At 39.6% G+C, this 50,837-nt stretch overlaps 3 protein-coding genes across 6 annotated transcripts; all 3 read left to right on the forward strand.

Annotated features, from left to right (window-relative positions):
• The first annotated feature begins 6,454 nt into the window (after nt 1-6,454).
• On the forward strand, nt 6,455-8,728 carry LOC146569953 (troponin I, slow skeletal muscle-like). The gene is made up of 5 exons (XM_085282645.1): nt 6,455-6,587; nt 6,694-6,825; nt 7,403-7,492; nt 7,635-7,808; nt 8,073-8,728. The coding sequence occupies exons 2-5, from the start codon at nt 6,715-6,717 to the stop codon at nt 8,157-8,159; spliced, it is 462 nt and encodes a 153-aa protein (XP_085138771.1). The 5' UTR covers nt 6,455-6,587; nt 6,694-6,714; the 3' UTR covers nt 8,160-8,728.
• Nucleotides 8,729-12,779: 4,051 nt separating this feature from the next.
• bpgm (2,3-bisphosphoglycerate mutase) lies at nt 12,780-16,943 on the forward strand. Its single transcript, XM_085282651.1, has 3 exons — nt 12,780-12,936; nt 13,412-14,034; nt 15,221-16,943. The coding sequence occupies exons 2-3, from the start codon at nt 13,434-13,436 to the stop codon at nt 15,394-15,396; spliced, it is 777 nt and encodes a 258-aa protein (XP_085138777.1). The 5' UTR covers nt 12,780-12,936; nt 13,412-13,433; the 3' UTR covers nt 15,397-16,943.
• Nucleotides 16,944-17,711: 768 nt separating this feature from the next.
• On the forward strand, nt 17,712-49,923 carry cald1b (caldesmon 1b). Of its 4 annotated transcripts, none has more exons than XM_085282653.1 (17): nt 17,712-17,781; nt 28,734-28,837; nt 31,798-31,923; nt 32,454-32,784; nt 32,907-32,948; nt 33,037-33,822; nt 34,165-34,200; nt 34,289-34,356; nt 34,491-34,737; nt 34,868-34,993; nt 35,963-36,006; nt 36,105-36,183; nt 37,560-37,691; nt 37,765-37,932; nt 39,529-39,600; nt 41,081-41,112; nt 48,008-49,923. In XM_085282653.1, exons 2-16 carry the CDS (start codon nt 28,764-28,766, stop codon nt 41,108-41,110), a joined length of 2,361 nt encoding a protein of 786 aa, XP_085138779.1. In that variant the 5' UTR covers nt 17,712-17,781; nt 28,734-28,763; the 3' UTR covers nt 41,111-41,112; nt 48,008-49,923. The 4 variants fall into 4 exon arrangements, with proteins under 4 accessions (XP_085138779.1, XP_085138780.1, XP_085138778.1 ...); XM_085282654.1 differs by lacking the exon at nt 17,712-17,781 and adding an exon at nt 28,231-28,512 and having other exon boundaries at nt 48,011-49,923; XM_085282652.1 differs by lacking the exon at nt 17,712-17,781 and adding an exon at nt 28,232-28,512.
• Nucleotides 49,924-50,837: the final 914 nt, after the last annotated feature.

A 50,837-nucleotide genomic window follows, 5' to 3' on the forward strand; every position in this document is an offset into this window, starting at 1 on the left:
AGAGAATTTACTATATTTGCATCCGTCCCAGCATCACATTTGTAAATATTGTTTACAATATTTAAACATAATAACATAATATATGTGTATAGTATCCTGTAATGTGAGAAAAGTCATGTTGCGTGTAAGAATCATATATAAGAATTATATTTAATATTTTAAATAAGAAATGCATCACTCTTGATGCATTTTCCCCCCATTCAGATTATATTGTGTTAGCAGGGGGAAAGTGATCAACTGAAGAGGAGAGAGAAGCTGCTCTGACAGAGTTCCTCCTCCAAATCCGTCTGGTAAAACTCTGTTGAACTGCAGAGCTCCTTCAGTGACAGACTGCTGCATCCTAGATGCATGAAGGAGCGTTTCCACAGGTCCTTCCTCCCTGAGCTGTCAGACTACAATCAAAACTGCTCCCAACAAACATAGATGTTTACATCAGCGCTGTAACAACTTCTGCTGTTATAACTTGCACATTACTTTTCTCAGTTTACATATACACTAACTTATTGGAAGTTACATGCCTACTTTTTAATGCACAGGTACAATACACAATCTGTACTTTTCTGATTATTCTAAATATTGTTAACTGTTACGCCCCACTTAAAAACGAAGTGCTGACTGGGGTGAGGGGTAACACAAAGTGAAAGAGAAAACATGAACTACTGGAGAATAGATGTCATTGAACTTGATTTATTGCCCAAAACTACTACAGTAAAAATAAACACAGGGAAGCTCTTTTCTTCAGGGTCTCCAAGGCCAAAACAACAAACAAAACCCCCCTTTTAGCTAAAAATCAAACCAAGGGCCCGTTCTTCGTACGTCGCTTACTACATCCAAGATCAAATGACACATCCAAGACCAAATCATCGCGCTAACCGTGAGCTCGCTATTCCGGTTCTCCGAACACACCTGCTGTTGACGATTAGTACAGCTGGATGAAGTAATGTGAGATCACTGGGTGTCGTAAAAGGGGCTACGCATCGATAGTAGAAACATTGATCGGCAACCCTCTGATTGGTCGGCGAAAATGTCGAAGGAGCGCGCTCGGTATTTTTCGGCAGCAGAGCAAGAACTCTTGAGTGAGGGATTTCAGGAGTTTCAGAGTTTAATTAAAACGCAAGGGAACACTGCAAAGGCTGCAAAAGCAAGGAGAGAGGGCTGGCAGAAAGTTGCTGACAAATTAAACTCGTAAGTAATTTAATAATAACAATAATAATGGAGTGGATTTATATAGCGCTTTTCAAGGCACCCAAAGCGCATGACAATGCCACTATTCAGTCACTCTCACATTCACACACTGGTGGAGGCAGCTACGGTTGTAGCCACAGCTGCCCTGGGGCAGACTGACAGAAGCGAGGCTGCCATATCGCACCATCGGCCCCTCTGGCCAACACCAGTAGGCGGTAGGGTAGATTTATCATATCACACCATATTATCCAATATTATATTACATTATATTATATTATAATATGTTATATTATATCCCCTTTCACATTAGAGCCACAACAGGACCCACTAGAACATGGGAACAAGTAAAAGTGAAATATGAGAATATGCTACAGAATGGTAATATTTATCACTTATATTGCTTTTCGTCTCTTGGAAAGAGACCCTGGAATAATCTGTTTGTTTGTTCATAACAGCAACCAAGAAAAGGGCAGAGCAAAAAAAGACAGGTGGTGGTCCTGCACCCCCTCGTCAACAAGTTGGTTAAGTAAATAATATCCTCACGGGAAAATCGATATCTCTCAATTAGCACACTGTCGCGTTGAGCTAAAGGATCCTGTCTGTCCGGGCTTTGGAGCGTGATGTCACGGGGGTGGGCGTGGAAAGGATTTTGGCCCGATCCGCCATTTTGGGGGTCTAAGTAAGGAGCGAAAGCATAGCCATGGTTCGTACTTGCTCGCGTAAACGGACAGGACATGGCTGCGACAGGCTTCCCAAATCCACCTTCGCTTTTATAGCCGTGGTCTCTCATCTTGATTACACGAAGTAATTTACAGTTACTACTCTGAAATATGACTTACATCTGTAATAATCACATACATGTAATAGAATGTTAATAGTACATTTCCCTTTTTTAGGAAATGACCTGTATGTATCTGTGTGAAATCAATAAAAGGATCAAGTGCTGCATTATCTTTGGTTACATTGATGTTATTTATTTATGGTGAAACAGTGGTGGAATATCGCTGTTGCTTTCTTATAAATGAAGCGGACATACCTGCGTGGCCGCGATCTAATCCTGTTTACATAAAGTGAACCTGCTCCCGAGCAGGTTTACGCTTACGGCTCTGTTGCTATGACAGCAAGTCCCGGATGAACTTCGGGGAACCGAACGATCCAAGATCACGCGAAATCGTCAACAATCAAATCCAGCTAACGTACTTAGCGAGGTACGAAGAACGGGCCCCAAGTACTCTCTAACCAAAACAAAATACAATGGCTGAGCTCCCTGTCTAACCAAAAACAGGAGAAAACAGTTGAAACAAAAATGGCAATAAGGGCACACCTTTGCGTACAATAAAAGAAAGAAAACCAAAGTTTCACAGAGTTTAAGTTCTCACTCACACACACACACACACACACACACACACACACACACACACACACACACACACACACACACACACACACACACACACACAAAGGCCCGCTGCCCAAAACACTATAGCTCACAGCTCTGGCAAAAATGGGGGAAGTGGCAGGGGTGTGGCAGTTTAGGATGGCAGACTATATGCCGTGGCTGACGAGCTGGAACACACCTCAGCTGTGGCTCATGAGGCAGACCTGCAACACAAGAAAAGGAGAAAAAAAACTTCTACAGAGGGAGAGCCACTAGAGGTCAGCGACCGTAACATTAACTATTTAAACATCTTTCAGTATCCTGCTCTGTTTGCACACTACAACCTGGGTTTTCCACTTATCTGTACTCTAATTTGTATAACTGTACAGTACTCTGCTTTGGTAACTATTGTCCAAGATGTAAAATATGTAAAAATTGTGTTTCTGTTCTGTGTCCTGTTCTGTTTGTATATGTGCTTTTTTGCTGCTAATACAACCAAATTTCCCCTTGTGGGACAATTAAAGAATTATTCTATTCTATTTATATAGTCCATAGGTAAATAAATAAAAAAAAAATTTAAATGTCAAAAAGGAGAATAGACAGAAAAGGGTTTTTCGAAATGTTTTAAAGGTTACTGTAAAATTACTCTGTTATGAAGGCAAAATTAATAAATGCTACCTCCAAGTGGCAGCACGGCTCTAACAACTTAACCACATATAATAGAAGCATAAAGCCCCTTTTTGAAAACTTGGTCCTGACTTCATAGGTTCCAGTATGACTTAATATACAGCAATATTCCCTATATTCACCTTCCTTGAATTCTGGTTTAAGTCTTCATTGTGGTCTTATTCCCGAGGGAAATAAAAGCAGCCAAAAATAGTGCTTTGAAAGAGGTGAGACTGAAACAAAATTGTAATACTGCAGGTTTACAGCCTGCAGTTAAACAATATGAAACAACAGATTCTGTGAAATTGGTATTAGCTAATGATTCAGAAAATTCTGCAAATGTATAATCCTGAGCAAATGCTTTCATGTGTGACATAAAATATCTTTGCCGTTCCAACTATTCTCTCCCAGACTTTGGAATAGCACCGTACAGTGTCTCTATTTATTTTGGCCTCTGTACTTTTAAAAATTGTGGTGTGCAAGATCAACAGAAAGCTGGGAGCTAATTGGAAACAATTTGGCTGTGAGATTGTGGCCTTTATCTCAGTAACCCATGGGAATTTTAAATGTGACTCAAAGGTTGCATTATTCAGCTGGTTTAAATCAAGACAAAACACATCTGTAAATTATGGACATCTTATTAGTTTGGAGCCAAACAGCTATTATTCTGATATAATGACACTCAAAATAACAGACATTGTAGACTCTAAATTATAGTTGGAACAATAATAAATTGGTTACATGTCAAAAATGGGGTGTTGGTCAATCGTGAGGTTGAATGCCAGTAAAAGAGATATTATTTCCTAACCACAAATTAATCTGTTAAAGTAACAATTAAAATAATTTTTGCTGGATGTTTTTTTTATGTATGTATTTATTAAAGTGTGTGCGTGTGTGTGTGTGTGTGTTATTATTTTAGAAAATATGGAAGCAAACATGTGGTCGAACATGAATGTAAGAAAATGGATGGATTTTTTTACACTATTTGTTATCTGTATATTATCTTGTTTTGTGAACTGCAAGAAAGACAAAGACTTAAAACCAAGTGACTCCTGGAATAACAACACTTGCTGACTTTTTAAACTTAGTTAAAGCTTTTCTTCAGTTAGAAAAGCGATCAGCTACATCATTATTAACACCTTACTAGTATTGTGTTGCTCTGACCTATCAGGGCATGGACACACAACAACACCACTAGACTATCCTGTGATGTCTGGAACCAGAGCACTTGCAGTGGTTCCTTTGGATCCTGTGGGTTGGCTTGAGTTTTGCTGGGGCCACCGATGATGAAGTGTGCTCTGGCAGATCTTGTAGATATTCATTTGGTTTGGGATCTGAAGAATGTGGAGGCCAGACTCAGAGCCTGGGGTTCTTGGTGTTTCTACTGCTATTTTTGCCATGCATTGGGATGCATTGCCCTGCTGTAGAAGAATGCTGCCCCATATTAAGTTGATAGTAGAGGTCATGGTAACAATCACACGAAAGCCAAAAGTTCATCCAAAGTTCACTTCTCACAGGTTTTGATGTTCAGACTGTTGTTTTAAGGCAGTAGTTTATTGTAACATAATGCTCATTCGAATATGCTTAAATCATATTGTTTTTCTATTGACCGCTGTGTATTAGTGATGCATGCGACTGTTTGCAGCAGTTCTTCTCTGCAGCCTTGTGATGGCAGCATAATTCTTTGAAATCTACACAATGCCCTGAGCTTCATAATAGAGTGCAGATTGTGGAGAAATGCTGCTTGTCCCTGATAAACTACCACCTGCTAGTGAGTTAGCTGTTACCATGAGAGACCATGTTATTTCTTAGATGATCGAAATGCATTGGTTATTAGAGACATCTTAAAACAAATGCAAAAGTATCCCCTCTTTGTTTGTTAATGTTTTTGCTGGGGGTGTAAAGTTATATGTCTTTGGTTTATTGGCTCCAATACCAGATAGAAATTCTGGCATTCTTGTTTTAAACTGTTTACCTAAATGTCCACTTTGGATTGGAAATGGGATCAACTGTAACTAAACACATATAACAGTGGACTAAAGCTCCTTCAAACTTCACTCCCCTCCTTAGCATGTAGCCACTAAGGAAATCACAGACGGACAATCCCTGCAAGAACTTTCACACCTCTTACATATGTTATATGAGAGACGCAGTGCAAGAATGGTGTGGACTGAGGATCTATTTTAGTGAGCCACTCACATGAGCACTGGAATCTATATATCTACCCTCTTTCTTTCCTTCTAGTCTCAGAAAAAGACGCCTGTGAGTGTTTGTCACCTGCTGTAGAAGGTAAGGATTTTATTTTGAAATACAGGAGAATCAAGGGATAAGGAAATAAAAAACATGTGTTGCAATATATTCAAACTGTTCTTGCCATTCTGAATTTATCAGTATTTTTAAAAATGGATATAATAATTTTTACTCTAAAACAGTATTTACGTTATGATATTATGTTGTCATTTACTAAGACCAGGTTTCATATTTTTTATTAAAACGACAAATATACTTGTGAGTCAAAGAGGGGACTGTTTTTTTTTCTAAATCTAAGATCTGTGGCTTCTCACAGATGTCCGAGTTGAAGTTATGACTAACACACAACAGTGTCCATTTGATTTATGTGTTTTACTTTTACAAATCTTCTCCTCTTTAGTCTTTGTGTATGTTTCCTTTTTTCAGAAATAACCTGCCAGGTTATTGTAACCTTTTTTGGATTTGTTTGAGTGAGGATTTTTTTAAGTCACACGTTTGACCTTTTGACAATGTCATACACTGTTTATGTCGCCTTCTATGTATACCCAACCCACAGTAGCTACAACAGTCAATGGGCTGAAATGTGAAAAGTATCCTTCTGGAAAAAAAAATACAGATGTTGTTCTAACTTTGTTTTTCTTATATTTGCAGATTAAACGAGGGGGAACACAAGACTGCAACCATGTCTGAAGCGTACGTATAACCTTTAAGTTTCAATACACGTTAGCATTTGCTATGTGAGATTCTAATCTAACCAAAGCATCTCCTCTCCACCTATTTGCATCCTTGCTCCAAACTTTACAGGCCTTCGGTGAGTTGATTTCAGTTGTCAGTAATGTTAGTTGTCAATGAGATGGCTTAATCGATTGGATTAAAACTAGGCAACACACCAGCTATGCCTTCAGCACTTTAACCCTGTCTTGAATGCTGACATTAATGAGTGAATTCTCTAATCTAAATATTAAAAAATAATGAAAATAAGTGCAAAACTGAGCATTTGACAACAATTCATTCAATACATTCAAGGCCAAATGAATAAAATGAACATTGTCTTCTTTTCCAGAAACCAAAGCCAAAAATCTCTGCATCTCGCAGGCTGTTCTTGAAGGTATCTTTTGTCTAATTGTGTATTAATCTTAGGAATTCATATTCTTGAAGCACTGTAAACCATATACTGTGTGTTTGACTGAGGTGTCATCCTGTATGTGCACCAGACAAAACTGCTAAAGAAGGCCATGACTATGCTGGAGAACGAAAAACAATTCAAAAAAGATGAACGAGAGAGGATCCTTGCTGAGAGAGTGCCAGACCTCCAAATATCCGGTCTGTCTTTGGAGGAACTACAGGTACATGTGTCAAATAGCAGGAACTTTTTTTGGATTGTGGCATAACAAAAATTGACATAAAATCAGGAAACTATAAAAACTCTGGTCATTTTTTCCCACCTACTTTGGGTAATATCTGGCCACAAGGAATTACTGATAATTTATTTTCTAAGGTCTTGTGATATCTATAACCAAGAATTTTGCTGGCACACAAATTCAGTTACTGTGTTTATAATTTAGTTTGTGGTACTGAGGGCATTGGAAAATGACATTTTAAAACCTCAACAGCAATTCAAGCAATGCCTCGCTTTAGCAGAAGAATCCACAGACCTCAATGTCAACAGTTTACCATTATGACCATTAGAAAGTATTCCCAGTGAAAACTACTCACACAGACTGTTTATATCAATCTGTGGATCAAACAAACTTATATAGATGAATTTATTTTGTATTTTATCACCAAGGCATTGCACATATATATGTTCCAGTGTCTCTTTGTATCGTTTCTTGTCAGTTTTTCCCATTAAATTATTAAAACCAATTAGATAAAAACTTGTTTTCACATCAGGTCTAATACACTTAAATCTTCTATTCACAGAATTTTTGCAAGCAGCTACATCAGAAGATTGACGTGGTTGATGAGGAGCGCTATGATATTGCTCTTAAGGTGACAAAAAATGACAAGGAGGTAAGTATTATTTGCAAATAACCAACCAAGTATTTTAAGTACAATCTTATAGGATGCATACGGACAATAAAAAGTTCAATAAATTAATCCTGAGGATGGGTTTTTTTGTTTGTTTTTAAAAAAAATCTGTGTTGGAAAAAAGATACAGGATCTGTCTCAAAAGATCTTTGACTTGAAAGGCAAGATGAAGAGACCCAATCTGAGGAGGGTGAGGGTGTCTGCTGATGCAATGCTGGGAGCTCTGCTGGGCTCCAAGGTCAAAGAGTCTGTGGACTTCAAGGCCAACCTCAAGACTGTGAAGAAAGAGGAGGAGAAGGTAAGTGGAGCAATATATATGTTAATTCACACTATTTTTTAAGAGTCCCGAATGTAAACAACAATGTAAATACACTATTAAAGTATGCCCATATTCTGCCTTTGAAACTAGTGCATGTGACGTGCTACAAAGTTCAACAGTGTGCTAGGCACTAAGATTTAGTGCAATGAAAATAAAGACATACCTGCAGTGTTTGCTATTAAAAAGCATGTATCCCCACCTCAGTATGAATTTAACTGCACTAACTGTACTATCACCCTGCAGAAAGAGGAAGTGACTGACTGGCGTAAGAACGTGGATGCCATGTCTGGTATGGAGGGCAGAAAGAAGCTGTTCAATGCTGGACAATAGATTTAAAATGAATATCTGGGTTAAGATGTCTGTTAAGAAACAGGTGGATGCAACAACTGCATTAACTTTATAATGATTATAATTCTGACACAGCTCATGTTGTGAATATACAGACAGTAGTGAGGCATCAGTAGTGTCTTTAGGACAATTGTCTCTTAATATATATTTTTCCCATAATGAAAAAATGTGTATTAAACATATTAGAGCACTACATTGCTTTTTTAGTTTTTTAGCCTATATCTGAATTAATATTGATTGCCTGTGTCACTTCAATAATATCGCCCTGCTTTTTGACTTTGTTTATTTATTTAAAAAATCGCCCATATTTACAGAAAACCAGATGAGCATATGACAAGAAATCTTTCATGTGTCCTGCTTATGTTCTGCCCATGTTGTCTGAAAAAGCTTGTGCTCTTTTGCTATACTGAACTGATTAAGACCGTGAATGCACATTCCAGGGGCAGCTAATGCTGGAGTCAACTGTTCATGAAGTCCTTGTATGAATGTGGTATTAATTAAACTAATGAGCAAAGCATTGTCATAATCAATCAAATAATAAAATCTCTTTAACATTAAGCAGAAATCATTGTTCTCCTTTCAGTACTGTTTAAGAATGAATCACGCTTATAGTCTGTGTGTTTATCAACATAAACTTCAGAATAGTGAATTGATATGTTAGACATTTGCTTTATCCAGAATTTATTGTAGTGTTAAAAAGACGTCACATGCAACTCATAATTTTTAACAAGGTTTTCTGGAAATTGTATTAGCCTAATGGTTCTCAAACTCTAAGGCTCCTCTCCGAGTTCATGCGTCACACCCAACAATTTGCATCAGTCATTAACAATAGAAAAGAACCCAAGGTCAGCATGATCGCATCCAAACTTCATCAAATGCTTATTTTTTCTTTAAAAATACATTTAAAAATACATTTTTATTCATATGCATGCAACACAGAGCACCTGTATAAAAAAGCCCAAAGCCGACTGTACTTCCTCAGGAGGCTGAGGTCTTTTAACATCTGCAGGAAGCTCCTGAGGATGTTTTACCAGTCGGTGGTTGCTGGAGTACTTTTCTATGCTGTGGTGTGCTGGGGGAGCAGCACAGCAAAGAAGGACTCATCCAGGCTGGAGAAACTGATCAGGAGGGCTAGCTCTGTGGTCGGCATGAAGCTGGACACTCTGGTGACAGTGGCAGAGAAAAGGACATTATAGAAACTGATGGACATTATGGACAATGCCAGACATCCTCTGCACACGGCCATAAACAATCAGAAGAGTCTGTTCAGTGACAGGTTGCTTCTCCCAAAGACAAGAACTAACAGACTTAAAAACTCCTTTGTCCCACACGCCATCAGACTGTTTAACTCCTCCCTGGAGGGGAGAGGAAACAGGAGGACAAAGGAGGGGGGAACAACTAAGCTGTAGTGCCTCTTCACCTCACTGTACAATACCTTGTGCAATACTTTTTGTAAATAGTCAACAGTGCAATAGACTCAATACTTGAAATGTGCAATTCACTTGTATTTTTATTTTTATTTTTATTCCTATTTATTCTATTTATCCCCTTCGTATATTTTATTTATATTGTCTCTGTATTTATATATATATGTGTGTGTGTGTGTGTGTGTGTGTATATATATATATATATATATATATAATATTCTGTAACTCTGTAACTTCTGTCGGTGCTGTGCTTTTTTGGAAATCGAATTTCCCAGAGGAACCCACCCGAGGGATTAATAAAGTTCTATCTAATCTTATCTAATCTAATATGCAATGATGTGCAAAAATCTTTTCCTCTAATTTCTTTAAATAGTCATTGGTAACACTTATTCCACTTGTAGGACATTCAAAGCTCTTCTTTGGATGTTGGCTGACTTTTGATCTGTTCTCTGTCAATGTTGATCCTATGCTGCTTCAATAATGTTGAGCCTGTTCTCAATGAGATGCTTTCTAGGTGACATTTATGGCAGTTCAAAATCTGCATTTCTTATTCCTTCAATGTTGAGAAGATCCCCAACACCACTGGCTGAAATGCAGCTAGAAAAAATGACAGAGTCCACCGTACGGGTGGCTGTAGGCACTCACTGTTGTACTTTGCTCCTGACTTCCTCTGTACAGATGGATGTCTCAGGTCCTGTGCCAGGCCAACTAAAGAAATTGGAACAAATTCTATGTTTTTCCATCAGACTTGGAAGTAATAGAGTGCATAAAGATCCATCACAGGACAGAATGACTACAGACCTGTCGCCTTGACGTCTTTGGTCATGAAATCCTTCGAACGACTGGTGTTAGCCCATCTGAAGGACATTACAGGCCACCAGCTGGACCCCATCTGAAGGACATTACAGGCCACCAGCTGGACCCTCTGCAGTTTGCAGAGGGTCCAGGTCGGTGGATGATGCAGTAAACATGGGGCTGCATTACATCCTGCAACACCTCGACCTGGGAACTTATGCCAGGGTCCTGTTTGTGGACTTTAGTTCAGCTTTTGCCTGAACATCTCTCCTCCAAACTCCCTGTGAATGTGTGTGTGAATGGGTGGATGACTGGATATGTAAAGCGCTTTGGGGTCCTTAGGGACTAGTAAAAGCGCTATATAAATACAGGCCATTTACATTTATTTATTCTCAGTATTGGTGCCCCTCAAGGATGTGTCCTCTCACCACTACTGTTCTCCCTCTACACTAATGACTGCACCTCCAAGAAGCTGCTGATCCAGTTCTACACTGCGGTCATTGTCACATTGCTCCCACTGAAACTGCACCTTATGCACATTCTGTAGTATTCATTCCACTTCATTTCTGTATTCTATGTATATAAGTTTAGATTGGTTATTTAAAGCTGGTTTACACAGCTTTGTGTATGTATGTGTATGCATGTGTAATGTGTGTGTGTGTGTTTGTGTGTGTGTGTTGTGTGTGTTTATGTGTGCGTGTGATTTACATTGCTGTGCTTGAGAGCCTCCATCTGTGTCTGCACATATACTTGGCCAATAAACACGATTCTGATTCTGATTTAAAGTTGATTCCGTGCTAAGTTGAATGAATTCAACTTAGCAAAGTTGTGTTGTACCCTCTGCTCAGACTCAGTCAAATGCAGCAAAAAAAAAAAAAAACTCATCACAGTGGAAATGGAAAATTACCAAAGCATACTGCAAAAGCAACTGTTTCCTGTTGCAAAGAAACTCGATTGTTTCAACTGCCATTGAAGCAAATGAATTGAAGGAAATGCAGCATACGGTGATGTCAATGGCTTCTAGACTTTAGGCAGTCAATGACTGCAAACAGTTTTAATCTGAATGTTAAAAACAGCCCTTGTATTTAAAATTTTGTTAGCCAGTCAAAATTAGTTAAAGTTTTGTTAAAACCATTTATCAATCAAAGTGAAAAGTCTGCACATTAATCACAACTTTACTGTTTAAATTAGAATCCACTGTGGTGGTGTACAGAGGATGCCACATTATAATTTATGTCACCTTTCTCTTTGTTTGAACTTCAGCAGGTCATCTTTACCATGTCTGCATACTCATACATACATACTACATACTGAGTTGCTGCCATCTGATGTGTTTATTAAATATTTGCATTCAAAAGCAGTCAAACATTTACATCTAATGACGTGGACAGAGAGTGTTAAAGGGCCTATACAAATGTTGATAAGCATTTTGCTTATCAACAACAGGAAACAGATCAGGGACATTAATTGTTTGGTCCCAAAAAGCTAAGTCATTACATTTTGGAACACGAGTTGAGATATGGCTAATAATTTTTGGTCAAATTAACCATTATCAGACACTGTTTCAGGAGTCAAATTAATACCCATGAATCAAATCCACTGAACGACTACCCTGAGGTACCCCTGAGCAAGATACCGTCCCTACACACTGCTCCCCGGGCGCCCAAAGGCTGCCGACTGCTTCACAGAGTGAATGGGTTAAATGCAGACAGGGATTTCCCCATGAGGATTAATAAAGTATATGTTATTATTATTATTGACAATGAGAAAAAGGCACCAAAAAGAAGCAAAATGACAGGAAAAGTAACAAAAACTATGTGAAGAAACAACACTGAAACACACAATTATGACAAAAAGACTAAAATGCAAAAATCAAAACAAAAAAACATCTAGCATACAGAGATGTCAGATAATGGAAAACACCTATATGATGTATAGGTGAATGCACAAAATAAATACAAATTTCAACTTCCTCATTGTAGGTGTGTCTGCCCTGTAGGATGAGCAGGGAGGGCTTTTATCCATCTGTACCCAGTGCCTGTATTTTTCATAATCTGTCCCTGGCTGCAACCTGCAGAGGACAACTTACACTTCTTAGCAAAATCCAGACTGAACCATAACAGCTTCCCAGTAGGCTAGCTTACTTTATTTAATAGAGCTTGAAGAACCGGATAGACCAAAGAACAATGTCGTTGCTCTTGAGTAATTTTAAATTTGGTCTGTTTTTTCACACGGTAATCGAAACACGTCTACGGTTGTGACACAGGCAACGCCTTCTCCCAGCTTCTCTATCCACAGTGAACGAGTCTGACGCTTGCAGCTGCTCCTTATAAACATAACGCTTGCAGCTGCTCCTTATATAAACATAACGTTTAGCAGTAGTACCGCCTGTGTGTGATATTCGACGTTCCTATTGGACGGCTGGACTGTCAATCGACAACGTCCAGGGGACGCTACCGTGCTTAGCCTGTGGTGTACTGCTGTCAACATTAACGGGTGTACCAGCTACATTTAGCCGGATATAATATTCTAACGTGGTAAGACGACGTTTTTTACAATGTTCCCATCAGTTTGGGATGAGAAACCTCAAAGTTTACAGTTCTGTTTTTAAATATATTAATCCTCTCTTTATGTCGGTTTAAGCGGCCATAACAGGCAGGGTTAGGGCTCTTTTAGGTATCGTCGCCCATCCTTTGAGGTTAGCTTTAAAGCTTTACAGCAACATGACAAAAAAGTGCTTATATGCTGGCTAGCTATCGTTAATTGTTGTTTTATCTTCAGCAAATAAAGAGTAAGGGTTAATGAGTGCATCTGCTGTAGCTAACTCTCAGCCGGCTAAAAACAACCTGTGACCTTTTGCTGGCTCTCTCTAAAAGAGGTCCCTGCTCCACAAACGTGTGATTCATTAGGATGTGCATCTCAAGCTGGACACAGATCCTTTTTGCATCTGTGTCAAATCTTTACTTTGCTCTCTACATTGCCTCTTTGTTAATTTCTGTTGAATTTGTGCAGGTGCCTGCAGCAAACTCTCCGGATGTCCAAGTACAAACTGTTTCTGCTGAGACATGGAGAAGGGGCCTGGAATAAAGAGAACCGATTCTGCAGCTGGGTGGACCAGAAGCTGAGTGAGAATGGGGTGAAGGAGGCCCAGGACTGTGGAAGGCTCTTGAAGGAGCAGGGATACAAGTTTGACATCGTGTTCACGTCCATACTTAGCCGCTCGATCCAGACAGCATGGCTGGTGATTGAGGCTATGGGTCAGGAATGGGTCCCTGTTGTCAAGTCCTGGAGGCTTAACGAACGACACTACGGCTCTCTGATTGGACTCAACCGGGCAGAAATGGCTCAGCAACATGGAGAGGAAAAAGTGAAGCTGTGGAGAAGGAGCTATGACATCACTCCACCCCCGATTGATGAATCCCACCCTTACTTCCATGAAATCTACAATGACCGTAGATACACCACATGTGATGTCTCGAAGGAGAAGCTTCCCCGAGCTGAGAGCCTGAAGGAGGTGTTGGACAGGCTGCTGCCATACTGGGACAGCACTGTGGTGCCAGTGATAAGGAAGGGCAAGACTGCCCTCATTTCTGCTCATGGAAACAGCTGCAGGGCCCTGCTGAAACACCTGGAAGGTATGCTACCATAACCTGCCATAAACAATGCTCGCTGAGACTTTGTCTCTGTAGGGTGAATGCATTCCTGCAATACTGTAGTTGAAATCAGCAGCTGCCTCTGAACTCTACAGTCTTCTGCTTCTGGTCATCAGAGTCAATGAATTGGAAAGGACCTATTTCACTTCCAGAATTGGAAAGTGGTCGACCTCTTGTCGAAAGGCCACTGAGTTTGTGTTACATTTGCAGTGACTATGACCTTTTATCAACCTGCTTGTACTGCCCGCTCTGTAACTTGACACATATTGGGTGTTACCGTACCTGTAGATAATTACAGGAAGCAGAGGATACATGCAGGCTGGAGCAGACTAACATTACAGCTTTGCTGAATATGATCTCATTCTCTAGCAGTGATTCAAACTAAAAGACTGCAAACTGTAATTGGTCATGGTTGTGAATTAGGGCTGTGCGATATGACCAAAATCTCATATCCCGATATAAGAATTCTATCGTCCGATAACGATATAAATCACAAAAATGTAACATTTTCTGTAAATTCTGTGAATCTCGGGCAGCTCGTCTTGCGGGAAGTGTTTCCAGCTGCGCGTCATGTAGCTGGTGTTGAGTGTTTTAACCTATGCATGAAACTATACATTTTTAGACATAAGTTGTAACGGCCGCCGTTTTCTTTGTGAGTATTTATTACACGGCGTGCTGCAGGGGAAAGCTTGTTCTAACGTTTGAGTCTAAGGTTTATTTTTTAGCACCTGGCGGCTCTTTTTTACTTCTCATCCGTAAATAATCTGCTCTTTCACGTGATTCAGTTTATTTTGAAAAGTCTCAACAGGATCTTGAGCTTTATTGTGAAAGGTTTATGTGGAACATAAACAAGCGGACACGCTATGGTGTTACCGTCGTTGTTGCTAACCACAACGCATAAAACAGGCGCTTGCCCGTCAGTAGTGTGGTTATATAAAATATAAGAGTAAGAGAGAACTTCAAGAAATTAATATAACCACTACAGTGACCATCAAAACGATGAAAAAATATTACCGTAAACAGTTTATTTTGCAACACCACGAAACAAACGATAGCGTAAAATGAAACGATAGACGTTTTTATATCGTCATCCGATATATATCGTTATATCGAACAGCCCTATTGTGAATGGCTTGTATTGGATGAATATTACTCCTCCTTTCTCCAGGTATATCAGATGAGGACATTGCCAGCGTGACTTTACCTACAGGGATACCTGTGCTGCTCGAGCTGGATGAAAACCTCAAGCCGGTGAAACCTCGACAACTGCTGGGAGACCAGGAAAAGATTCAGGCAGCCATTAAAAAGGTGGAAGACCAGGGAAAAGCCAAAACAACAACTTGAACGCATTGCAATAGTTGTAAGACGTAATATAGTTTCATTCTTGCTGCCTCTGAGCACTTTTTTTTTTATTAGCTATGGCAAACTCAACAAACTTGAATAACTCCTTATTTAATAACAGACAACTGCAACAACAGATTGTCATTCTACTGGGACACGGAGAAGTTCAGAGATATGTGTGTGTGTGTGTGTAAATGTTTTAATGTTGTGCTAAATGTTTTTGTGTAAGCACTGAGAAGACATTTGGTCTGTAGCTTGAATGCCACTGTGAATGCCAGCTGGGTAACACTTAAGGGTTTTATTTATGTATTTATTTAGTTATTAGGTTTCTTGCACTGTAACTCTACTTTACAGATTCATAGCAATGCACTGATGTGGCAAAATATTAAAATGCAAAATATATTTCGTCTCTTAAAGGTGTTTTTGTGTGACAGGGTTTCTAACCTGTGCCTTCAGTTTTTATTCGGCACCTGAAACATGTCTTTTATTGAAAGTGGACCTGTTATGCTTTTCCTTATTTACCTTCAGGTGTGCGCTGTTACATTGATGGATGGAAAAAGCTCAGGCTTCACTTGTTTGAAATCAGTTAAACACTTGGTTTCAAACATTTTTTTTTCCTCTGGCCTCTCTGTGATGTCATTGAGAAGGGATATTCTTTATACAGCCATCTCAGGCGGACGGCTCTAGCGCTGACTACTTGGTTTAAAGGGAGAAACACTAAAACGTCTTGTTTCATACAGTGGATGAACTGAGGTGTGGCACAAAGGCCAGCTGTGAGATAAACTGGGATTATTTTGAACTGTGAATCATGCAAAGCTACTCGTGTAGAGTCCAAAAATATGAATATGGAGCTGGAAATCAGCAGAACAGGTTCTCTTTAAGAATAAAAGCACTCCATTAAGAAATCTTACCTCAGAAAAATTACAAACCAGCCCATTCATTCCAAGAATTGGGTAATAAAGCCACTCAAATGCTGTGAAATGCTGAAATTGAATGTGGATAAGTTACTGATACCTTTTAATGGCCTACTCAATGCAGCAGAATCTGCTTTAAACAGTACATCAACTCTGACACATAACAGATTGAGTTCAAAACACTTACACTCATGGATATATTGGTATGACAACTAGCTATTTTTATTTCTTAATTACAGTCCTACATGGGCCATTTGATGTTATGTAATGAGAGAAGATGTCACTGTTTGCATATTGTCTTACAGCAGAACTATTTTACCGTTATATGTGGCTCACACTGCTTTAATGTTTTTAATATGTTGTAAAGTGTGTCTTGTGTGTAATTGTTGTCTCTTTTTTTTGTTCTCAGTTTCTTGCGTTTCGCTGCCACTGTAAGGCGTAACCGGTTTGTTAGGTCAACAGGCAAAATGGATACATTTTTAACATTTCTAGGTACTAAAGGGTAGAAACACTGATATATTTATATTTCCTGTAAGCTAGCTTAATGACCTCCCTGCTGTTCTCACCTTGCCATTTGAGAGTTGAATAAAAACTCTCAAGATGAATAAAATGGAATTCTAACTTTCCAAAAACAAACTTATTTCTGTGTTATGTTTCATTTTCAGCTTTGTTTTTATCTGATTGCTCTTTATTATTGAAGAGAAGGGTGTTCCAGATGTTGCCCTGATATACAGTCAACTATAAATTATGTGATGGAGCAACTGAACCAAATCGGGAAAATAAACAATAATGCTTGTTTTGGAAGTGCAGACATCCTCGCAATTTGGATTCCGGTCGCCTCGAGCCCGCTGGAATCAATAAACGACTGAGTCTGTTTGGCTACCGCACATGGACTCAGAAGAGTGGTTCTTCATTTCTCAACCCTTTCTGTAATTTGGCCAAACCACTGAGGCTGAGACCGGGAGAAACCCTCTAATTGGATGGAAATGCTCCTAAATGAAATGATCAATGTGATTGTTTTTATTCCAACTTATGTGGCAGGAGCAATACATGTATTTAACTGATATGCTAATGTATGGACCACCGTGTTTATATCTATCCTTTAACAATCAGACAGGCTCATTAAGTACATCTGTCATTTAACCCAATACATCTAGAAGCCAAATACTGCACTTCAGTCAGAAAGCTTTTTACACACAATAATGCAGCACTGCTAAACTGCATAGAAAAGAAAGCGCAAGTTAGAAAATTGAATCTATGTTTAATATTTTTAACCTTTATCAACCAGAGGAATCAGTTGCACTGCAATTTAAAGACATCCCTAAAGTTAACCTGTGTGCATACTCATGTCAACCCTGTGAAACTCAGTGAGTTTGCAGCTTGAGCAGGCGGAGCTGCACATTGCATGCTCTGCTTATAAACCCCTGGTCGCTCTGTGCCTGCTGATTTCCAGCCGCTTTGGTCTGCAGGCCTGGTAAGTTTAATCATAATGTGTGATGTCGCTTCACAAGGTCATTAGGGCAGGCATATAGGGATGTTGTGTTTTGTATTTAGACTGACTTGTGTGGAAAAAACTGTATAATCAGAGTGAAGTACATATTTACAGCTGCTAATGACTGTTGAATTTGCAGTGGTTTCATGTATCATTTGATGTGAGGAAAAAAGACGGGCTGGTTCAGATTTTGAAACACCCCAAAGAAGACTCTTGAAAAGATTTTTTAGGTTATATTTTATATGGATGCCTCACTTTTGTACTTCTTCTGTAGTACTAATTATTACATCTGAGCATGCCATCCTCATTCTAGATTGCTTGAAAAGAGATGAAACTGAAGAAATAGAACATAAATATAAGTGCACGACATTCATTGTTAAAGAAACTAAATGTTTAGATCTCTATGGGAGACTTTCCACACAGAGATATTAGGAGAACTTAATTGTATTCCCTCAATACAAGTTTTTAACATCCTCAAGCAGAGACAAGAGTGGGAAAGAGGTATCATGAAAACTGAAGTTGATGTGAAATATCTTTTTACACTGTGTTTATATTTTTATCTTTAATACTAGAAAGGAAATTTCATTGTTATAAATAAAATTGATTCTACTGGATCCAAGCTGCATAGAAAAAGAACTCTAACAAGGAGGGACAGAAACAAAACAAGTCTCACAATCCCTTTTCATGAAGTAATTGTGAGCTTAATCATGTACAATTTGCTGGCGGGGACTTCTGCAAATAAGTGGTTTCAGCTGCCCATATTCTTGTTTTTCCTCCCTCCTTTCATGAAGCTTAGATACGTGCATCTTTCTGTGCAACAGAACGACAGAAGTCGAAGCCATAATTCAGTTTTAGTTTTCTGTTGCTCATATATTAAGCGGACGTCTGGCTGTGGACACACTGTTTGGTGTAGTGGACATGCCAAGTCGGCCTCCTATTCCTTAGATGGTATTGCAGATAAAGGCTGGACCACACTCGGTTGCAGCGTGCGAGTTTGTGACCGGAGGCTGATCTAGTCTGGGACTGGAAATGTGTTTGGATTTGAAGAGCATTCTCCCTCACCCATCTTGATTACAGAAATCGGGATGACTTTGTATCCTGAAAGTGAAAACAGCTGTGTATGCACAAAATGTAAAAGATATTGTTAACGCATTGGACTTCCAGTCTTTCATATCCAGTATGCACAAGTACAAGAGAACACATTCTCAGAAAGTAGAGCAATTCAGATATTTATGTTTAATGTTTAGTTGTGTATGACTTTTTCCCCCTTTTTAATTAGTACAGTCCAAACGCTATTGTCTGCATGGTGCCAACTGTGTCTGGATACAGATGGAAATACAAAATGTCTTTTGAGCGTGAACACATGGGAGCTGCTGCAGTTTGAGTTGAAAATCAGCCATTTAAAAAGTTGTGAATCAAGTTTGCCAACTGAGAAAGTGATACGGGAAAAATTCAGCTGCTGGTGTTTTAATGTGAGCACAAACGGGTCTTTGTGCCTCAGCAGTGGAGCGATTTGAAAGAAAAGCACACTGCATGGTCTCTGGTTGTACAGGTGGGGCACTCTAAATGGGAGAGGAAATGGTTTTCCACATGAGCAAATTACAAGAGGTTAAAGGGTGAACATTAGTGGCACTAATGTTAATGAAGTCATTTGTCAGCGATCAGTCTGCCATACAGGAGAAATAGCATTCCCAACACCAAGAGAAGAATGATTTGGAGTTAGGAATCATTTCAAGGGTCCTGCTTTTTCTCATGGTCTTTTTTAATAATCACCCTTCCAGTTTGGGTTTTGCCTCCCAGCACTATTTTTGGAAAGCTTATTCACGGTGATCACAATGGAAATAAGTTATTCCTGGGTTACCACTTTGTTTAGCAGCAGGTATTTTCTTGAGTAAACCACGATCTCTGTCCATGGCAGGGACATTACAACTAACACTGCCTGTGTACTTCCTTAAAAGGAGGCCAAGTACGCCATCTGAGCTGATGGGATGTGGAGCAGGGAGTGCACGTAGCTGCATCTATTTCCATTGAGTGCCCGGCTGAGGATGAAGCGATAACTTGGCTTTGAATTAGGATTATTTATTGAATTGTGTCACCACACATATTTCATTCCAGTCAATGATCGCTCCCACTTTGCAATGTTTTATCAGCAATCAAACAACAATTTCCATCAGCTGATTATAAGCTATTATAAACCATTTGTTTAATAAAACCAATCGGTGCCGCAGAGTCAAGAGCCGAAGGGCTCGAATTTACTAAAGGCCCCTGTCGCTTTGCGCAAAGCTGACAAGATAGTTGCAAATCTTCACATCAACAGCCACAAAACAGCACAGACTCCTTTTCGGCTCTTTTTACAAATATTTTAATGAGCAACAGAAAAGGTCACCAGTACAGTATGTTGTTGCTTGTAAACTGTGTGTGATTTGTATCCTGGTGATGGACTTTTTTGAATGTGACCATGTTTGGTCATGTGGAGTAAGCAGCTGTGGCTTCTTGATTGCAAACGCCTCTCTGGCAGCTGTTTATCTACATATAAATGTGTTGAAGTACTTTTTTTTATCCTTCAGTGAGAAACTTGTCTGTCTTTTTTGATTTAGTTTCTGCAGCGCATCCTATATGTGCTGTAGATATTTAGCTGATGCAGTTTTGGGCAGGTATTAAACAGTCATATGATGTCAGTTACCAACCTTACAATTAGCCAGTCAGACAGAATACAAGTCAAAGGAATCGATTAAAGAAATATTCATGTATAGTTATTCTGACCTCGTGACTGTAGGCCCACCTAAAACACAAAGACTGGAAACAATGGGAAACGGCTACTTTACAGTATCTGTCACCCTCAGAGTTAACAATCTCAGCAGTAACTGACATGTAGCTATAAAGTCTGCTGGCATGTTTCTCTAAAATGATCATAATTTAGAAGAGTAGTATGCTGGAAAAGTTTATTTTCCTTTTTTTCTTGCATCCACAGTTATTGCTGGACTCATTGCAATAGAGACAGAGCTGTGCAGTTACTAGTATCCAGCTGTGCGCCTGTCTGTGGTGAACATTTCCTGATTGAAGATGTGAAGTTTTCTCTTACATGCCAAACCAAATGTTAATCACACATTAGGAACAGTGTTAAACAGAACAGAGTCTCTGTCTCAGGCTCTTTTTGATGTCTGACTGATACATTTGGAGACACTCTGTAAAGACACCATCAGTAAGGCAGTAATCACAAAGGCCGACAATATACAAACAGCACATGGTGTTTACACAAAACTGGAGAGCCAAAGGAGAAGCATTTAGCTGATGTAATTACGGGGCTTTTAGTGAAAGGCTTATAAGACTTATTACGAGCTTCGATGGACTACTTGAGGGATTCTCGGGCTAAATCCAAGTTGGCTTTCAGAAACGAAGAAGTCAAACGTGGGCTTACTGTGAATTAACCGCTTTGGATAAGGGACACTGGCATGGGTTACTATTGTGTTTTTCCAGTACTGTTTTTATTACTTAAAATTTTATAGGTACATGTGTTCAGTCACATCTATCTGAATATGCCAGAGACCTGCAGGCTTTCTTTTAATGTACTTAGTACATTAGCACTGACTGAATATTATTGTGATGTAGACTTTATGTCATGTTTGCAAAATGTGCTTCCTCATGATCTGCAGCTGGTTGTTTGGCTTCCTTTAAAGGTGAAGTTTTGCCATTCATTGCTGCTTCAGAAAGCTCTCCAGTTATCAGGTTGAATTCCCACTATTGGTTTGGGTTTTATATATTAGAACTAGTAAGGTAGCAGCATGGCACAGTGCTGCAGGGTAGCAGAAGATTGTGCTGTCATCATTTAAAGCAATAGAGTACCTAATAATGATTTGGGGGGACTTTTTTGTGAAAAAGAAAAAACCCAAATTATGATTAGCTTAGCTTGAGATGAAGGCTGGGAAAGGTAGGAGCTGTTGTAAGTTGTAAAAAAATCGGTTAGCTACCAACACCTGTAAATGTTTAATAGACATTTCTGTTTAATTTATAGACAAATATACATGGTTTGACGCCGTTGACATTTTGGGATAAATAATAGCAGTGTAGACAGATATGACATGCGCACTGAACAGATGAATAGTGACATATAAATATATAGTTAGTGACGTGTACAGGTGATGAGAAGGGATTTTTTTGTTTAGGTGTAACCAGGCTTGCTTTAGCCTTTACCTCCAGTCTTTATGCTAAGTTAGGCTAAGTACCTGCATATTCTGACTGTCTTTGGTTTCATTGGAGTAAACGCATTCCCTCAGAAGTCACAGTTTTGTTTAGCTGTAAATGTCAGAGTTTGATTTTTTTACATCTGACTTAATGCAAGCCAGTCATATAAGGCTAAATATTCATGAACAGTGTGTTTTTTGTGATTCTTTTGCTGCATGAAAGCAGTGTGCTCAAGTAGCGGGAGAAATATATCTAAATCAAAGTGCCAGTGTGATCAGTGCTTCCACATATTTTTGGGCCTTCAACCAAAATATATATAACAAAATATAGAAAAAGTTATTCCTAGAGGTAATCTGAACTATACAAATCATCTGTCTGTTATGGGGAACTCGGAGAATAATGTCTGTGCTGTTAAGTGCATGTCTCTCAGTGTAGACAAAAGCTGGGAAGAAAGGCAATCACATTAGAAAGTTTAAACATTATAAAGTCTAAAAACTCTCAAGAGATTTGAACCTTTATAAATAGAGATCTTCACTGGCATCAGCGGACCAGTGAGGCAATGTTTGCGTTAGCCCATCCAAACATTCCTGCTTCACCATTCAGACATCTCTGAGTTGTTCAGCTCAGTCAGTCCTTGCGTGATGCTCCATAGAATCCATAATTCAGACCACCTTTTATGATGCTCAGACCTCTTCTCATCCCATGAGGCTGTGAGAGAGTGATGAACAGGTTGTCACTTGTGACCCTGAGAAGGATTAAGTCAGTGAACAAGTGACAAGTGAGTCTAACAGTTAGTTCACACAGAAAAGAAAGTCATCCTCATTCACAATCCTGGCAAATAAGCTTTGGTCATTGTCAGCGTACATCAGCTGATAGCCCAACTCATACCCTGATGTGCATCCAATAGGTGAATCCTAATAAAGGGCACTTCTTTAGACAGGCCACAGTTTCTGAGAATCTCCAGTCTGCTTTGCAACCCACCTTCTCCCCTGCACTCCCTTTCATGCTGCATCTGACCGAATGACTCATTGATCTGACCAAATATCCATCATTTATTTCTTTGTATAGCACATGGTTTGCAAAACACTACAATGTACTGTAGTTGCAAACAAATACAAGGCCTTTTGCTTGATTGCTAATGTGTAGTATACAATATAATCATTGTGCATTGGTGCTGACAGAAAATAGTCCCCAACAAAAATGTGTTTTATGCTGTTTGAAGTACATTTGCTAATAACTGCACTTGCATGTGTTATTAAGAGAACATAATGTTCATTTTAGCTTTTTTTCTCCAATGCTGAATTTTAGCTTGTTCTTCCAGATTTTAGAGAAAGTCCTTGTTTAATTCTGGTCTCTATAGAGCACCGTCGATTATATGTATATATTAAGCAATCTATTAGAAAAGCATAGAATAGAATAGAATAGAATAGAATAGAATTCAACTTTATTGTCATTGCACACGTCACAAGTACATGGCAATGAAATGCAGTTTGCATCCATCCTGAAAGTACATTAGCAATAATATAGATATATTACAGAATATAGATCTATTAGAGATATGATACAATGTACACGGTATGAAGGTATGTTATGAATAAGTATGTACAGGCTATAACTGAAGTGAATGTACAAGCTATATACAGGCTATGAACAGGTTATACGTATGGTTATAAATATGAAAAGCTATAGCAGATTATAGATATACAATTGCAAGTATTAATAAACAGTTGTAAAACTATAATTATTGTATTGTACAGTATGATTGTCTATACAGCATTTACAGTAGTGCAATCAAGATCAGTAAGATATGGATAAATTATACAGTAATTATATAAAGTGCCAGTGGTTGTAAGTGGTGGTTCAGTCCAGCATCAAAACGGGGGTGTCAGTTTTTCGGTGCCAATAAATCTCTGTTCAGTTTCCCACAAGGGTAAAGTCTAAAAGAGTGCCATCCTTTTCCTGGGAAACTCAACAGATTTGGGTGTTTCAGGGAAAGGGACGCTTTTGGCTCATTTTGTTTGTAAGTCTAAATGACTGTGTATGGTACCGGTCATAGTACAAACTAAACTGTGACATGCTTATGTCCCATTATGATGCACTGCTTACTGTTGGTGGGCTCCTCTGCAGATCTGAAAATCTTGAAACAAAAATACAGCGATGAGAGTGAAGTGGCCCTCTTTAGTATAACCTTATATGACCAAGAATGAAAGTAAAGCTAGCCGGGTTAAGCTTTCTTTGAACTGCCTTATAATGTATTGTATGATTGTTTCTAAGGCTAGAAAATAGAGTTGTTTGACCTTAAGTTAAAAAGTGTGATGTAATCTCCCAGTGCTGGCTCTTGTTCTGTTTCTATTGTGAAAGACAGGAATGCCTATTTGTCATGGGTTAGAGCTTCCTAAAGATAGTTGCAGTCTTTTTGGCTCAAGACTAAACTGATTTTATTTTCTATTTTCAGTACAGGGTGCATGACTTTCAGCTGCAGTCTCACAAAAAAATTGGTATGATGTTTTCTAAATCAGCACGGCCCAGCGACCGACTAAGTGTTGCTGCTTGCACTACTAGCAGTAGGAGGGCACCTACAGTGGGGCAAAAAAGTATTTAGTCAGCCACCGATTGTGCAAGTTCCCCCACTTAAAATGATGACAGAGGTCAGTAATTTGCACCAGAGGTACACTTCAACTGTGAGAGACAGAATGTGAAAAAAAAATCCATGAATTCACATGGTAGGATTTGTAAAGAATTTATTCGTAAATTAGGGTGGAAAATAAGTATTTGGTCACCTCAAACAAGGAAAATCTCTGGCTCTCACAGACCTGTAACGTCTTCTGTAAGAAGCTTTTCTGTCCCCCACTCGTTACCTGTATGAATGGCACCTGTTTGAACTCATCATCTGTATAAAAGACACCTGTCCACAGCCTCAAACAGTCAGACTCCAAACTCCGCCATGGCCAAGACCAAAGAGCTTTCGAAGGACACCAGGAAAAGTATTGTAGACCTGCACCAGACTGGGAAGAGTGAATCTACAATAGGCAAGCAGCTTGGTGTGAAAAAATCAACTGTGGGAGCAATCATCAGAAAATGGAAGACATACAAGACCACTGGTAATCTCCCTCGATCTGGGGCTCCACGCAAGATCTCATCCCGTGGGGTCAAAATGATCATGAGAACGGTGAGCAAAGATCCCAGAACCACACGGGGGGACCTGGTGAATGACCTGCAGAGAGCTGGGACCAAAGTAACAAAGGTCACCATCAGTAACACACTACAACGGCAGGGAATCAAATCCCGCAGTGCCAGACGTGTTCCGCTGCTGAAGCCAGTGCATGTCCAGGCCCGTCTGAAGTTTGCCAGAGAGCACATGGATGATACAGCAGAGGATTGGGAGAATGTCATGTGGTCAGATGAAACCAAAGTAGAACTTTTTGGTATTAACTCAACTCGTCGTGTTTGGAGGAAGAAGAATACTGAGTTGCATCCCAAGAACACCATACCTACTGTGAAGCATGGGGGTGGAAACATCATGCTATGGGGCTGTTTTTCTGCCAAGGGGACAGGACGACTGATCCGTGTTAAGGACAGAATGAATGGGGCCATGTATCGTGAGATTTTGAGCCAAAACCTCCTTCCATCAGTGAGAACTTTGAAGATGAAACGAGGCTGGGTCTTCCAACATGAGTGTGTTCCAAAACACACCGCCCGGGCAACAAAGGAGTGGCTCCGTAAGACGCATGTGAAAGTCCTGGAGTGGCCTAGCCAGTCTCCAGACCTCAACCCCATAGAAAATCTGTGGCGGGAGTTGAAAGTCCGTGTTGCTCGGCGACAGCCCCAAAACATCACTGCTCTCGAGAAGATCTGCATGGAGGAATGGGCCAAAATACCAGCTACTGTGTGTGCAAACCTGGTAAAGACCTATAGTAAACGTTTGACCTCTGTTATTGCCAACAAAGGTTATGTTACAAAGTATTGAGTTGTATTTTTGTTATTGACCAAATACTTATTTTCCACCCTGATTTACGAATAAATTCTTTACAAATCCTACCATGTGGATTCATGGATTTTTTTTTCACATTCTGTCTCTCACAGTTGAAGTGTACCTCTGGTGCAAATTACTGACCTCTAGGGATGGGTATCGTTTAGGTTTTATCTGATACCGGTGCCAAATCGGTACTGTTGAAACGGTGCCGGTGCTCAAACGGTGCTCAAACCGGTGCTTAAAGAATGGAGAACACAAAATTGGTCCAAAAACCTCTCATATTCAGCTTGTTTTTTTTTAAAAAGATAACAATGTTAGCCTTTTCTGCAGCTATGGGGCATATATGGTATCACTCTTAGCTGGAAGCAGTGCTTAAACAATGGAAAAAATACAAACTTTGTCCAAAAACCTCTCATGTTTAGCTGTTTCCCTCTTTTTCTTTGGTCATTTTAGCCTTTTTGGCCAGGGTGAAGGGAGTATCTGCCATCAAACAAGAAGACAGCCGCATGTAGCTATGATGATGTTTGCTAGTTTACCTTACATGCATTAATGTAATAACGTGGTTAGTCTACTCAACGTAAATTACACACAAACAACATTAAGCTACTCACGCAGAGAAGAACGGCTGCTGCTGCCATCAAATACGGCGCATTTCTCGGCTTTTAAAAAAAAAAAACGCTATGCGTCGCCAGGTGTTTCATCGGATTCGAGGTGTTACCTCCTTTGACAGTATCACAGTATCAGCTTAAAGCACTTGTTGCAGGCTGCTGAGTTTGCATATTTTGCTGTGAAGTACAGCCAGACTGTTGACCGCTTCGCCTTGGGCATTTTTAATCTGTAGCTCTGCATAAAAGAACGTACGTACCTGGCCCCGCCTACTATCCTCGGAAACGTAAAATGATTGGCTAGAAGTGTATCACAGCTCAGGAAAAAAAAGCACCGAAATAAAGCACCGAAATGTGCGCTGCTTTTCGGTCTGGTTACTACCGTTTATGTCAGAACCCATCCCTACTGACCTCTGTCATCATTTTAGGTGGGGGAACTTGCACAATCGGTAGCTGACTAAATACTTTTTTGCCCCACTGTAGGAGCAATTGGCTAGTTGCACAACTTCATGTTCATCCAAAGAAAGAGCAAACATTTGGAAAACTATAATTTTATTGCATGCTGAACACTGGATTTGAGCAGTCTTATTCCAATAACAAATGTGGGATCAGCAGCAGCCCATTTATAAATATATACTTTGGTTTATTCCCTAACTTTTCAATAATTTGCTGTCCTTCAGCTATTTTAACCAACCAGGGATGTGATGACAGTGGAGTAGAAGCAGGATTTCACTAGACAGGTTCCTACAGGACTGCCAGACACTCACACACACAAAAGTTCCCCCTCACACTCACATTTTCAGCCAAGAACCATCAGTTACCTTAGCATCCATGTCTGTAGTGGGAGGACACTGTGGACACAAAAACTGCTATAAATGAAGGATTTTGTGTCAGCCTAAGAAGCCATTTTATCTAAGTCTGTGCATTTAAATGAACCCTCAGTTCTTTTCTCTAAGCCAGAAAGACTAGCAATTAGTTACTGGGCACAGGCTGTATGACGTTAGTGAGCTTTGGGAAACCCTGCAGGCCAGATTACAGCTTTATTATTACTAAAATGGGGGCTTTGGTTTTCAGTTGATTGATCTAGCTGAACAGTTGATTGTAGATTATAAGCTTTGGCAACCTTTTACAAGAACTATGATTTTATCTGTGATGCTGGAAACTCTAATTACCTTTTAAATGCACAGGAATGCCCCGCCTCTGAAGTTCAAAGAAACCTGTTTGTAGATTGCGTTTCCCACTGGATCTCTTTATCTGTTTTCAATGAAACTACAATAAGAGCATAGGGAAACACGAGGAGTCAAACATGTTTGAATAATTTAATGAGAGAGAAAAAATTGCACTCTTCTTCCTCTATTTAATAACAAATGTATCTGTCCAGTACAGAGCCAGTAATTACAAATATTATTCATTATAGTAATTATTAGTTGGAAAAAAGTAATTAAAAGGCTAATGGCATTTTTTTTTCTTTGGCAACTGAAAACCAACGTCATGCCAGGCTAATTGCTGAAATATAAACCACTGCGCACTGCAAAGCTGTCCTGTGACCAGTAAGTGTTGTGCAGTGAATAGCGTTTTAGAAGCACGGAATAATTCTGTGGAAACCTTTATAAATTAAAACCGACACATCTGACATAAGCTAGATAAAGCAGACAAGGTACAGTAAGCAGAATAAGACAAAGTTTAAGTCCAAATTCAGAGATCAGGGAGGGAAAAGTGAGAGTCAGAGGGAGCGAGCAGGAGTCTGCCTGAGGAGGAGGGAGGCTGAGAAAGAAAAAGAGGAGAGCAGAGAGGCAGGCTTTGCCTTTTCTGGTAGTTGTAGTCACTGCAAAGACAAGCAGGAATTCTTTTTGCGCTGCAGAAGGACTGAGATATAAACCAGACTGTGGGAGCTGATATATGACAGGAGAGGAGTCTCTGTTGTCCGTGGACTAAACTTTCGCTATTGCTAAGGTATTGTAAACCAGCAGACAGAAGTTTTTATTGATTTTTTCATATGTTAAAAAAAGTTTGGGTGGGCCCTTTGTCATATTGCAATGTGTGTCTGTTAATCTGGACCCTACAAGCTGCTGTTAATTGAGTTTAAACTTTTTTTTTACATGTGCATTAAAAAGTAAATGTCCATTTCATTTAACTTAGGATACTCATGCTGACATTATATTTGTGTCTTTTAGTGAGAAAGCAAGGAGAACCTTTTGGCCACCATGGATGACGACTTTGACCGCCGCATGGAGCTGAGGAGGCAAAGGAGAGAGCAGATGCGCCTTGAAGCTGAAAAGTGAGTAATCCTGTAAAACCTGCGCAAAACAACACATGCACACACACACAAAAGACACAGTCCTGAGCATGCAGACTTAAAATTACAAGTGAAACTCACAAAAAAAAGGGTGAATGCACTGTGAATATCAGAACATCTTACACCACATCATCTTAAATTAAAGCCTCATTAGCATTGTTAGCATGCAAAGTATTTGTGTCGGCTCACAAAACAAACCGGATAGATTTTATATTTGATTAGCAGGGCCTACTCACCCACTCCGAAACACACACACACACACATACACACACACACACACACACACTACACACTTTTTTTTTTAGTTTTTAAACAGCAGCTGTTTCCCAGTCACATCTGTGGTGACACTTTTAAACCCTTGGGTGCAGTGAGCCATTCTGAAAACATTAAACAAGATGTTCCTCTTCTGATCGTTCTTCTGTGCCCTCCGATGATTGGTTCGTCTCATGGACACATGCTCAGTGAGCAGGCCTTTCTATATATGCATACTATATGTTGTTTGATGTATGGAAGGATGCATGATGGAGTTTTTTGTCTCCACACGGAGCAGAAGGAAGAGCCGATAATGGCCCAATGATCTCCACACTATCCTGAGCTCATTAAGGGGACCGTCATCTGTGCTGCTGTTTGGGTTTACCTTTCATTCTCTGTTGTTTCATTCAGTCTCTTTCATGTGCTCAGTAAATTAAACAATAATGTTTAAAAGATGGTGCTGATATCCACCCCAGTGGTGTAAAGTAGAAGGTTTGTACTTGCTGTGACCTCAGGTGGAGTAGAAACAAAGTGAGAGATGCTGACACTTAAAGATGTCAGAAGTGTTTAATCGCAGAGCTAATTAAACTGATGATCAAACACTGCGGTCACTGCATTTTACTCTCTGAATGGATTTGAAAAGATTATGATCACTTTAATCCTTTATGTGATCATATAATCAAGATGTCCAAACATAGCCCAGCATGTTGTGCTTTTTCCAGTCGGGTGCTGTCATATCAGATGTGCCATCAGTGCCCAAGCAACGAAGAGCATTCCTTGCAATTTTCTCACAGCCGGCCATGCCAAACCAGCCTGCCCTTCCTTTTATGCCTTCCAGTTCCTCTCCAAACGCTGCCGACACTGGAATGTTTTGACTGTCATTTTTATTCCAGTGCATAATAGCCTGCTCCGAGGGCTTCAGACTTACACTGCTTGAGCTGAGCTTTTTAGCCTCTTTCCTTCATTTCACTCAGCACCTCTGTTAGCCAAGTAGCTCCCATCATATTTCCCCTCATTTATTATGCTTCGTGTCCCTCGGGCTGGTTGTCTGAAATTTAACTGTGACATTTTGACAGCACTCAGTCAGGAAGCTTCTAAGTTTGGGCTGGGGTTCTCTCTAATTGGATTGCTTCCTCACTGATTTCTCTAGGTGATCCGTGCCACTTGGAGAAATCTTTGCCTGTGGATTTATTGGCTTTCCGCCTCATTTGGGTCTTTGTTGCTGTTTTAAAGACAGAAAGGATTCTTGCGGTTGCCTTCCACCTCTCGCAACATCTGTAAAAGATTGCCTCACAGATTCAGGAAGAGCAGAGGGAAATAATACCCGTGTGCTATCAATGGACCATTTCAAGCTCCCTCTCTGTCTCATAAAGCCTGGTAATACTTAAAAAGATACTCCCAGGCATGTTGAAAGATTAACTGTGGAAGCATTCAAAGCTGGATGAAAGTCACTGACAGGAGATATGGGGTTGATGGAGAGGAACAGCATTGTTCTGCATCCCTATTCTGTTGCTTTTTCTCCCTTTTTCATATATTACATGTTGTAGTATTAAGTCCCAAGTGAGCCAGTCTTTTGAAGTACACGCATCTTCTTGGATGTGACATTTGCATGTGTAGCACGTGTGTTTATAATTATTTCTTATAGACTATTTTCCTCTCAGTTGTGGTATCTCAAATCTTCATCGTGTCTTTTAAAATCAGCTTTAGATGGTATGGCTTTAGCTTCTCATGTGGTCAACATAAAAATGTCACATATCACATATTTCTTTTGGAGGAAATTGTGTTTTTGATTTATGTGAAGTTTTTTAAATTTTTATCAGGAAAAACACTTGTTTTGTCACTTTAGGTTTCTTAAAAACATAAAATAAAATGTGTATGGGAAACTCCACTCTACACTAAAGCCTTACATAACATGTCATAGTGTGTCACAAGTAAAGTAGGCACAACCACGAGGTCCATGGAGCTCAAAGCATTTACAGTTAGGTCCATAATTTGTTTTCATCTGTTCATCTATACAGCGTCAAAGTGAATTTGCAGTCAGCTTTTAATACTAGTACAAATACTAGAAGAGGAAAGTACCATTGGGAACGATCCAGCATTCTCACATAGGCAAACGTGTAGTAAAAAGACAGAGACAGGAAGTTAAACTAATAGGCATACACAAGCAAAGTGATAGGCAAAAAACAAAAAACAAAACATGAGCCGAAACTATATCACAAACTCCAAACCAAGGCATTTACAGATTCAATAAAGGACTAGATGTTACAATCTCTGATAATGCATTGCTTCAAATGAAGAAAGTCTTGAGGGATGGCTACTATGAAGAAAGGCAGCCTGAAAGCTTTACCAGCGGGACACATCATCAGTTGTGGCTTAACTTCACAGGGTGTTTCGGGCCTTTTATCACAAATTATACCAATTTTATTTTCTGCTTCTTTTAACTTCCTTGGTTAGGTTTAGGGAATAGAAATCTGATCTAGAGTATAATTTTTAAAGACAGCTCATCAATAGTGGACCTTGGATTCATTGGGTGTTTTAGCCATTAACACTAGACAGTGATATTTTAGCACAAAAGCTGCCATTAAGCCAAAGTAGCTTTCACGTGGATTGACGTGTTTTCATGGTTTAACCCAAAAAACTAAAATGCATTTTAAACAAAAGACTGTAATTCTGCACATGTGCTCTTTCAGAACAGGTAACACCAATGATGATGATGAGGAAGAGGCTCGGGAGCGAAGGAGACGCGCAAGGGAGGAGAGAAAGAAGATGAAAGACTCAGAGGAATCTGGTACGACTGAGGTGATCGACACTAACAGGTAAGATGTGTAGCCATCATCTAGAATGAGGTTAAATAAGTAACTTCCCATTAGGGGTTTTCTTAATGAAAAAAAACTTTTTTTTGACGTATGAAAAATAAATTTACACACAAGTTGAATTGTTGTGTATAAAAGCAGCACATTTTATTACCTTGGCCTATTGCACAAATTAACTGTGTCACAAAAAACAAAAAAGTGTTTTTTCATTTAATTTTATTCAAATGCTTTTTTGTTCCTGCGTAAGCGTCACTGAGAGAGAGAAAAAGAAAAACGCAGCAGCTCTACAGCCTATCTAAGTGTTTGGTATTGATAAAGCCCTCCAGCCTTAATATTTGGAAAGCTCCAGCGGTTGTGAGGTTCTGGGATTGATGTTTTCGCTGGTTAGCCACAGGAGAAAATTCCACTCAGAAAGACTTGTGGGTTCATCACACTTGATCAGACCAAAACATTTGATAGCAGCCAAGATTTTGAGGTTCGACTTTGATTGAATTTAATCTTTGGTGTTTTGTTTTTGTTCTTTAATTTTTCAGCGTGACAGAGACAGAGTCCTCCACGGCCGTAAACGAAGGGGCAGATGATGATCAAGCTTTGCTGGAGCGCCTCGCCAGAAGGGAGGAACGCAGGCAAAAGAGGATGAAGGAGGCCATGGAGAGACAGAAGGAGCTCGATCCCACAATTGGCACCACCAATGGCACAGACGTCACATTGGAAGAGCAGACTTTCATCAGCATCAGCAGGCAACAAAATACAGAGGAGGAGGAGGAGGAGAAGAAGGAGGAGGAATCTGCCCAGGAGGAGGTGACGAGAACTGATACTAACTCTTGGAGGAAAGAAGAAGAAGACACAAAGGAGGATGAGAAGGTAAGATGTGTTTCAGCCTTTTTGTTTGTTTTATAAATTATAATGTATTTACTGGGGAAAAAAGTTTTTATATTGTGATTTTTTTTATTGATTAATTGATTTATTTTTGTTGTGATTGTCAGGAATCTGTTGAAGAATCAAGAACACAAACAACAGAAAATGAGGTAGAGTTTTATGTCTTTTTACCTCTTTTAGACTCATTAATCCAACTCCATAAAACTGACGGGAAGTAAATTTAATTTGTTTTTGTAGGAAGAGACTGAGGAGAAGGCTGCAGCAACAGAGGTGGACACTGAGGAGCCAGGTTTAGAAAATAAAGATGCTGAAGATGAGCCTGCGCCTGGTGTTGACAATGAAGAAGAAGAAGAAAAGAAGAGGCAAGAAGAAGAAGAAAAGCATCAAAAGGAAATGGAAGAAAAGCGGAGGATAGAAGAGGAAGAAAGACAAAAAAGGGAAATGGAGGAAAAACTCCAGAAGGAGGAGGAAGAAAAGACACTAAGGGAGGAGGAGGAAAGGAGAAAGAAGGAAGAAGAGGAAAAACAACAGAAGGAAACTGAGGAGAGGCTTAAACAAGAGGAAGAGGAAAAACAAAAACAAGAGATGGAGGAACAAATGAAAAAAGAAGAGGAGGAAAGACAGAAAAGAGAGCTGGAAGAGAGACAAAAGAAAGAAGAGGAAGAGAAGCAGAACACCGAGGTGGAAGAGAGACTGAGAAAAGAGGAAGAGGAAAGGCAAAAAAAGGAGCTGGAGGAAAAGAAGAAGAAAGAGGAAGAGGAAAAACTGAAAAGGGAAATGGAAGAAAAGAAAAAGAAAGCAGAAGAGGAAAAACGAAAGAAGGAAATGGAAGAGAAGAAGAAAAAGGAGGAAGAGGAGAAACAAAGGAAGAAAGAAGAGGAGGAGAGACGAAAAAGGGAAGTGGAAGAGAAGAAGAAAGTAGAGGAGGAAAAAAGGAAAAAGGAGGCTGAAGAGAAGAAGAAAAAAGAGGAAGAGGATAAGCGCAAAAAGAGAGAGATGGAAGAGAAGAAGAAGAAAGAGGAGGTATTGATGGGATTTGTGGGACTTTTGTGTTAATGTAACTATTTGCAAAGTAAAAAAACACTCTTTATTTATGTGGGTTTGTTCTTGCTTTGCTGTGTGATGTGGTTTTGTGGTTTGGTCACAGATCACAGTGCAGTCGCAGTGTTTTGCTGGAGGTGGTGATATCAAGGATGCTGCAGTGTCATAGCTCTTTAGCTTACATCTGCTTTGCATTCACTACCAGTACTCCACTATTGTTTGATGGCCTTTGTCCTGTGTGTGTGTGTGTGTGTGTGTGTGTGTGTAACACTGGATGCTTGCTGATCTTTTCTTTCTCTCTTATTTTCACATCTTCGTGTGAAGGAGGAGAAGCCAAAGAGATTTGGGTTTAAGGAGAAGGTAAAACAATACTAGCTGTCAATATTCAATATGTGTTTATTTTTCTTTTATGGAAGAAAAACTTTTCTTTTCCCGTCTTTTTTGAAAGATTGAACCAACCAAACAGAATGGAGCTGTCATTGAAAGTAAATTAAAGAAAACAGAAAAGACATCAAGGTACATCTTGGCAAACTGTCTCCACAATGTAATGGGACCACTGCTTATAGACAGTCAATGATTTTGATCACTGTTAAGTCTAATCTGCATATTTTAACATGTGAATTAAATAAACTGTGCCTGTTTGCGAGCAGGGACAATCCGCCCTCCACTAAAGCAGAAGACCTGGAGCGACAGGAGGCTGAGCGAAAACTGCAAGAGCTGAAGCGCAGACGAAACAATGCGGAAAGTGAGGAGTTTGAGAAGATGAAGCAGAAGCAGCAGGGTGCCGAGGCAGAGCTGGAGGAGCTGAAGAGGAAGAGAGAGGAGAGGAAGAAGATCCTCGAGGAAGAGGAGAGGCAAAGGAAACAGGCGCTAGAGGAAAAGAAAGCCAAGGAGCAGGCGAGGATGTGTTATTTGACATTCAGGGGTTAAATATACCAATTTAAGACAGTGCATGGGTTTGGATATGTGCTATTTATCATATGTGTGGCTACAGAAATGTGACAGCAAAATGGGGCTTTTGTAACAGGAGGAGAGAAAGAGGATGAAGGAAGAAATAGAGAAAAGGAGGGCGGAGGCTGCAGAGAAGAAGAAACAGATGGAGGAGGGGTCTACAAAACCAACCTTTACTATCAGTCCCAAAGGCTCCTCTAAGGTGAGTGTCTGAGAATTGGTTCGTACGGCTTAGTTGTCACACAAGGTTCACTGAGTTGAGTTTACACACACAGTCTCGGTTGTATTTGCCCAGATCCTGCAAAGCCAGCTAAACATATGGCCACTTATCCACAGTAGAAACAAAAAGTGTCTGTGTATCTTTTTAGAGTAATTTAAATAAATGCTTTATTATACTTTGAGCACTATAATAATAACAAACTTTGAAGTCATAGCCAGATATCTGAAAACCCAGCTGAATAGAGAAAAATGCTTTTATTATAACTTGTGTGAGTAAACTCTTGAAAATAGTGACACTGTAATAGTACAGGCTGTAAAATATAGCTGTCTTGTATAAATAATGTATCTGGTTTTTATAAACTTTTATGTAATTGAAAGAAATTCCTTGAGTTTTTTTTTTTTGTCACCATGAGGTTGGAAGGCAACCAGAGACTCAACGACATGTACTAAGCAAATAACACACTGTTTCATTTTCAAATCTAGGTTTTCTCACATACTGTGAGATGATTTGGAGTGCTGCCTGGTTCATTTTGTTACTTGATGACAGAGCCAGCCAACCTGTTTCCCCCTGTTTCCATGCTTTGTGCGAAGTGGAGCACAGATATTGTTGTTCTCCCTTTATGGTCAAACATTTTTTCCTGACTACTGTTTTTGTTCATTTGGCATTCCCTTATCAAGTTCTGGTTTTAATTCCACTGATATAAGCTGTATGCTATTGATTAAAAAAAATAATGACACCTTGTGGTCCAACGCTACCATAGCTTTTTTTGTAGAGTGTGTCTTTTGTCGTGTCCCCCCACCTCACAGCACTGACCGGTCATGGCAGATTGCTGCCCCTTCCTGACTGTTCTTCTGATTTGGCGCTATATAAATAGAATTGAATTGAGTTGCAGAATGTGATTTGTGGCTTTGAAACGCTACTTGGTGTAAAAATCCACATTGTTTTGTGCAGATTGGGGAGAAGGCAGAATTCCTCAGTAAATCAGCCCAGAAAAGGTAAGCCACAAAAAAGATTTTTTTCCAGTACAAGAGAAAACGATAAATAAGTGGTTGGTGGCTTTTACTAATGCCCAGTGCCTGGTTCATCTGTGCAGCACCACAGCCAGAGTGTCACACACTCCTATTGTCTCCAAGATTGGCAACAGAATGGAACAATACACTTCTGCCATCCAGGTGAGAGCTGATCTCTATGTTAAATATTAATCACCATCCTTAATAAAGGTAGCAGTAATAGTCATGTTTTATTTGAACATATATTCTTTTAAGTTGCAACCAATGCAACAACCTTAAGATGGTCCATTTGAAGTCAGAGTATGATGCATCAGCTACACGAGAAACACATTTTTCTGGTGTAAATGGTTTAAATGGAGCAAGTCTCACATCCTATGTATGGTTAAGTGTCATCGACTCATCTCTATTAATGGGTCAAACCAGGCTGAGAGGTGAAGTGTAGTGTTAGTTCAGTCAGATGACACAGTCAAGCTCAACCCACGGTTCATAATGACTCACATTCAGCACATCCAGTAGACCTATTTCATATGAAATAGAAGGTAAACACAGGTATTATTAATCACACCAATTAAGATTCTCCACCTAATACAATAGAATCTACACATATTTAATTAGCGATGCCTGTTTATTTACTATTTCAAATCAAAATGATTACCTGGAAATAGTTCTATTGGCAAATCTCATTGCAGCCACTATTTAAGCTGCTTATCCTGCTTACTTGTGCTTTACAACCCACCTTCAGCCCAGCTCATCCTGGTGTCTGACTTGATTAGCGTTTGTCTGTTGTAATTTTTTCCTCCTTTGCTCCATACCCTTTGGGAGATCTTTGCTGGTGGTCTCCCTGTCCCAGGCCTTTCTTACCCACACTTCCATGTATGCACATAGATGGGTGGGTAGGTCCCAGAACAGAGCAATACTTCCAAATATAGGTTGTAGATGGAAAGAATAATTATTTTTAACTAATGTGAGTCTGACTAAAATGGTAATGGAAAAAAAAGCTGGACAGTAAATATTTGTTAAGACTGAGGAGCCATCAAGATTTAAATTTAGATAAGATTTAAAATCTTATCTAAGTAAATGTAGCAGATAAAATGTTCAATGTTAGCCTGCGAATTTGAAATATACACATATGAAGGGTGTATATTTCAAATTAAATATGTGTAGATTAAATTTTTTTTTTTTTAAAGCTGTATTTTCTTCACTTGGTACTAAATGATTAAAAGTTACAGTTAGTTATATTTGTATTGCAACATGGACCTAATGTCAAAGCTCTGAAAAGTGCCGATCATCATTTTGAGGCTTTTTATCTCAGTAAATAGTAGAATAAAATTGATAAATTGAAATGAAGCACAGTTATCTTAAAATTGTGCTTAAGTACATTAATGTTCTTGGGTAAATTTAAATCTATGTTGTTATTTGTGTCCCTGAGCTTGCTCCTGTGTTTGCCCATGTAAATGTAACTAAATACATCTTTGGGTGCCTAGAAAAGCGCTATATAAATGCAGTCCATTATTATTATTATTATTATCTTTTTACAGGGAAACAAAGATGTAAAATCTCCCAAGTCTCCAGTGGCAGATATTCCTACGGGGGGAACACGCAGCATCAAAAGTATGTGGGAGAAAGGCAACGTGGGCAGCACCTCTGAAAGTCCCTCTCCTGCAAACAAGGTAACGGAGAATGAGACAGAAAGAGGCTTAGTGTGGTTTAGTGTGTGATTGCATATTTAAAGTGTTTCTTCAGCAGGATGTGGCCGGTATCAAAGGAAGTGTGACCGGACGTGTCAACAGTTGGACGGGAAAGCCGGGAGAAGGCGAGAAGACAGTAGCGCCAGCACCTGCAGCAGCAGCACCGGCACCAGCGCCATCAGCAGCTGCAAAGCCAGCACCAGCAGCAGCAGCAAAGCCCGCAGTAAGACCTGATAAATCCTTGCTGTGATCACACATCCACACACTATTGTAAATCAGACGCCAGTCTTCAGCAGAGTAATCCCTTGATATTCTGCACATGCTGATGTGCTCATTTGCACATCAACATGCCTGTCCTTTGTTGGCTGCAGCCTTTGGGTCTGCACTCCAGGGCTGGACGGTGCTGCTGTCTTAAGTCTAGCAGCACCACATGGAGAGTTTACTGAACAGCATATGCTGTCATGGCTTTCTCTGAGTTCTTGTACACATGATGGGAAAAGCTTCAATTAATTTATTTGACCAGGAACCCATGAGAAATCTTTGTACAGAAGCAAAAAAAAGTATTTATCTATTGCAGACAACAGAAGAGCCGTGAAACACCTTTCCTTTTAACATAATTTATTTTGTATTTAAATCCTATATTCCAGAAAACTGCAGTATTTTCAAACAGAAATCTCAGTTTGCATTTAACTCTCCCTGAAATGCATGTTTTAGTCCTACTGATGAGTCCATACTTTGAGTGTCCTTTGGAAAAGGAGGAAAGGGTCATATCTATTCATAGCTATCACATATTATGACATGTCACAACAAGTAGATGGAAACTTAATGATTTAATTTGTTCTCTTTATGGTCATATAGCATAAATAAATGTGTACTAGGGTAGTCAGTGAGCACTGTGTCCTCTTCTTAAAGTCAGACACCAGCTGCTAGTAAAAACTGTCTGGAGACACATTCATGGGGAGTAAGGTTGGTAGATGACGTGTGACATTGTTCTTAAGCAAAATTTATGAGCAAGATAACTTTGGTATCAAATATCTTGGCCAGAGAAGTGCTGTAACCTTGCTGTTACTCTTGCAGTAACACTTCCCCCTGATGGGTTGAAGCTGTACCGCAGTCTGGTGCATGTGTGGATATTAGCATTAAATCTTTACTGTGTCTTTACTGTGCTAGTGGTATTTTTCAGCCTTTCTGTCCTCTTTAATTGTGCTCTTTCCTTCAGCTATCCTCACTCAAGCTTTTCCTGCTGCTTTTTGTCTGCTCGTCAAACTGGTAAAGGTTTTGCATATACTTCACCAATATCACCAGTAATAACCAGAAGCCTAATAAATATGTTTGGGAACTGTATTTGCATCCATTGAAGGGAAATCATTTGGTACATTTACTCCCTGGACATTGATGACTTCATACTTCATGTGATGTTAGTTTTTAGTTCTCCTTTGCTTAAACATGTCACTTAAACCCTTTACTAAGGAATCACTGTCTTCTCAGGATGAAAGCAGTTCTATAAAGCCCTTCAAATCTGTTAGAGGACCGATAAGGAAAGCTCTCCAATGTTTTACAGACAGTCCAAGTTATTGCTACTTTTTCTCATTCCTCACCATAAAAATGGTCACACTTTCAGTTATCTGATTTAATTTAAAGTAGGTTGAGGAGAACATTTGAGACAATTTACTCATAGTACCTCTGTGCTTTCTGCTGAGAAATTTCTTTGGATAAAAGCTTCTTCTTTTCTATACTTTTTGCTTAAGTAGCTGGTCTAAATATTTCTTCTGGCACTTCCCAGGGCTAACAATCTTTTTGTGCATTTTGTTTGTGACAGGATGTGAAACCAGCTGATGTGGGCAATAAGCGTGGCATGTGGGAAGCAAAGAAGGGCTCTACGCCTGGAAAGGTAAAGACACAGACACTGTTCTTTGAAGGGGCAATGTTAGTGTTTTAAAGGATTTACAATGATGTGGTAATAGTTGTTATTCTTGATGTAGTCTACCTAATACATGAGTGAAAGTGGTCATTTGTGAAAATGTGACTCCAAGCTGATGTTACTTATTTGGAATCTTAAGTAAAAACATAAGATACACGGCTGCTCCAGTAATTCACTCGTTCCACATTTTGTCATGTTATAGTATTATTTGTGTTTCACCTCAAAGTTCTACACACGATACACCATAATGACGAAGTGAAAAAAGATTGCTTGAAATTCTTGCAAATTTATTACAAAATATAATAAATAAATAAAAATACTCAAAACTGAGCTCAGATGCATCCTGAGCATCTGTCACATCTTTCTACAACTTAACTGGAGTTCACCTGTGGTAGATTCAGTTGATTTGACATGATTTGGAAAGGCACACACTTGTCTATATAAGGTCCCATACTAGACAGTGCACAAACCAAGCCATGAAGTCTAAGGCATTGAGCACAGATCTGGGGAAAAGTGCAGAAATTTCTCTGGCCTCCATCACCTGTAAATGAAGAACTTTGGACTCTTGGTAAAGTTGGCTGCCCGGCCAATCTGAGAAATTAGGGTAGAATGGCCCGAGTCAGCGACTTGACCAAGAACTCGATGGTGACTTTGATAAAGACAGGAGAACCTTCCAGAAGGACAACTATTTCTACAGCACTCCAGCAATCAGGCCTGTATGAGTGGCAAGATGGAAGCCAATCCTCAGCAAAAGGAATATGACAGCCCACCTGGAGTTTGCCATATGCTTACCTGAAGGACTTTCAGACCACAACAAACAAAATTCTCTGTTCTGATGAAACAAAGATCGAACTCTTTGGCCTGAATGCCAAGAGTAATGTCTGGAGGAAACCAGACAGTGCTCATGGCCGGGCCAGTGCCATTCCTATAGTGAAGCATGGTGGTGGCAGCATCATCCTTTTGGATGTTTTTCAGCAGCAGGAACTGGGAGACTAGTCAGGGTCAGAGAAAAGATGAATACAACAATTTACAGAGATGTACTTGATGATAAGCTGCACAAAAGCACTCTGGACTAGGGCGAAGGTTCATTTTCCACCAGGACTATGACCCAAACCTCTAAGATCATATTGAAAAAGACTTGAAGCTGTAACTGCTGCCAAAGGTGCTTCAATAAAGTGTTGAGCAAAGGCTGTAAATCCTTATGTACATGTTATTTTTTTATTTTTAATACATGTCAGAGAATGTATCAAGCATTTTTTTTTCACCTTCACCTTCATTATGGAGCACTGTATGAAGAACTTTGAGGTGAAAAATGAATTTGATCCATCTGGAACAAAATATGGAAAAAAGAAAGCACTGTGAATACTTAGATGATAATTTGCCTGAATACCAGTAGATGATTTGTCTTCCCTCATTTATTTTGTTTCCTTTATTCCTTCTGCTTGCACAGGTGGCTGTGGGAGGCAAGTTTTCTCGTTAATGGTAAGCTTCTGAAGTGACTGTATGCAGTGGTCAAATGTAACTAAGTACCCTTACTCAATACTGAACATTTATCATTGCACAAGTAAAAATAAATAGTCTAACATACAGTAACGCTTGTGCATAACTATAATATACCACTAAAAGAGTTTAATAGTTGTTCCTTGTTTAATGTCAGAGAAAAGGTTTAACAAATACTAAACAGATAGACTCTCTTATGGTAGAGTTAATATGAAGTGACACCTAGCTAGCTTACAGAGATGGGAAATTAGGGCAAACAACCAATCATTTAAAAAACAATAGTTCAAAGTTCAAACTTATTTATATAGCAGTTTCAAAACAACAGGTGTTGACCAAAGTACTGTCCAATAACATGGACAAGGCAATAAATATAAAAAAAAACAGAATAGTATTTTAGAAGAGAATAAAATCATAAAAAGAGAATAAAATCATAAAAAGAGAATAAAATCATAAAAAAGAATAATAGTAACAAACTCATGATGAATCAAAAGCCAGAGAATAAAAACGGGTCTTTAGACGACTTTTAAAAGTATCCAGTGTTGGGGAGGATCTGATAATCAAAGGCAATGTATTCCAAAGTTTGGGGGCAGTCACAGCAAATGCCCGGTCTCCTCTGTGTTTTAATCTGGACCTAGGGATAACCAAAAGCATTTGGTCTGCAGACCTCAAGGATCTTGGGGGAGAATACCAGGTTAGGAGATCAGCAAGATATGTAGGGGCTTTCTTTGCAAGCTCCTTTGACAGCAAGATATGTAGGGGCTAGTCTATGCAACGACTTAAAAACAAGTGTTAAGATCTTAAAGTCAATTCAAAAGCTGACTGGCAGCCAGTGTAGTGATGCAAGTATAGGAGATATATGATCTCGCTTGTGTGTGCCAGTTAGGAGCTAGCTGCAGTCGGCCAGTTGATGAAGAGGTGACACCAGACTAGAGACTATTACAGAAGTCGAGGCGAGATGAGATGAAGGCATGGATCGCTTTCTCAAAATCTCTGAAACAGAGAAAGATAAGATAAGATAAGATAAGATAACCTTTATTAGTCCCACATGTGGGAAATTTGTTTTGTCACAGCAGGAGTGGACAGTGCAAAAGTTATGAGGCAAAAATTAGAATACAATAAGAATAAATACAGTACACAACTGTACAGAATAGAATAAAATAAAATACTATATACAGTAGAATAAAATAAAATAAATATACAATAAGATAAAAATAGAATACAAATACAAATACTATATACAACTGAGTAAAAATACAACGATGCCAGAAAGGATTATTGCACTTAGTATTATTGCATATGTGTGGATGTGTGTGCTTGATCAGTTAAAGTCTTTATTATGGAGTCTGACAGCAGTGGGGAGGAAAGACCTGCGAAATCTCTCCGTCCCACACCGTGGGTGCCGCAGTCTCCCACTGAAGGAGCTGCTCAGTGCTGTCATAGTCTGCTGCATGGGGTGGGAGATGTTGTCCATCAGGGATGACAGCTTAGCCGCCGTTCTCCTGTCACTCACCACCTCCACTGGGTCCAGAGGGCATCCTAGAACAGAGCTGGCCCTTCGGATCACCCTGTTCAGTCTCTTCCTGTCCCCAGCAGAGATGCTGCCGCCCCAGCAGACCACACCATAAAAGATAGCAGAAGCCACAACAGAGTCATAGAAGGTCTTCAGGAGTGGGCTCTCCACTCCAAACGACCTGAGTCTCCGCAGCAGGTACAGCCTGCTCTGCCCTTTCCTGTAGAGGGCGTCTGAGTTATGAGTCCAGTCCAGTCTATTGTTCAGATGAACACCAAGGTACCTGTAGCTGTCCACAGCCTCAATGTCCATACCTTGGATGTTCAGTGGTTGCAGTGGAGAATGCTTGTGCCTGCGGAAGTCTACCACCAGTTCCTTGGTTTTACTGGCGTTGATCTGGAGGTAGTTCAGCTGGCACCAGTCCACAAAGTCTTGGGTCAGACCTCTGTACTCCTTGTCGTCCCCATCAGTGATGAGGCCAACTATTGCAGAGTCATCAGAGAACTTCTGCAGGAAGCACTGGGTGGAATTGTGGGAGAAGTCTGCAGTGTAGATGGTGAAGAGGAACGGAGCCAGAACCGTTCCCTGTGGGGCCCCCGTACTGCAGACGACCCTGTCCGACACACAGCCCTGAGTCCTCACATACTGTGGTCGGTCGGTGAGGTAGTCCAGGATCCAGGTAGTGAGGTGATGGTCCACTCCAGAGTTCACCAGCTTGTCCTTTAGAACCGAGGGAAGAATAGTGTTGAAGGCACTGGAGAAATCAAAGAACATGATTCTCACAGTGCTTCCAGCGGTCTCCAGGTGAGCGAGGGAACGATGTAGGAGGTGAATGACGGCATCATCCGCTCCAATGCCAGGCTGGTAGGCAAACTGAAGTGGGTCCAGTGATGAGCTTATTAGGCGCCGAAGCTGAGCCAGGACCAACCGCTCCAGGGTCTTCATCAGGTGGGATGTCAGAGCCACCGGCCTGTAGCTGTTGAGGTCCTTGGGGCGTGAAGTCTTTGGCACTGGTACAACACAGGAGGTTTTCCAGAGCTGTGGGACTCTTCCCAACCTCAGGCTCAGGTTGAAGAGGTGCTCCATCACCCCACACAGTTGGTCCGCGCAGGACCTGACGACCCTCGAGCTGATGCCATCTGGGCCCGCTGCCTTCTTGCCATTAATCCTCCTCAGTTCCCTCCTAACCTGGGTGGTTGAGAGAGACAGGCTGGAGCCTTGTGTTGAGTGTGTATTGGATACTGCAGTTGGGGGTGGGGGGGAGTGAGCAGGGTGAATAGAGGAGGTGTGAAGTGTCTGGGCTTAACTTTTGTAATTAGGTGAAGATGAAGGAAACTGGTTATGACTACATTATTTATCTGTTTATGAAATGTTAAATTGCTGTCAAAAATCACCCCTAAATTTCTTGCAAATGGTTTTTTATCACTTTCTAAGGGGCCATGGTCATAATGGTCAGAAGGACCAAAGACAATGACCTCAGTTTTCTGTTCATTTAGATTTAGAAAATTTAGAGCCATCCATGCCTTGACATCTTCTAGACAATCAAACAGTCCCTTCAGAGGATTCACAGATTTTCATTTTAGTGGAAGGTAAATCTGAGAATCATCTGCGTAACAGTGAAACGAAATTCCATATTTTTTTAAAAATAGATCCCAACGGGAGCATATAAATTGAAAAAAGGACTGGACCAAGGATAGAGCCCTGGGGGACCCCGCAAAAAAGGGTCGTCTTTGGAGACAATGTGTCTCTGAATCTAACAGAGAAAGTACGATTAGATAAGTAGGATTTAAACCATTCCAAAGCAAGCCCTTTAATTCCGGCACATTGTTCCAGTCAAGAGATAAGAATCCTGTGATCTACTGTGTCAAAAGCAGCACTGAGGTCTAATAATATTAAAATAACAGAATCTCCCGAGTTGGTAAAAGTTAAAAGGTCATTAGAAACTTTAAAAGAAAATAAATCTGCGTGTGATTTCAAGTGGGTTAAATTCTAGACTATTTGTCTTTATCCAGTGACTTCCTGTTCATGGAGTCTCCAATGACCAGAACCCCTTTGGTAACCAAACCAACTGCTAGCTGTAGCTTTCTTCCTTCCTTTCTTCCTTCACAGACATAGCTGTAGCTTTGTATTTACAAACTTAAGTGTGGTATAGGTCACCACTTCCTTTATCAGAAATAGACAGCCTAGAATAAAGTAAAGGGCGAATGACAACACACATTTCCTAAAATATCAAATTAGTCCTTTTGCTGGAGATATTTTTAGTGTCTCTACATTGGGGTTAGCTCTACTTTCACTCGGGCAAAGTGAATACTTCTTTTAACACTGCAAAGCTGAACATCGTACATGTTAAACCAGGGCTTTATGTTGGTCAGTCCTGGGGGAAGCAAACTTGAGATGAAGTGTGTCTGCTCTTCAAAACATGTACTGGACAAGTACAATAAGCCTTGACTGATTTATAGCCCAGCAGGAGCTCGTAACTACTACTACCCACCAACTTCTCTTTCTACCAGCGTAGCTGCTCACTGTAAATCAAATCTGCTGCTGGAGATTTTTGGGCACGGGCTCAGCTCTGTGGCACTGCGATCTATATTTAAAAAAGCCCTCACCCTGACCTTGTTTCCCAGTATAAAGAAAGTTCCAGACTCCTGGGATGACTGTCATGTTTTTGCTGTGGGCTGTTCCCCAAGTTCCACCTGGACTTGGGGAACCGTGGGGAGTGTCAGAGAGCTGTCAGGCATACCAGAGTGCAGCTGCTTGATTGTCACATTACAACTGACTGCTGAAAAGGATTACTAGCCATTTAAGAAGCAAATCGGGCTCGATCACCAGGCTTATTCACTCAGCGCTAATGATAAAAACCTAAGATGAGCTACCACAGCTACATAGGACAAGTTAAAACGTTTGACTTTACAACATAAATCATGAAAAAGATATTGACTTTGGCATAATAAAGCTGCCTTGCTTCTTCGTGTTCAAATATCACGTTTCTTCTGACATGAAGGCATCAGTGCTTGGGCCAAAGTGTGAACAATAGGAGTGGAAAAGTGTTTGTCGAGTGTCAACTTCAACTCTAAATAGCACTCCTTGCTTGTAGCCTTCCAACTTCTTCATCAGAAATAGACGGCTGAGCAATGAAGTAAAGGGCAAATGACCAAGTTACAGCTTTCAGTCACAAAGCAAAGTGTCCTAACTCTGAACAACAACAACAGCGGCACTGAACATGCATTATATTGTATTTATAGAGAACAATGGTCGTGAAAGCATTGATTAATGATGCTGAGGCTAGTGGCTGATGATCTTTATGTTTTAAAGTTGACACACTTGAAGGAAAATATGCACAGTTTTAAGCTGCTTTCCCCTCTTGTATCTGTGGAAGCATTGTCTGTTAAATTGTCTGTTAAAATGTTTGAGGCCCATATCAAACATGGCCAAGTATGTCCTCCTTCATTTCTTAGTTTTTTGCATATTTGGTACACTTTCATGTTTCAGATATTCAAATAAATTTTAACAATAAGCATAAATACAAAATGCAGCTTTTAAATGAAAATTTCATTTATTAAGGGAAAAGGTTAACCAAACCAACCTGGACCTGTGTGAAACAGTAAGTGCTCCCTAAAACTAATGATTGGTTGTGTGACCACTGGCAGCAGGAACTGCAATTAAGTGTTTGTGATACCTGGCAATGAGTCTTTCACATTGCTGTGGAGCAGTTTTGGTTCACTTCTCTTCGCAGAATCGTTTTAGTTCAGCCACACTGGATGGAAACGGCCTGCTTAAGATAATGCCAAAGCATCTCAATCTGATTTAAGTCCAGACTACTCAAAACCTTCATTTTGTTTGTATTTTTATTTTGGGGGGCAATTCAGAGGTGGACTTGGTGGTGTGTTTCTTATCATTGTCTTATTGCATAACTTAAGTGAGCTTGAGCTTCAGGCCATGAACTTATGGCCTGACATTCTCCTTCAGGATTTCTGCTAGACAGCAGAATTTATGGTTCGTCAAGGTCCTGAAGTATGATCCGCTGGTATGATCTGTTTATGAAATGCTGTGTTAGTTTTATGCCAGATGTAATAGGACTCAAACCTTCCAAAAAGTTCAACCTTTGTCTATTCAGTCCACAGAATATTTTCCCAAATGTCATCAAGATGTTTTTTGGCAAATGTGAGGCGAGCTTTTGTGTTCTTTTTGGTCAGCAGTGGTTTTCTCCTTGGAACTCTGTATTGTTGAATCATGACCTTAATCTAACGAGTAAAGTCTTCTGTTCTTTAGATAGTGTTCTGGGTTCTTTTGTGACCTCCTGGATGACTTGTAGATGCATTCTCAGAGTAATTTTCATGGACGATCACCCCTGGGAAGGTTTATCACTGCTCCAAGGTTTCTCCATTTGTGGATAAAGGCCTTCGTCATGGTTCACTGGAGTCCCAAAGCCTTAGAAATGGCTTTGTAAGCATTTCCAGACTGATAGATGTCAGTGACTTTGTTTCTCATTGTTTTTAAGTTTCTTTCTTTCTTTAAGATCTTTTAGGCTCCTTCATTTTGTGGAAGGTTGTTGACAGGTTCTGTTTGATTGACTTAACAGATCTGCCAAGAATCAGGCCTAAGTGTGGCAAGCTAAAGTGAACACAGCTTTCCAAAAAAAGTGTAAAAAAATTGTTCGATTGAGGATCTGAAAGATGTAAATGTGACAATATGCAAAAAAGAAAATAAAAGAAAAAAGAAGAAATCTGAAAGGGGCAAATACTTTTTCACAGCATTGTAGAAATTGCTTCAGGTTGCTCTATAAAACACACCACTAAGGCAGAGTATACGAAAATAACGATTATGACCGTGACTCGTGCACCGTTACTTCAGTACAGTGTAAGCATGAAGCGTGGTGTTGGAAACAAGAAAAGCATTTTTTAGTTTTGTAATCTCAATGATTTTACTAAAGTTTGTTTTAATACCATTTAGAGGCTGATATATATAAAATAGTTTATACCTTAAAAACATGGCATTTTTTCTACTTTTCTCTATTTTAAAATATTTTTTTATTCATTAAGGGATAAAAGTAGATTTCCAACATCAAAGAAGATTTTTGTACCAACAAAATAAAATTTACAACATTTGGAATTTATTCATTGTTCAGATTTATATATTGGTTATTATGCACATTGTTGTCTATTTCGATAAAATTTTAGAAACTTGCAGAAGAAATAGTAAATTTTTGTATGTAATGTAAATAATATTGTGGGATTTTATCAAGGTGATATCTGTTCTGTTTATATTCACATATTCACCTGTGGTGTCTCACCTTACTCTAACAGTGACTTTATCAGCAATGGACACAATGAGAAACTGATCTTTAATGTCTTTCTGTTTCTTTTATAGCAGGAGTGAGACCCTAACCATTGACATCCCAGTTACACCTGTTCAAACTCACACTTCTGCTGCTCTACGTTCACACCTGTTCCCCTTCAGCACGCCCGTATTTTGCATGAGGTTCGCATCACAATGAGGGAGAAGGGAATGACATAATGGGATTCCTGTGTCAAAGTCTTCCAGCTCTAGCTTTACAGTATCAGTACCTTTGCACTGCCACCTATTTTGACTTAGCCATGCTTCAAGAGTTTCATCAAAAATGAAAAGATGATGGCTTGACTTGATATGTGACTATAAGAAATTTAAAAGAATATTACACTTTCTAATTGTTTTTACATGGTTAATACTCAGTAGTAAACTAAAACTGTCCATTAGCTGTTGCTGTCACTATTTTTCATTCAAGCATTCTGCAAGTTATTTTGCTTTCAGCTCTCATTAGCAGGTCTATAATTCATATGGTGCATTTGGGCTTTGACATTATGTCATATAGCTTATACCCAGTAATTAGTATTCTTGCTTTATAGTGATACATGCACACTGCTTTTTGTGATGAAAGTTATGGTTTTGATTCCATAGAAAGTATACTGTACTCCACAGCTGGATATTGGATGAAAAGCTTGTATATAATTTACTTGTTTTGTAGGTTTTAGTTTCTACTAAGGCATCCATCATAAAGGGTTTCTGACGTATTTAATAAGGCCTTTGCATGTACTTAATATAGATCAGTTAGACGTAATTAACAAGTCTGTGGTTGTGAAGCAATAAAGAAATCTCTTTGGCTAATGTTTACAATTTTGATAAAAGTTTTTAATATTTTTTTAACAATAATAAGTTGTGCACAAACACTCATAAATAAACCATTAAATGAATGACTTTGATGTTCGCAAAGGATGGCAAAACTATCCGAGTGATTCAGCTCTTCAAGAGAGAAATATATCAACATCTATGTAGGGGTGGGGAACGCCAGGCCTCAAGGGCCAGTGTCCTACAGGTTTTCTAAAACCTTCAAGATACCGGCCCTTGAGGCCTGGATTCCCCAACCCCTGGTCTACTGGATGGATTAATCTATTAGACATTCATGTTCTGTTAGTCATTTTTAAATACCTTGTCATGCAAACGTACTCACTAAAAATGGAAGACGTGATAAATATTTTTACCTGCTGAACATTGTAGTTTCTATTCCTATTGTGAGCATGGCATCAGTGTGACTCTTCGGATGTAGTATGAAGAGCACACAGAGAAAACACAGACTATCTGATCACTCACCTCGTGATTAACTTCAAAAGGCAACTGGCTCTTAGTTCATTCACTCGTCATTTAGTCAAATTTACAACTCCAAAATGGATGATGCACGATAATAGTTAGAAAGCCGATAAGCCTTGATAAAGGCGCTCTTATTAAAATTCTAATTAAAAAACACACAAGGATCCACACCTCAAATCATAAGTTAACACTGGCACATCCTGCCTAGGCCTGCTACAGCTGCGTGAAACATTTTCACGAATAACATCCAGCTTTGTTACTGTTATGGCTTTTTTTTTTTTGCAAAAAAAAGTCTATGAATACTTGTGTATGCAAGTATCTACTGTAACAACAGTTCAGTGAACAAATCTTATTGTATTCAACAAACAGGTTATAGTCTGGCTGCTTTGCTTATCTATTGTGCATTTACATGCCACCTACTTCAGCTTTTTATGCGTTGCAGAAACATTAGAGACCTGCAAGACAATCGCAACATGCACTCTGTTTAAAAAAAGCCTGTAATTAACAGTGAATGTAACCCGGTGTTCCTGTCAGCAGTGCACATACGTTCAATTCTGCCTAAATGTATTGTGACACTTTCAGCATTTTTTTTATTGATTGCCTTGTTTGAGTTGTTTACAAATATTGTATGTATGGCTTCAGCAATAAAAAAAAATGGAGGAAAAAAAGTTCTGGTTCTGTTTTAATTTTAACCAATGAAAGGAAATGCTGTCATTTGTAACCATTTGTGAAATTATGGTGTGTTGAAAACACAGTGGAGGGTGACGAGGCAGGAATCTACCTGCAAAACATGTAGCACGTATGAGTGTGTGTGTGTGTGTGTGTGTGTGTGTGTGTGTGTGTGTGTGTGTTAGTATCTAGTTCCTTGTGTGTCTGTAATGTCCAGCTCTCTAACAATAGACTGATCAGCCATAGGGTGTTGCAATCACATGAGTCAGAAGGGCTGGACTATGTATCCTTGATGCTTAACCTGTTTGTTAAGTTCAAGGAGCTGGAGTCTGTCGCTCGCCTCTGAGCTCCTCTGTCTGGGTCACAGGTAAGAGCACGCATGCTCTGTGTGGGGAAATGTTACCAAATAAATCTTGTTTAACCTTAAATATTGAACTGAATTAATCGATCAGTTAGTTTATCACTGAATGAAATCTGGTCTTGGATTGTTTTCGCAGCATGCTGAAATCTTTTTAAGCCACATTACAAATCCAACAAAACTGTCTCCATGGCATCTTTATAACATCTTCTGTGACTGTACAGCAGCTTGAACATGTACGCACACAGACACTATTGATAAATTCATCATTTTTGCTTACTTTTACATTTTGTTATAATAAAAACTTGTTATTGGCAGAATAATAAGCAGATAATAATAAGTAGACAATAACACATTCTATACATGAGTAGAATTTCAATGTTTTACTTCAAACTTAACTGGAGATATTAACTTTACATTTGAAGCCGTTCTGCCTACAGCATCACCATCTGCACAGTAATAAAACACTTTTTTATAGTTGTCGTCAGTAATTTCAAACTTGTGACAGGACTTTGATCACATTTAGTTGAATAACTATGTGTGTACCCT

Source organism: Mchenga conophoros, linkage group LG7, assembly GCF_057382185.1.
Source record: "Mchenga conophoros isolate Kocher_MC1m ecotype Shallow Benthic linkage group LG7, M_conophoros_male_GT1.1, whole genome shotgun sequence".
NCBI classification, from domain to species: domain Eukaryota; kingdom Metazoa; phylum Chordata; class Actinopteri; order Cichliformes; family Cichlidae; genus Mchenga; species Mchenga conophoros.

Bases quoted from the DNA above. Each gene is read 5' to 3' on its own strand.
- cald1b (XM_085282653.1), top strand. From the start codon at position 28,764: ATGGATGACGACTTTGACCGCCGCATGGAGCTGAGGAGGCAAAGGAGA. The intron at 28,838-31,797 runs GTGAGTAATCCT...GTGCTCTTTCAG, and splicing joins ATGCGCCTTGAAGCTGAAAA to AACAGGTAACACCAATGATG. The intron at 32,949-33,036 runs GTAGAGTTTTAT...TTGTTTTTGTAG, and splicing joins CACAAACAACAGAAAATGAG to GAAGAGACTGAGGAGAAGGC.
- bpgm (XM_085282651.1), top strand. From the start codon at position 13,434: ATGTCCAAGTACAAACTGTTTCTGCTGAGACATGGAGAAGGGGCCTGG. The intron at 14,035-15,220 runs GTATGCTACCAT...TCCTTTCTCCAG, and splicing joins CCTGCTGAAACACCTGGAAG to GTATATCAGATGAGGACATT.
- LOC146569953 (XM_085282645.1), top strand. From the start codon at position 6,715: ATGACTATGCTGGAGAACGAAAAACAATTCAAAAAAGATGAACGAGAG. The intron at 6,826-7,402 runs GTACATGTGTCA...TTCTATTCACAG, and splicing joins TGTCTTTGGAGGAACTACAG to AATTTTTGCAAGCAGCTACA. The intron at 7,809-8,072 runs GTAAGTGGAGCA...ATCACCCTGCAG, and splicing joins TGAAGAAAGAGGAGGAGAAG to AAAGAGGAAGTGACTGACTG.